Source organism: Gopherus evgoodei, unplaced genomic scaffold, assembly GCF_007399415.2.
Source record: "Gopherus evgoodei ecotype Sinaloan lineage unplaced genomic scaffold, rGopEvg1_v1.p scaffold_87_arrow_ctg1, whole genome shotgun sequence".
NCBI lineage: Eukaryota > Metazoa > Chordata > Testudines > Testudinidae > Gopherus > Gopherus evgoodei.
In genome coordinates, this window is record NW_022060108.1 from 3851 (window position 1) to 73470 (window position 69620).

Below are 69620 nucleotides of genomic sequence, written 5' to 3' on the forward strand. Positions count from 1 at the left end.
GTTTGTTGGTTGTGTGTGTGTGTGTTGTGTGTGTAGATGTATGCATTTGTGTTGGAGTGTGAGGGTGTGTGTGAGAGAGAATTGGGGTGTGTTGTGTGTGTGGGGGTGCTGGTTGTGTTTGTGTGTGTTGGGAGTATGTGTTTGGGGGGGGGTGTGTGGATGTTGGGCTATGTGTGTGTGTCTTGGGGTTGTTTGTGTCTTGGGGGGGTGTGTCTGTGTGTGTGGTTGTACTAGTATTGGGGGGCTGTAGTAGTATTGGAGTGGTTGTAGTAGTAGTGGGGCTGTAGTAGAAGTTGGGTGTTTTAGTAGTAGTTGGGGGGTGTAGTTGTAGATGTGGATGTTATAGAAGTATTGTGGGTTCGTAGTAGTGGGTGGTTGTAATAGTACCTGGGGGCTTGTAGTAACATTGGGGAGGTTGTAGTAGTAGTAGGGGTGAGGTTATAGTAGTAGCAGGAGTGGGGTTATAGTAGTAGTTGAGAGGGTTGGAGTTGTAGTGGGGGGATTCTCTTAGTAGTGGGAATTTTAGTAGTAGGGATATAGTAGAAGTTGGGGGTTGTGTTAGGAGCTGGGATGTTGTAATATGAGTTAGTGGTTGTAATTGTAGTTGTGAGGGTCATAGTAGTTGTTGAGAGGTTGTAGTAGTAACAGAGTGTTAGTAGTAGTTGGGGGATTGTAGTAGAAGTGGGAGGGTAGCAGTAGTAGTTGAATGATTGCAGTAATAGTTGGCAGTTTGTAATAGTACTTAGAGGGTTGTAGTAGTAGTTGAGAGGTTGTAGTAGTGGGGGTTGAAGGAGCAGAAGAGGGGTTGTAATAGTAGTTGGGGGTTGTAGTAGTAGTTGGGGGCTGTAGTAGTAGTTGGGGTAGTAGTCGAGGGGTTGTAGTAGTAGTGGGAGGTTGCACCATAAGCTGGGGGTTAGTAGTAGTTGTCTGCTCATGGTAGTAGTTTGAGGGTTATAGTAGTAGTTGGGGGGTTATAGCAGAAGTGGAACGGTTGTACTAGTAGTTGGGGGTAGTAGTCATTGGGGATAGTAGTAGTTGTGGGGGGTTACTAGCAGTTGTGGGGATGCAGTAGTACTTGGGGTAGTAGTAATAAGCTCGATAGTATTCATCACCATGCAATTTTGACAGGTTTCCACGCCCCTTTTAGGGCTTATGTCCCGCCTTCCCACCCCGCGTTTTGGTTGGCGCTGTCGGCCATTTTGAAAAAATGTGTGTGTGTGTTTGACTAGGGGAAGTGTATTAAATATCAGGGTGGATTAAGAGAAAAGTTAAATAATATTGAAAACTAGGTTTATAAAGGGAATTTACTACGGCAAAACCTGTTTGTTAAGCACAGGATAAAAAAGCATTGAATCTATTCAATACCAATGTAGGTTAAGAAAAAAACATTATAAACTAAGTTTAAAAGGATAATTAAGTGAAGCAAAACCTGTTTTGTAAGGACATAAGCAAAAACTATAAGGAAATACTTAAAAATTAGGTTTAAAAAAAATTAACCAAGGCAAATCCTGTTTGGGGTGCCCTGGGTAAAAAAGTGAATAAAAAGGGATTGAAACTATTGAATGCCAACATAGGTTAAAAAAAGCTTTTTAATATTATTAAGTAATATTAAAAGCAATACAGCTAGGTTTAAAAGGGGAATTGACTGAAGCAAAACCTGTTAAGTAAGCACATGGCCAAAAACTATAAAGGGGTACTAAGAAAAAGGCTTTTAAAAACATTAAAAACTAGGTTTAAAAGAAAATGTACTAAGGCAGTGTAATAAAAGTGAATAAAACGTATTAAAACTAGTCAATACCAATGTAGGTTAAGAAAAAACGAGGTTTAAAAGGAAAATTGACAAAGAGAAAGCCTGTTCGGTAAGCACAGGGTAAAAACTCTATAAAAAAGTGGCTAAGAAAAATACAATAAAGCTCAGGGTAAAATAAAAAAATGTTTACCTTTGCAGTCTTTTTGTAAAACGAGGCAGCTTTTCTGGTTTAACCCTAGTAAATAAAACACATTAAAACTAGTTAATGCCAATGCAGGTTAAGAAAAAACGAGTTTTAAAAGGAAAATTGACCAAGGCAAAGTCTGTTTGGTAAGCCCGGGGTAAAAAAGCATTCAATATCAGTGTAGATTAAGAAAAAAGAGCAAAGATAGAGAGCACGCGGCGGAATCAGAATGAGACAGAGAGAGAAGCAGGCAGAGTCTGTTTAGTAAGCACAGGGTAAAAAAGCATTCAGAATCAGGGCGGGTTACAAGACAAGAAAAGCGAGGAGAGAGTCCGCTTTGCAAAGAGCAAAGATAGAGAGCACAGGGTAGGATTAAAGAGAAAGAGAGAGAATTGTTACCTTTGCCCGTCTTTCTGTAGAATGAGGGAGATTTCCTGCTTCTGACACTCTCCGGCTTGTTATCACCGCTTTTGGATCGGCCCAATCAGAGGTGGTTTTACAACAGCGTCATAGAATTCATTTTCCTGATCCAACCAATCCTAGTGTTTCAAGAGTTTAAGCAAGAGCCTTTTAAAAACCGGTTATTGTCTACCAATCAGCATGTGTTTTTGTGTATAAAAACACGTGATTTTGCGAGCGGGTTTTTCAACACAGAGAAACTAAACACAAAGGCATGTCCCTGTACAAAACACCTACAGATGCCAAGAAGCCGGAATTGCCCCTGGGAGCGCCAGACCGTGTTCAGAAAAGAAGGCTCCTTTACAGTTGTTTTGCCAACGAGAAAGGGTTGTTGTCGAGCCCTGTGTTTTATTCTGAAAGAGAACTGAAAAAAGAGGAGCCACAGCCGTTTGTAAAAAATCAAGTGCGAAAAAATTTGTTGTCAGATTTGGAAAAAACAGAATTAAAGGCAGAAGTAAATCTTTTTTTTTGTAACAAATTACAAAATGTTTTATAAAAATAAAGGGTTAAATCTTTTTGTTTTTATAGGGGGGAATGGAAGAAGAGCCTATATATGAGGACATGGCAACCGAGGAACAGCCGCAGGATAGCGATGTTGAAAACCAACCGATAGACCCCGAGTTGTGGAAAGATGGCGATATTGTTACGGTATAAGCTTTATTAGTTGTAACAAAAAAATATAAAATTATCGTATTTACACTTTTAAAAAATGACTTTTGATTTTTAACAGATAACCAAGCCTGGGCCGTACAAGATTACTGCTTTGGTGTGTAACAAACTGCCAACAGTTGCAGAGACAGAAACATCCGAGGAGGTAAAGACAGCTTAACTTATTTGAAATATATATATATATATATATATATATATATATATATATGTGCATGATACTAATTAAGCGTTAATATACGGTTGGTTTAATAATAGGCTGCTGAAACTATGATTGACGAAGGTGATTCAGAAACAAAGGACACAAACGGGGTGTCAATGGTAAAACCCAAAGAGCATGACAAGGTAAAAGTTACTTAAATAATTAAAAAATATATAAATATAAACATATATAAGAGTGGTAAAATAAAACTATATGTTTTGTGTTTAATAACAGGAAGATGATATGGGGTTCAACGGTGCGTCAGTCGAGGATGATGATAATTCAGAATCAGACGAGGGTACGACCGAGGTAGCACAAATAAACTCTAGGCTTTTTTATTTTAAAATTTTTGCATCAAAAAACTTAAAATATGTTTTTACAATGTTTTTAACAGACATCTTCAGAGGATGAAAAGAGGCGGCCTCTAAGCAGAACAGCCGTAATATGTACCTGTTGTTTTTGTGTGAAGCAAGATGTTAAAAAAAAGTCTGTAAAAAGTGAAGAGAGTGACCAGAAAAGCGGTGAAGAAAAAGAGGATGCAGTTATGGTTGATATTGTTAGAGCTGTTGTAGTAAAAGCCTTTTACCACTGTTTGAAAAAACAACTTTTGGAAAACTGTGCAGCCTGCGCTGTAAATAAGTCCAACCCTTTTAGTCACCCTTGTATCTTTTGGGATCGCTCAGAAGTATTTTACCAGCTTAGACGTATTTCTTCTAAACTGAACGCGGCCCAGCTGGTAAATGTAATTATAGCTGAAGGCTACAAACTGAAAAAGCTTAACATAACCACTGAAACTATAACCAAAGTTGTTAAAATGATTAGGGAGGTTGGAAAATCATCTGACCCGGTGGCCTTGCTGGTAGACCTGTCAAAAGAGGTGGCCCCCTATATTGGCCGAGCGGTGTGTAGCAGGGTTCGCCAAATGGATTATAAAACTTTTTACATGCAAGGTTGTGACCCTAGAGGCTTAAAAAATATATATTAATTAAAATGCATTGTTAAAAAAACTGTATCACAGTTTTTATATTATTTTGCTTAACCGTTAAAAATGTATGTAATTGTATCGTATATTACTTTACTGCCGCTTTAAAAGTCAAATGTGTATAAACGTTGTTGTGTTAAATAAAAACAAAAGCAGAAACAAACTTTTGTGTATACAGTGTTTTAAAGCAAGACGGGGTAAGCATGGCAAAGCTGCTAAAGAAAATTTATTACTCACCCGAAAAAGTTGGTAGTTTTGGGGGCATAACACCCTTATTTCAGGCCGCTAAAAGACACCGTAAAAGCTTAAGCAAAAAGCAGGTTTCCGCTTGGCTTGCGGATCAAGATGCTTACGCTTTACATAAACCTGCAAGGCTTAAATTTAAAAGAAATAAAACAGTGGTGTCTAATGTGGATACGCAATGGCAGGCAGATTTGGTTGATATGGCCGCCTATTCTAAAGACAATGACAACCGTAAATATATTTTAACAGTGATAGATATTTTGTCTAAATACGCCTGGGCGGTAACCCTAAAAAATAAAACAGGAAAAGAGGTGGCAGAGGCGTTTAAAGCTATTTTTTCAAAGGGGCGCGTGCCTCAAAAATTACAAACAGACCGAGGAAAAGAGTTTTTAAACAAAGCTTTAAAAAATTTGTTTAAGCAATATGGAGTACACCATTTTGTTACCAATAACGAAGTTAAAGCGGGAATTGTGGAGAGGTTTAACAGAACTTTAAAATAAAAAATGTGGAGGTATTTTACCGCCCGTAACACCTTTCGCTACATTGATGTGCTGCAGGCCTTCATAGACGGTTACAACAGAAGTTATCACAGAACTATCAGAGGGCGCCCAATTGACGTGACACAAGCTAATGCGCTAAGCGTGTGGAAAACCGTCTACGGGGGTAGTTTTAAAATAAAGAGGCAACGTGTGGTTTTTAAAAAAGGGGATCACGTAAGAGTATCTAAAACGAAGGGCACTTTTGAAAAGGGCTATCAGCAAACCTTTACCGATGAAATATTTATCGTGTCAGGGGTTTTATTAAGAGGACAAAGACCGGTGTATGCATTACAAGATTATGAAGGGGAGGAAGTTGTGGGGTCTTTTTATCCTGAAGAATTACAAAAAGTAAACCCTAACCAGGACCGCCTTTACAAGGTAGAAAATTTTTTTTTAAAAAAAGGTCGGGGAAGAAACAAATATTTCTTTGTAAAATGGAAAGGTTGGCCTAAAAAATTTAATAGTTGGGTTAAAGCGTCTCAAGTGCAGGACCTTTAATAAAAAAATGACTGAACAAAGTTTTTACATGACATTACCAAGCAACGCCTCAGCGGGGGCTTTTCCTCAAAATACTAGTTCCAATTTTACAATACAACTAGCCAAGCCTTTAAATTTAATAGGGCGGTGGGATGTCGCTTTATCGGAAATTCATTATTGTCACTCTTGGAACACGCTTCTTTTCGATACAGCATTTACGTTAGCATCGGAAAAAAAAATTCGAACCTACTACATGGATGCCGGCTATTATTCAAGCATTCACCATTTAATAGAAGTCATCAACAAGAATATAGACAAAGATGCCGAAAAACCAAATGCCTACGTTATTTACAACCCTGTGACTAGAAGGGTTCAGCTAAAACCAAACGATGGAAAGTACTTTTTTTCCACAGCTGGTAAATTGGCAACAATACTGGGAATGCTTTCAAATCATCCGTGTAGGATTGCACCGTACCCCACAGACATTACGGGGGGGTTTAACTCTTTATACGTGTACACCGACATAGTGGAACATCAGTTAGTGGGGGACTACTATGTGCCGCTGTTGCGCTGCGTTCCCATCCGCGGTAGCAATAACGAATTTGTTACAATAACGTATGACAAACCGCATTACGTCCCCGTAAGTAAGCAGCACATCGGAACCATTACTATTGAAATAAAGACGGATCAAAATAAACACGTTTCATTTAGTTTTGGAAAGGTAATTGTTAAACTACATTTGCGTCCCAAAAAAGCTGAAGAATGGTAACTATGAAAAACTACGGGGACCCCTTTTTGTATAGAAACTACTACAAGGCCCAGGCTGGCTATGGCTTACCAGGATATCAAGGATTACCCGTTATGTACGGGGCAGGTTTAGGAGGAATATTTCGCAGCCTTTTTAGGAAAGCCGTGCCACTTTTAAAAAGAGGTTTTGACATTATTAAACCCCACATGAAAACAGCCGCGAAAAATATAACCAGAGACGTCGTAAACCACGTGTCTAGCGCTGTTATAAACAAAATAGGAGCACAGGAAGGTTCCGGTTTAGTGGTAATGAGAAGAAAAAGAGCAGCGTTGCGCCAGCCCTTTAAAGGCCCACCTAGACCCTTAAAAAAAAAAAAGCTGTGAGAAGAGGTCTTAGCCATATACCAAAAAGGCGTCCTAAGAAGAGGAAGCGTCGCGTTACCCGCGATAAAAGGGATATATTTTAAAATGGCTTTTATTCATTGTGGCTCTGACGAATGCACCAAATCGGAGCTGGATTTATTTCAAATAGCCCCCACACAAACCAGTATTGAAAATAGCTTTTATGTAGAGGTGCCTCCTTTGGCCGCTTTAACGGTAAACGCCCCTCTTGAATTTTTTATTTCGGGACATGGGGATCATTACTTAGACCTTAACAACACGCTGCTGTACGTGTGCTGCAAGGTGATAAAAGAAGACGGATCAGACATTGATGATGATGCCCGGGTGGCCCTAACAAACTACCCCATCGCCACTCTTTTTAACCAGCTGGATGTTACTTTAGGCGATCGTCTTATTAGCCAGAGCAACAATTGTTACCCTTACAGAGCCTTAATAGAGCTAATTTTAAACTACAGCCACGACACCCTCGCTACTCAGTTTTCGACAGGCGGATTTTATAAAGACACGGCAGGGGGCCACGAAAGCACCCTTTTGGTCGGCCAGGCCAATGAGGGGTTTATACGCAGGGCCGAACTAACGGCCGGCAGCAGGAAGCTGGATTTGTTGGGACCTTTACACAGCGATTTGTTTTTTCAAGAAAAACTACTGCTAAACGGCGTGGATTTAAAAATCAAACTAACACGTAGCAAAGATGTTTTTTGCCTCATGAGCGGCACTGCCAACGAGAATTATAAAGTACACATTATTTCGGCGTCCCTGTTTGTAAAACGTGTAAAAGTAACCCCGGGGGTTCGTTTGGGGCACGCTGAAGCTTTAATGACCGCCAACGCTAAGTATCCCGTAGACCGGGTAAGCATAAAGGTGTTTAGCATACCGGCCGGCAGTCGTGTCAGTAACCAGGAAAACCTTTTTTTGGGGCAGCTACCTAAGCAGCTAGTAATCGGTTTTATAGATAACGACGCCTTCAGCGGCAGCTACGTTAAAAACCCTTTTAACTTTAAACATTATAACATTAATTTTGTGGCCTTGTATGTGGATGGCGAACAGGTGCCAGCAAAACCCCTACAACCTGACTTTGAAAATGGAAACTGCGTGAGGGAGTACATGCAGCTCGTGCAGGCTACTGGAAAATATGTAAAAGATCGATCGCTCTTAATTAACCGCGATGAATTTGCCCAGGGCTATACGCTGTACGCCTTTGATTTGACCCCGGATCAGGAGTGCGCCGACCATTATTCTTTAATTAAAACTGGAAACCTGAGAGCGGAAATTCGGTTTGCAACGGCTTTGCCCTCTACGGTTAACATGATAGTGTATGGGGTTTTTGATAACGTGCTCGAAGTAAATCATAGAAGAAACGTTCTGTTTGACTATATGTAATCATGAACACTGTGCAGCTACGAGATATTTTATCAAAGGACCCTTCTTTTTTAGATGTTTTTTCTAGCGATTTGCTTCCGAAAAGTTTTGTGTCCGGAAGACCTTTGGGGCTTATTGTTAACACCCACCCCCATAAGTTACCCGGGGAACATTGGCTGGCCCTTTATTTACCGAAACGTGGGCCCGGCGAGTTTTTTGACTCCTACGGTTTTTCCCCAGACAGTAACTTTTTCCCTAAGTCTATTATGACTTTTTTAAACCGTAACTGTGATAAGGTTGTGTTTCATCAGAGACAACTACAGGACCCCCTAGCTGTAACCTGCGGTTATCATTGTATTTTTTAAAAAAAACAACGTAATAAGGGTTTATCTTTTGATTGTATTTTAAAATTGTACTCCGATGATTTACCAGAAAATGACCGCTTGGTGGTGCGATTTGTAAAAGGAAAAAGACCCGGCATGCCCAGACCTGTTTTAAGCATGTTTCAACATGTTCAAACGTGTTTATCTTGTCGTGTGTTTAAAGAGGTGCATCAATAAAACACAATTTTTAATTTTGTTTACGTCTTTTATTTTACATTGTTAACCAGTCGATTTTTCGTTTTTTAACAGGGACGCTTTTAAAAGGGGCGGCGTTACTTGTGGCCTTGACCGGCTTTAGCCCTATTTTTAGACGCTCTAAAAATTGTTTATTGGTAACATGCCCTACGACGGTCGTAGGCACGTTTAGCTCTGCCAAGGCTTTCATAAAAACATGCCACCCTTTAGGAGTCCTCTTGTTAGCGAAAGAATAAGAGCCGGTTACCCCTCTGACTAAATCAAGCATGTGAGACCCCTCAATCGCCTTCCCCCGGTACACAAAACGGCCGTTATCAGCCCAAGAAGACACATCTTTACGCTGTTTAAGCTTATTTAACAATATTTCAGCTTTTTTTTTATAGCGAGGATTTACCCCCTCCAACACCTCCTGAATAACAAAGTCCGATACATCCCCCTGAACGTTAGGAGGTTGAAGCTCCTCTTGCTCTTGCTCTTGCTCAGGGGAAAAAAAAGGTTTATTTTAGTCTTTTCCATTTCACCACGCTTGGCCAATACCAGGTATCTTTGCAGGACCGCCTCGTAGAGTTTAGCCTTTTCGTAGTCGGATAAACCGGTTCTTTGAAGAATGTCTTTCATTTCTGAATCCAATTGGCGAGTGGTTGTGGTTCTGATATTTTCTTCACCGCTAGAAGCCCGCTTTATTTGTTCTAACTGGTGGCTAGGAACAAGGTACATTTTTTCGGCGTGTTCCATTATCTGTTAATTAAAAGGCTTGACAGCAGGGGGAGTGCAAAGCTTAACAAAGGGCCAATAAAGCCACCAGTTTGTTTTACAATAACCTTTTTTCTTTTTAGGGATAGATTTTTATCGCTTAGCTTTTTAATAATTTTTCGGTTTTTTTTAAGGATGCTTATTTGTCGAGGTTTTAGAGGAACGTTTCCTTTTAAAGTGTTAAGCGCTATTTCTGAGATGGCCGCTACTAGGTCGTCAGACGCCGTACAGAGAATAGCCTTTCTCTGAGGCGGCTTGGCTTTGATAAGAAATTTTAAAAGAGCCAGGTTTTTTTGCACACGGTAAGACATGCTTGTTCGGGTGGTGATTTTTTTTAAATGGAGGATTAATAAAAAATAACTATTTTTATGGGTTTTTTTAAAGGTGTATGCACAGGGCCAGTCTGGGAGGAAAAGACCTGTTCTTAACCTGAGGTTTTCGGGCGTTGAAGCGTTTAAATCCACCAGCAGATACCCGTAGGGGTTTTTGGTAGCGTCCTCAAAAGCCTCCAAAAAAAATTGTGTTTTACCAGGGTACATTTGCCGGGCCAAAGTGGTGACTTGTAGTTTATCGCGGGGGGTTTTAAAAAGAACCATATATTTAGTATTTAAATTAATTGTACGGCTTTTTTTTCCCTGACAAAACATATTTTGCACAATGTACATAATACTTAAGTTTTTGTGGTGTACGTATTTTGTAAAGGCTTTTTCAATTTCACCACTTTCAGAAGCAGACTCCATTAAATCATCTATAATAACCATATTCACTTTATTACTAGGAAATAAATGTTCATCATTAAAAGTATTAGGTAAACCTTCCAAAAATGTAATACATGAAAATTTTTGCAGCAACTCTGTATACAGCGGTTGCCAACAGCTATAACACCACACAATATTTTCAGGCATACATGATAACAGTTTATGACCATTTTCTAACAACTGTTTTATAAAATATGATTTTCCAGAATTTGAGGGCCCACAAAGCAAACAGGAAAAGGGATGAACAAACTGAACGTGGTTTTTCATAATAATTAATACCCGTACGGCAAAGTTTTAAAAGCCTCCTCGAGGGCTCTTTTGTCGTAAATGACTTTTTGGGTTTTTTTTAGAGTTCTTGTTTCTATTAACCAGTGTTTTTTTACCCTTACGATTCCTGGCTGCTGTATTACGATTTCTTTTGGGTCCTCTCCCGCGGGGTAATCCCAGACGAGTTCTTTTAAGCTTTCAAAATTAATTTTTTCACTATTTCCTGAGTTAAGTGTGATTCCTTTTAATTTCATAGAGGTTTTACCGCTGGACAGTTTGTACCCGTATGTTTTAGGTCCCGCGGACACAAACTCCACAATGTGTTCATCTGGGGGTATTTCGCTAGTTAAATCTCCTAAATAATCCCCTAGGGGTGGATTCCACTCCCCTTCTTTACTTACAAAAATTATAGAATCCGTATCATGATAAAGACACCGCTGCTGTAAACGATCTAACAAGCGGTAGAGCTCTAACCGAGCATAAGCGGTGGTAAAGCACGCTATAAACACGTTAGTGTTGCTGGAATGGGTGCAGTGTTCTTTTGCGTACTTCCAAGACACTACGGCTGTATCATCATCGATAAACTCGCACGATGACACATCGTAATAAGGTACAAAAACGTACTTAAAGAGCTCGTCCGGGTCCGTTACTATACTAGTGTTAGTCAAATTTGTTCGCTGACCAAATTTTCCCCACAAGGAATTTAAAAACAGCTTTGAAATTTGTCTTTTTGCGGGGTTTACCTTAATTTTGTTTAGACGCAGACACACACCTTCTTTTTCACGGTACTCTTTAACGTACTGTTCTTTTTTAAGCTTGTCCGTACACCAGTGAGGAAACCCCGAGGCCTCTTGTTTTTGTCTTAGGTGTGTTTTAATATAGTCTGAAAACAGGGCATCTGAAGAGCGGTTAAAATGCCAGACTTCATAAATTTCAGCGATTTTGTACCCTTTGTTTAAAGCCTCCACCAACTCTATTGTGCACCAAGTCCCTGTTAAAGCCCTCTCCTCCTGACTGTGCCCGCAGGGATCCTTTTGTTTTGTTTCTGCACAAAGGGCGCACAGGGGAAACATTAGTTTACCATCAACCCTGTATGGTAACACGGGAAAATACAAACCTCTTGGAGGGTACACTTTAACCTTGGCTATGCCAAAGTACTGGCCGATATCCCCAAAACCCTCATACACAATAACGGGATGTCCCACAGGGTACTGTTTAGTTTTGTTAACAAATGGGTAGAGGCTGGTAAAATCGTAGTAATGAACCTGCTCCCCGGGCTGCGGTTTGTAATAAAGGCAAATGGCGTTTGTTCTACCACCGTAAAGGGCGTCTCTAGGAACCAAAGGCTGTGGCAGCTTTTTTTCTCTTAAAAATTTTTCCACCCGGTTATCGTTTGCTAGCATGGCCTGCCACTCGTGTTCCCACACGGTCCTTACCTCAAACCCCTGGCTTTTTAAAAATTCAGCCTTAATAATGGTTCGGTTGTACAGCTGTCCGTAGGTTGCCTTAAGCAACGGGTTGTAATCATTTTCGCAATAGCAAATGGGGCACCCGTGAAAAAAACACCCGTTAAATTCAAAGGCCGTGGGTTTACCAGCTATAATGGCGTAACCGTCCAAAAAATAGGACCCAGTTTTAAACTCGCCACCCTGCAAAGCGTGTTGAATGTAAATATTTTCAGTGTGGGCTACGTACATCAACCACTGAATGGCCGGCGTGGAATATCTCTTCTGCTGTTTGTGGTAATTGTCTAACGGCAAAAGCGCTATGGTTTGCGGCTTTAAAAAATTAAACCGGTACATGGCCATGCAAATCGAGGCCAATGTGAGGTGCTGAAAGGGATCTATACACTTAGTAACCACTTCCTCATTATCCTTTCCGGGGTTTTTAACAATTTGCTTTTCTGTCATTTTTATAACTTCGTTTCTGAACCGGTCGCAAGCCTCTCGCAAAATTTCAACATCTTTTTGACAATAATAGCGTAGTTCTTTTTGAAGATCAAAGCTGTTTTGGCGGTTGTGTTGGTACCAGTTTAAAAATTCTTTTTTTTCTTCAGGCATCATGTAGTCTACTCCAAAGTACTCTATTTCGGGCATAGGTCCCACATAGTTTTGATTTTTAACGTTGTTAAAAAAGTGCGGAAAGTACCCCTTCGCTTCCTCAAACCCCATAGCTTTGGGTAACTTGCTAAGTTTCATGGGGAGAAAATTTAAAGAATCTATAAATTTAATGGCTAAGTTTACCACCGTCACACAAATAAGTTTTCCCCCTTGCGTTACAGTGCTAACAGCCATTTTTTCTTTAATTAACTGCCTCAGAATAAAATAACTATCGTAACCTTTAGCGTTATGAGCAATAAAAGTGTATCCCTTAAAGCGCTTGTCTACAAAGGTTAAAACAAACTCGCTAATGCATTCTTCCCCCTTAAATTCCCAGCTAGTTTCTTTATTTAAATGCAAAGCATAAACATAATTTGGCACGTGTACCCCCGTTTCCTGCATACATTCAAAATCATAAAACACATAATCCTTTCCCTCTTCTGGAGACCAAATATTACGCATATAACACTCGTGACCCTCTATGTTGTCGGTTTTTTGATGGCACTGGGGACACTTTTTGCTTCTACACTGGTGATTTTTAACCATGTAGAAGCCGCATTTATCGCAAAAAATTCTGTTTTTACAATCAACTTTACCGCTGGTCGCCAAAGCGCTGTGCCTTTCTAAACAGTCGTCAGACCTGCAAAACAGCTTACAGTTGGGGCATCTTTTTTTTCCACCGGCCACTTCGAGGCACTCGGCGCTATTACACGTACGGCAGTGGTTTTTACAGGCGTGCTGGTGTTTGTGGCTATAGGGAGCGTAACAGTAGTTGCACAAATACGGGGCGCCTATAAAGGCTTTAATATTTAAAATACCGTAAAAATGTTTGTTATGTAACAAAACAAAAACAGTTTGGGAACGCTGTACACCCCCAGTTGTAAAAAAACACCAATTTCCATTTTCATAATACAAAACGGTAATAGCTACCCCCAAGCGCTCTTCGAAAGAGCTCACGTCTGTCAAGCTAATCATTTTTTGGTCCGAAAACCCCAACTCCTGATGAAGGTGTTTGGCCCCCTCTAACAGCTCTGCATCTGTAAGTTTTTTATCTGATAAAAGACCCAGCACGCTACCGGCAAAACATAAGTTGTTACCCTGATTATTTAAATCAATTAAATGTTTTCTTTTTTTTTCAATAATTTTACTGTACGTAATAGTTTTTAGGGGTCTTACAGACCCAACTCCACCAAGCCTGTTTCTAATTATTGTAACAACCAGGCGTAAAGTTCCGGACCCCACAATCTCTGCATTACTTTGCAACACATTAACGATGTTATTTAAAAAATCTATGGCGTTTAAATTTTCCCAAGGCCTCCGTAAAGAAAAGAGTGGGTGATTTAGCCCCGGGGCATCTAAGCGTAGCTGTACAAAATCTTCAGGACCCACCTGATTATTAATATCATCTAGCAAATTTTGAATAGCAATGTCGATGGCCACCATGGCTTCTGTGAACCCCGTTACTCTGTCCAAATTAGCAAAACGAAATTCCTGAAAATATTCATATGCGTTAAACTCTCTTCGGGGTCTTATCCAGTGTCTTACACGCTCCAAATACACCTCTGGTGGTGTATCAGGAGCGGGGGAATCTGGACCTTCAGAAGAAGAAGAAGGGGTGGGAGGGTCTATTTCCCTTTCTTGGTTGGGGGGTTGTTTTTTTAAAATAGCTTTGGCTTTTTTTATTCTTTTTGCCAAAAGCCTTCTTAACATTTTAGATTTTTTCCATTTTTTTTTCCAACCCCTTTTTACATTTTTAGGTTTCATGTGTAGTCACCCTCTTCCTTCCCCCTTTAACGCGCTTTCCACCTTTTCAATTAGTGCCCGGGTGTCTGCTATTTTTTGGTCTAAAACAACCCTTTCTTCTGGAAAATTTTGTTTTTGAAATACCTCAAGAATTAGCTTTGAAAACTTTTTATCTATTAAACGCTTTAAAGATGAACAAACACTAAACAGCTCGTTACAAGCAGCAACGGATGCGGCCAGCCCCACAGGAAGATTGTTATTTGTAGCAAGGCTTTTGCGGGTTCCGAGAGCTTGGGGGTTAACTTCTTCACCCTGCTCGAACCCACCCCTAGACATGGTTCCTTCTACAGAGTTGTTTATTTTTAAAGCTGATTGGGTCGGGGAGGCATAGGTCTGTTGAAAACGAGGGGCTTTACCGCCTTCGCCTCGCTTACCATGGTTTTTGAAAGTTGTAGAGGTAGCTTTGGGCGGTTCAAAAGCGGGGGGTCTGAGCCCCTTCCCCCCCGCCCTGAAAACGGATGCTGTTTTAGAGGTAGACTTTTTGGCCTTTTTTAATGCCGGCTGGTTTTGTTCAATAAGGGATTTAGACGTACAGGGCTGTTCAAAATCGGTGTGCTTAATACCCTTGCTTCCGACTGCAGCTGCCTCAGAGGGAAATTTTTTGCCCCTCTTTAAAGGTTGCGGGCTTTGGGCAATAAGGGATTTGGACGTGCAGGGCTGTTCAAAATCGGTGTGCTTAATACCCTTGCTTCCAACTGCAGCTGCCTCAGAGGGAAATTTCTTGGCCCCTTTAAGCGCTCTTCCCTTCAACATTTCTTCTTGAGGAATAACGCTTGATAAGTCTGCCGATACACATAAAAAATGTTTTTTAGCACTGGGGTTTGTTTTTTTTTACTAACAACAACAAACATGTCCCCCAAATATATATATTTTAAAAACGTTTTTGCAATAAGGGGGCTAAAAACCGCGTTTAAGTATAATGTACAAAATAAAGCGCTCTTTTAGTTTACACCCCCCTTGGGGCTGTACAACGGCAGCTTTTGTACAATAAAACCTTTAAGGGTTTTTTTCCCTAACAATAACAAACAAACCCCTAAAATACACACTATTTCCCACGTCAATTTAAAAAAAAACCACATATTTAAAAAACAGTTCACACCTTCGTCTGTAATTTCAGGAAAACCTATTGGGTGGTTTTGACTTCCATCTTGTTCTAAATTAAAAAAATAAAAAAAATTAAACCTTTTTTTCTTAAAAATAAATTATACTTGTGTAGCATATTAATCGGCTTACCAAAATTTAAAGCTTCTAGCGCGGCATCTGGAATGTCAAGAAAAAAGTTCTCGTCCTATTTAAAAGAAAAAATGTTGGCTTTTAACTAACTATAAAGCTGTTATAATATCTTGGCGGCCCATACAAATTATAGTAAGGTTTCTTACCATGTTGTTGCTCCCCATAACGGTAGAAGTCTTGTATTAGCAATATTTCTTTAACAGCCTTGTTCAGTTTTTTGTCCCCCTATTTATAGGTTTAAACCTGCTTTTTTTAAAAAAAAAGGTTTTGCCCCCCCACACCCAAAATTAATATTTAAAAAGGCGTTTCTTTAAAAAAACAGGGTGTGTAAAGGGCACTTTTCTAGGAAAAAAGGCGGGTGTAGTTTTGGGGGGTGCCACATACTTTAGCTTTAATGGCTAACAATGTTATTTTTTATAGTCAAGGTGTTTAAACAGTTAATAAAAAGCCTTTGTAAATGGTAATATACCTATTTACAGCTTTGTAACCAAAAAGTTTTTAAAAACTGCAACCTGTATTTTTTAAATCTGTTATACGTCCTTGGTTTTTAAAACAAAACTGCTAATTTAAAAATAAACCACCTTAAACTTTTACAAAACTTATTTTACATTGTTAGTAAGTTAAAAAATTAGGTATTACTTTAAAAACACATTTTAAAACGGTATATAGCTTTTGTTACAGGTTTAAAAAAAAAGCCAAAGGCTCTGGCTGTTTAGATAAGGGCGGCGGGGTGGGAGGGGTGGCTGTCTTAGTCGGTTTTTTAAAAAAGGCGGGAAGGTTTTTGGCTACACACTTTAGCTTTTAAACTTTAATGGTTAAAAAGCTTAGTTTTAATAGTAAGTAAGTTAGTATGCTTTTTAATACCTATTTTGCTTTAAAAGAAGACCTTCTTATGTTTTGTTCTTTTTATTTTTAATTTACTGACTTACAGAGGCTGTTTTTGCTGACAGCCGCTCTGCTGCAAAAGCCTGCTGTTTTTACTTTAAAATGGTTCGCGTTAGCCTAAAATTAAAAAAAAAACAAACCTTTTTTTGTTACAACACGTTAGTTTTATAGCCCTAAACTGTTTTTGCACACTTACGTGTTATTAAAACACCTATGCCTAAATAAAGGCTATGGGTCTGCAGGTTTCCTTTTCACTTTTATTTGTTAAATAGTAAAAAAAGCAATCTTTTCTCTAATCCACTAACTCACAAAAACTGCTTAGCTAACAGGCGCTTTGCTTCTTTGTTTTTCTAATTTACTGGTTTACAAAATAAACCACCTGTTACTAAAAAACCTAGGATGCTTCTGCATACTTTTTATTACAACACATACAAAAGAATTGGTTTTTTTATTCCTTTGCAAAACTTAAGGTAATTTTAACATCTGTTAAAAATGGTGAATTAGTAAAAGCTTATGGTTTTAACTTTTATAAAAACCCTTTGTAAAAGGGCTACGTGGCAAAAAAATGCTAGGGGTCTGTCTCTTTAGATAAGAAAAAACAGTTGGGTTGGGGGGTGGGGGGGGAGGCTGCTGGATTACAAATATGGGGACTATAAACCGCCTGTTACTAAAAAACCTAGGGTGCTTCTGTATAATTTTTTATTACAACACATACAAAAAATTGTTTTTTCGAGTCCTTATCCTTTTGCAAAACTTAATGTAACTTTTTAAAGCGTTTGAAAAAGAAGCAGCCTTCTTCTCTCTGATTCGCTGACTCACAGAGACTGCTTTGCTATGTGTTGTTCAGCTTTTGCTACAGGGTATGGTTGATTAGATAAGATAAGAGCAGGGCTCTGCTGCAGCTTCACAGTTTTTACTAAAAAATAAGCAGCGCTAGTCTAAAACCTAGGGAAAAAAACTTTTTTTTTTGTCACTATACATTACTTTTATAATCCTAAACTGTCTGTGCATGCTCTTTTTTTAAGAAAACACCTATACCAAAGGACTGTGCCTTCATTTTGGCATGTCTTTTACCTCTCTTTGTTGTTAAATGGGGAAAAAACAATCTTCTCTCTAATCCAGTGGTTTACAAAATAAGGGGTTTATAAACTGTTTGTTACTAAAAACCTAGGGTGCTTCTGCCTGCTCCTTTTTTATTACAACACAAATGTAAAAGAAATGTGTTTTAGGTTTGTCTTTTCCAGTCATTTTCCCTTTGCAAAACTTAATGTAACTTTAACATGTGTTTGTTAAAAAGCTTGGGTCAGAAGCAGCCTTCTTATCTCTGATCCACTAACTCACAGAGGCTGCTTTGCTAACAGGCGCTTTGCAGCAGTTTCACATTGTTTTTACTAAAAAATAACCTCTGTTTAAAACCTAGGGGAAAACTTTTAAAAATTGTTTGTTACTAAAAGCTTATGGCTTTAACTTTTTTTATAATAATCCCTCTGCCCACTCTTTCATTGAAACACTTATGCCAAGGGGGTTAAATAAAAAAAAGGTGTCTTCATTTAGATATGTCTTTTCAAGTGTTTATACCTTTACAAGACTTTCACTTCTGTTTGTTAAAAAGCAGGGGAAAGAAGCAATCGTCTTCTCTCTAATTCAGTGGTCTACAAAATAAGGAATATATAAACCGCCTGTTACTAAAAAAACCTAGGGTGCTTCTGCATACTTTTTATTACAACACATACAAAGGGGGTGTTTTTTTTATTCCTTTGCAAAACTTAAGGTAATTTTAACATGTGTTAAAAATGGTGTATTAGTAAAAGCTTATGGTTTTAACTTTTATAAAAACTCTTTGTAAAAGGGCTACGTGGCGGGAAAATGCTAGGGGTCTGTTTCTTTAGATAAGAAAAAAACAGTTAAAAGGGTGGGGAGGAGAGGAGGGGGGAAAGGAGGGGGCTGGCTCTTGCTTAAACTCTTGAAACACTAGGATTGGTTGACAGGAAAATGAATTCTATGACGCTTTTGTAAAACCACCTCCGATTGGGCCGATCCAAAAGCGGTGATAACAAGCCGGAGAATGTCAGAAGCAGGAAATCTCCCTCATTCTACAGAAAGACGGGCAAAGGTAACAATTCTCTCTCTTTCTCTTTAATCCTACCCTGTGCTCTCTATCTTTGCTCTTTGCAAAGCGGACTCTCTCCTCGCTTTTCTTGTCTTGTAACCCGCCCTGATTCTGAATGCTTTTTTACCCTGTGCTTACTAAACAGACTCTGCCTGCTTCTCTCTCTGTCTCATTCTGAATCCGCCGCGTGCTCTCTATCTTTGCTCTTTTTTCTTAATCTACACTGATATTGAATGCTTTTTTACCCCGGGCTTACCAAACAGACTTTGCCTTGGTCAATTTTCCTTTTAAAACTCGTTTTTTCTTAACCTGCATTGGCATTAACTAGTTTTAATGTGTTTTATTTACTAGGGTTAAACCAGAAAAGCTGCCTCGTTTTACAAAAAGACTGCAAAGGTAAACATTTTTTTATTTTACCCTGAGCTTTATTGTATTTTTCTTAGCCACTTTTTTATAGAGTTTTTACCCTGTGCTTACCGAACAGGCTTTCTCTTTGTCAATTTTCCTTTTAAACCACGTTTTTTCTTAACCTACATTGGTATTGACTAGTTTTAATACGTTTTATTCACTTTTATTACACTGCCTTAGTACATTTTCTTTTAAACCTAGTTTTTAATGTTTTTAAAAGCCTTTTTCTTAGTACCCCTTTATAGTTTTTGGCCATGTGCTTACTTAACAGGTTTTGCTTCAGTCAATTCCCCTTTTAAACCTAGCTGTATTGCTTTTAATATTACTTAATAATATTAAAAAGCTTTTTTTAACCTATGCTGGCATTCAATAGTTTCAATCCCTTTTTATTCACTTTTTTACCCGGGGCACCCCAAACAGGATTTGCCTTGGTTAATTTTTTTTTAAACCTAATTTTTAAGTATTTCCTTATAGTTTTTGCTTATGTCCTTACAAAACAGGTTTTGCTTCACTTAATTATCCTTTTAAACTTAGTTTATAATGTTTTTTTCTTAACCTACATTGGTATGGAATAGATTCAATGCTTTTTTATCCTGTGCTTAACAAACAGGTTTTGCCGTAGTAAATTCCCTTTATAAACCTAGTTTTCAATATTATTTAACTTTTCTCTTAATCCGCCCTGATATTTAATACACTTCCCCTAGTCAAACACACACACACATTTTTTCAAAATGGCCGACAGCGCCAACCAAAACGCGGGGTGGGAAGGCGGGACATAAGCCCTAAAAGGGGCGTGGAAACCTGTCAAAATTGCATGGTGATGAATACTATCGAGCTTATTACTACTTGGGGTGTTGTAGAAGTAGTTTGGTTTTTTATTATATTTTGGGGGTCATAGTAGTAGTTGGAGGGTTGTAGTAGAAGTGGGAGGGTTGTAGTAGCTGTTGCAGGGGTAGTATGAATAGTCAGGAGATAGTAGTCGCAGAATTGTAGTAGTATTTGGGGAAGCTGTAGTAGCGATTGAGGTTTAGCTGGTTCTGGGAGCTCCCCCCCCCCCCGGTTCTACTACCCCTACTACTACTACCAGAACCCACACCTACTACTATAAACCCCCACTGCTACTACAACTAGATACCCCCAACTACTACTACTACACCCCCCACTACTACTCCTATTACTATTACTACACCCACACTACAACAACTACTACTAGTAGTACAATTCCTCACTACTATTACTATTACTACTACTACTACCACTACAACACCCCACCACTACTACTACCACAACAACCACCTTACTACTACAATTATTTGGGCAAATTCAACAATTTATTTCTGAAAAAAAAATTGTTATGGGAAAAATCAAACAAAAATTAATAAAATGTTTAGCCCAATAAATCTATTATTTTAATAAAAAAGACAAACAATATTTTGGCCAAAAAAAATCCCACTCAAATCCTTTTTCCATCAAGAAATTCATTACAACATATTTTCTGCCAAAAAAATAATTTTCATTTGGAAACCTTTTAACAAAAAATAATCTTTTTGTTCAAAAATGTCAAAATATATTTTAGCAAGAAAAAAATTTACATTGAAATGTGGACTACAATTTATTCTTGAAAAAAGTGATTTTTTTTCAATGGAAAAAATTAAAAATATATAAAATATTTAGCCAAAAAAAATCTAGTTTTTTCATTGAAAATGTCAAGCATATATTTTGGGGAAATGAGCTTTTAATCAAAAAATCATTTACTAATAATTCCTGAAAAAAATGTATTTTTGGAAAAAATAAAAAATATATAAATATTTGCCAAAAAAATCCATTTTTGATTGAAAATTCCACATAAATATATTGACAAAAATAAATTTATCTTTGAAAAATCAATTACAACTTATTTCTGAAAAATTGATTTTTATTTGAGAAAAATCAAATAAAATTTGTAGGTGAAAATATGTATTTTTGATTGGTCAAAACAAATTTGAAAAAATAATTGTAATTAAAAAATCCTAAAATTTTATTCTGAAAAAAATATTTTTATGTGGAAAAACTAAAGAAATATTTTTTGCCAAAAAAATTCTATTTTTGATCAAAAATGTAAAACAAATATTTTTGCAAGCAAACATTTAATTTGAATCAAGATATTGATTACAATTTATTCCTAAAAATAAGTGATTTTTTCCTTTGGAAAAAATCAAACAAAAATTTAATAAAGATTTTAGCCAAAAAAATCTATTTGTTGATAGAAAAGATCAAACAAATATTTTGGGAAAAAATCACATTTTTATGGAAAAACTGATTATAATTTACTTCTAAAGAAACAGATTTTTCTTTAGAAAAAATCAAATAAAATTTGTAGTCCAAAAAGAGCAATTTTTTTTGTCAAAACGTCTGTGGTGCAAGTAGCATTTATTTCTTACCAGTCTGCTGAGCATACGTGACTCATGGGAGGGACCCGGGGCACCAGCTAAAGGGGGGGACATGTGACCTCCCCACATGACCCCCCCCACTTGACTCCCCCTTGCCCCCAGCCCAGGGCCCCTGAACTCCCCCTGTCTCCTCCCCATCCCACATTACCTGGGGGGAAGGGGGGGCTCTGTCCTGCTGCTGTGCCAGATACAGACTTCGGAACTACAGGACTTTCTGAAGCCACAGCAGAGAAAGGAGCAGAACTTGGGGCCTGGCCTGGGGGGCGGGCTGGGGGGTGGTATAGCGTCGCCAGAGGAGTTGCTGGCATGCCCCACGTTCTGCTCCTTTCACCGCTCTGGTTCCCGGGAGAGCCCCATGGTTCAGGGCTCTCCCAGGAACTGCAGCAGTGAAAGGAGCAGAATGTGTGGCTGCACTGTGCCCAGCCCGCTCCCAGCCCTGTCCTCCGGCAGATAGGAGATGCAGCTGCATGGAAGGGCCGGAGGCAGGACTAGGGATGGTCCTAGGGACTAGGGATGGTACAGTGGTACCAGAGGAGCAGCCGGCATGGAGGCCGCTCATGCTGTGCTCCTGTGTCTATCCAGTGCAGCATACTGACCTTAATGGTACCACGAACCAGACCCCCCCTACTTGCACCACCATCCATGGGGCACAATTAGAACTCAGTCCGAATCCATCCCTAGTGAAAGCAGGTGCTGTAGAAACCCCCACACCCTGCTCTGGGTGCGGGAATCCTAGGGTTGGGGAAGGGGTCCCAGTTCCCAGCCCCGTATCTACACAAACACCAGCTCCCCTCCTAGGTGGGTTCAGAGTTAACCCTGGCCAGCAACAATCCCAGGTCAGGGTCTGGCAGGTGTTCCCGACTCCCTTCCCCTGATACAGCACCTGCCTAGATACAGACACCCTACCTCCCACAGGTGCAAACCCCTGGAGCAGCCCCATGTTCTTGCAAGCTGTGAGCTCAGAGATCTGAGCTGCTGCTTCTTCTGGTCTGCCTTTATTCCCCTTCCTTCACCAAATCTTCCTGGGCTTGTCCCCCATCCTCCTCCCACCACCCCAATCTGCTCAAGCCCTCCCTGGTGCGCCATAGTTAAGTGTGTGTCCTTGTTTGTAATGGCACCCTCCCCCTGCCTCCAGCCAATCAGGTATGGGCAAAGAAGCAAGGCTGGGGAAACACACCTGTCCCGAGGTAGCAGACGTGCCCATGAATCAGAATATCAGGGTTGGAAGGGACCTCAGGAGGTATCTAGTTCAACCCCTTGCTCAAAGCAGGACCAGTCCCCAGACAGATTTTTGCCCCAGATCCCTAATTGGCCTCCCTCAATGACTGAACTCACAATCCTGGGTTTAGCAGGCCAAAGCTCAAACCACTGAGTTATCCCTCCCCACCAAAGGTCTCGCTCTCCCTGTTGGGAAATCGAACCCCAGTCTCCCTCATGACACATAGGGAATACTCACCACTATACTAATAAGGAAAGGGACATGGCTAGGTCACACTCAGCAAGCCTGTTTTGTTCAAGTAGGGGGTGCCGACCCCCCCATTTGACCTCTGAGAATGTTGGGTTGCTCCTGCCCCATTGCTCTGTTCTCTTCACCACCACCCCAGGGTTAGGCTTTGGTGCCTCCTCCCTGGGCCTCCCACTGCTTGGGCCCTGCCTGGGAGCCAGGACCGCCGCCCAGGTGCTCCCAGTGTTGATCCCCCCATGTGAGCCCAGTACCACTGGGATGTGCTCAGTGGGGGCACGCACTGGGTTGTTAGCCAGGTGATGAGCTCTGGCAGGTGTTGTGGATCTGACAGAATCCCTGGTCCCGCTGACAGATGCCAGTGCCTTGTGGTTGGTAGGCTGTCACCCTTAGCATCAGGAGCGGCGCCAGGGTTTTTGGTGCCCTAGGCGCAGGGCCGGCTCTAGCCATTTCACCGCCTCAAGCATGGCGGCATGCCGTGGGGGGCGCTCTGCCGCTTGCCGGTCCCGCAGCTTTGGTGGACCTCCTGCAGGTGTCCCTGCAAGGGTCCGCTGGTCCCGCGGCTCCGGTGGACCTCCTGCAGGCATGCCTGCGGATGCTTCACCAGAACCGCGGGACCAGCGGACCCTCCACAGACACACCTGAGGGAGGTCCACCAGAGCTGCCTGCCGCCCTCCTGGCAACCGGCAGAGCGCCCCGCTGGGGCCTGAAGCCGGCCCTGCCTAGGCGGGGGTCCTTCCCATGCTCCCAGTTGGCGGCAATTCTGCGGCGGGGGGGTCCTTCTGTGCTCCCGGTCTTTGGGGCACTTCAGCAGTGGGTCCCGGAGCGAGTGAAGGACCCGCTGCAGAATTGCCGCCGAAGACCCAGGCATGGAAGGACCCCCTGTCGCTGAATTGCCGCCGAGAGCAACAAAAGGCCACCCTCCCAAGTCCTGGCGCCCTAGGTGACCGCCTAGGTCGCCTAAATGGAAGCGCCGGCCCTGCTTAGCGTGGCTGCCATATAGAGAGCACAATGCCTTGACCAGCTGTGACCCAAAGGGCAGCCCTTGGGCCATCAGTGCCTTGCAGGGGTAGCTGCAGGGCTGGAGGAGGTAGCGCCAGAAGGCTTCTGCAGTTGCTCTGGCTGAGATTTCCCTGAGGGGTGCGGAAACAAGGAATTTGGTGCATGGATCCACCTTCTCTTTCCTGCCTCTGCTTCCTGCAGACCTCATTTGGGCTCTATGTGAAGACAATGCACTTTCTGGTCCTTCCTCCCACCACCAGGCCTGCTAGTGCCTGGCAAATCCAACCCACAGCCCCCGCTAGCCCTGCCCTTGCCTCCACTGACCTCTTCCAGTGCCCAGCAAATCCAACCCACAGTCCCCTGCTAGCTCAGCCCTTGCCCCTGCTGCCCTCTTTCGGTGCCTGGCAAACCCAACCCACAGCCCCCTGCTAATCCAGCATTTGGCCCCCCCCAACCTCTTCCAGTGCCTGGCAACCCAACCCGCAGCCCCCTGCTAGCCCAGTCCTTGCCCCTGCTGACCTCTTCCAGTGCCTGGCAAACCCGACCCGCAGCCCCCTGCTAGCCCAGTCCTTGCCCCTGCTGACCTCTTCCAGTGCCTGGCAAACCCGACCCGCAGCCCCCTGCTAGCCCGGCCTTTGTCCCCCCCAACCTCTTCCAGTGCCCAGCAAACGCGCAAACGTGACCCACAGCCACATTCGCTGTCTTTGAATAAATGAATAGACATAGACTTTAAGGTCAGAAGGAACCATTATGATCATCTAGTCTGACCCCCTACACAACGCAGGCCACAGAATCTCACCCACCCACTCCTGTAACAAACCCCTAACCTATGTCTGAAGCCATGACTACACTAGAGAGTTGCAGCGCTGGTGAGGGGGTTACAGCGCTGCAACTTAGGATGTGGCCACACTTGCAAAGCACAGCCAGCGCTGCAACTCCCTGGTTGCAGCGCTGGCTGTACACCCAGTTGAGCCTCGGGTGTAGCGATTCCAGTGCTGGTGATCCAGCGCTTTTATTGACCTCCGGGGTATAAGGAGGTATCCCAGAATTCCTGTCCACAACAAACCGGAAGAAAGGGAGAGCTCGGAGTTCAGCCAAACTGCTTATTTAAAAAACAAACACAGCTCCTGTTTGCTGAGCGAGCGGAGGCAGGCAGGGGAATTACTTTGGAATGTTCACAGCTGTTTGCTTGAAGAGAGAAACAGCACGCTCACACGGCAGAGGGGGAGGGGGAAGTCCATGTTGAGCAGATGCTTATCTGGTCTGACGGCTATTTAGGAGTGCATAATTTGCATTTAGTGAATGAGAGAGGGGTGGGGCAAGGGGTCTGAACTTTTAAAATGATTGAAGGTAGGCACTGTGTGTCTTCCAGTCCTTAGAACTTGCAAGGCAGGGAGCTGAGAACAGTGTCAGCTCCAAAAATCCATTCTCTCTGTCTCTCCCACGCTCCCTGTCACATTCCACCCCACCCCCCTCTTTTGAAAAGCACGTTGCAGCCACTTGAATGCTGGGATAGCTGCCCACAATGCACCACTCCCAACAGCGCTGCAAATGCTGCAAATGTGGCCACACTGCAGCGCTGGTAGCTGTCAGTGTGGTCACACTGCAGCGCTGGCCCTACACAGCTGTACGAACACAGCTGTAACTACCAGCGCTGCAGAACTGTAAGTGTAGCCATGGCCTGAGTTACTGAAGTCCTCAAATCATGGTTTAAAGATCTCAAGGTGCAGAGAATCCCGTGCCTCACACTGCAGAGGAAGGCAAAAAACCTCCAGGGCCTCTGCTAATCTGCCCTGGAGGAAAATTCCTTCCTGACCCCAAATATGGTGATCAGTTAAACCCTGAGCATGTGGGCAAGACTCACCTGCCAGCACTCAGGAAAGAATTATCTGTAGTAACTCAGATCTCATCACAGACCATTGGGCAAATTTACCTGCTAATAATCAAAGATCAATTAATTGCCAAAATTAGGCTATCCCATCATACCATCCCCTCCATAAACTTATCAAGTTTGGTCTTGAAGTCAAATACATCTTTTTCCCCCACTACTCCCCTTGGAAGGCTGTTCCAGAACTTCACTCCTCTAACGGTTAGAAATCTTCGTCTAATTTCAAGTCTAAACTTCCTAGTGTCCAGTTTATATCCATTTGCTCTTGTCTCCACATTGATACTAACCTTAAATAATTCCTCTCCTTCCCTGATATTTATCCCTCTGATATAAAGAGCAACTATATCTCTCCTCAGCCTTCTTTTGGTTAGGCTAAACGAGCCAAGCTCTTTGAGTCTCCTTTCATAAGACAGGTTTTCCATTCCTCGGATCATCCTAGTATCCCTTCTCTGTACCTGTTCCAGTCTGAATTCATCCTTCTTAAACATGGGAGATCAGAACTGCACACAGTATTCCAGATGAGGTATCACCAGTGCCTTGTATAATGGTACTAACACCTCCTTATCTCTACCGGAAATACCTCGCCTGATGCATCCCAAGACCGCATTAGCTTTTTAATGGCCATATCACATTGATGGCTCATAGTCATCCTGTGATCAGCTAATACTCTGAGGTCCTTCTCCTCCTCTGTTACTTCCAACTGCCCCACTGACCTCTTCCAGTGCCTGGCAAACCCAGCCCCCTGATAGCCCTGCCTGTGCCCCCACTGACCTCATCCAGTGCTGAGCAAACCTGACCTGCAGCCCCCTGCTAGCCCAGCCCTTGCCACTGCTGACCTCTTCCAGTGCCTGGCAAACCTGATCAGCAGCCCTCTGCTAGCCCAGCATCCGCCCACCCCCCACTCGATCTCTTCTAGCTCTGCAAGTGCCGCTCTACCAAGGCCACCAGGGGTCACTGCTTCCAATGGAGAAGAGGTTATTTTAGTGTCCTCACACCTCTCTCTCCCTTTGCTGTCAGCACCTCCTATTGGAAGCACGAGTGTCTCCTGCTCCTCCAACCTGCCCGTTCAGGGCACAGCCTCTCATAGCGCTCTCTGCTGCCAGCCTGCTGCCTTACGGGATGCAGCCCAGGACCTAGCAGTCATTTGCCCGAGTATAGGCTGTAATAGGGTCTCAAGCAGTAACTCCAACCCTCCCCTTCTCATCACCTTCTGCACCAGCAGCTGCTCAGCTGCATCTGCTCTGGTTGGGGGCTCACCCTGCCCCTGCCTTTCACACCCCACACACCTACACCCCTCCCCACACACACATACTCTCCACACAGACCTGTACCCACCCACACATGCACCCACCCACACACATACACCCCCCACACCTACACTCTCGCACACCCCACACACCTACATCCCCCCACCCTCACACACATACCCCCCACACACCTGCACCCACTCGCACATGCACACCCCACACATACACATACACCCCCCCACACACATATACACCCACACACACACCTACACCCCCCACACCCCTACACATGCGCGCACACACCCCACACACATATACACCCACACCCACACACCTACACCCCCTCACATCCCACACACCTACACCCCCATCCTCACACACATACCCCCCAAACACACCTGCATATGCACATACACCGCCCACACACATACACCCCACCACACACATATACACCCACACACACCTACACCCCCTCACTTCCCACACACCTACACCTGCATCCACCTGCACATGCACCCCCACACACCCCTACCTGCACATGCACCCACACCCTCCCACACACATACACCACACACACACTTACACCCCCACACACACATAGCCCCCACACGTATACACCCCCCACACACTTACACCTCCTCACACCGCACATGCACACATACACCTCTCCACCCTCTCATACATACCCCCGGGCAGACCTGCACCCACCTGTACATGCACACCCCCCCCCACACACACACACATACACCCCCCACCCTCACACACATACCCCCACACACACCTACACCCTCTCACAGACACACACACACTCTCACACACATCCCCCCATGCACACCTGCACATGCACACACCCCCATATACATACATCCCTCCAAACACACATATAAACCACACACACCCCTACAGCCCCTCACACTCCTACACTCCCTCCTCACACACATACACCCCCCACATACCCACACACATCCGCACATGCACACCCCCACACCTATACCCCCCACACACCTACACCCGTCCACACACATATACACACCCCTACACCCCTCCATGCACACCTACACCCCCCATTCTCACACACATGCCCCCACACATACACCCACCCACACACAAATATACACCCCCACACACATATACACCCCACACACACATACACCCCCCTCACACTACACCTCCCACACACACCTACACCCCCTTCTACCTCCATACACACCTACACCCCCACCCTCACACACATATACACCACACATACACACACATACACACTACACCCCCTCACACACACACATATACACCCCCACCCTCACACACATACACCTCCACACACACATACACCCCCCACACCTACACCCCCTCACACACACACACACCACACACATATACACCCCACACACAACTACACCCCCTCCCACCTCCATGCACACCTACACCCCCCCACCTTCACACACACATATCACACACCTGCCCCCCCACAACCCTTCACCCCCTTATCCCCCCACACACACATACACCCCCACACACAGAAACCCGCACATGTACACACCCGCCCCCCCACACACACCTACACCCCCTCACTCCCCACCCACATACACAGCGCTATGTTTTGGTTTCACCAGCACTCCCTTTTCCAGCATTAGTTCCATTAAAAGTTCTCGCTTACTTTTCTATGGAAACATAACCAAGTTTTAAAAGGCAGTCATGCCAATTCAGCAAAGCACCCCAGTATTCATCAAAATCACAGGCTGCACCGTGCTGATCACTCCAGTTAGCGCCTTTTGACTCCAATGGAGCAATCGGGGGGGGGGCTCACGTACCAACCTCAGGTGCAGTCAGTGGGGTTACAGAATGAGCATCAAAAGAAAATTCCAGCCCATATTCCAACAGTTGCTGGGCTTTGGAGCCCTCTGGCAGAAGCCATACCCCACCGCAGCCATTGACCTTTTCCATTCCCCTCCCCAGCCCCCTGCCAGGTGGGGCTGGGAGTGGCTGTAATACCACCCAGGGCCAGCAGGGGGCACGCGTCAGGGGACATATCTCGGCCTTTTCCAGACCTCTCCTCCAATTGTGGTACTTTTCAAAAGAGCAGCAATTGTGGCTCCTGCGCCATTCCCCTGTCCCAGGAGGCGAAGGAAGAGGCTGGAGCACAGGCAGCCTAAGGAGTTTATCTTTTAATGTCAATAAATAAGCAGCTAGAACAGTCTCTTCATTTCCTCCTCTGGGAGCTGCACTTTGGCCTGACAAAATGTTTCCGTCTGTTCAGTTATTTTTTGCATTAAAAAAACCCCACCCAGTGAGTGAGGAGGTCACTGGGTGTGAGCTGGTAACACAGTGAATGGGCTGAGTGCCCAGCAAGGAAATGGGGGGAAGGTGGGATGGGCAGGGGCTGCTAGGACAGACTAGCAGCTTAAAATGTACAGACGCAAAGTAGCTAGAAGGCCGGGAGGAGGGCAGGGAGTTTGCAAGGGGAGCTTCCCCCCATTCTCCAAATGCAGCACACAAACTCCCATGATGTCCACCTCACCCGGGTGGGGGAGGAGAGGGAGGGCTGCTTGCAGCCTTTGGTGGAGGAGAGCAGCTGTTAAATAAGAGGGGGTGACTGAGGTTCTTGGGGAGACAAGGGGGCACCGAGGGGTTCTTCACTGTTGGAGTGAAGATGCAGTTTTTCTAGTGGCCAGAGGTGTCACTTCTTCCTCCTCTTCGGGTCTTCTAAACCCACTGTGGGGAGAGATGGGACACATGAGACAAGGCTAGTGCCCAGCCACAGGTGGCAGGGTTTGTGCCCCAATGGCAGGATGGCCTCCAAGGTCTGGTCTCCAGCCCTTTTCCCACCAGTCGAAAAGGCCCAGAATGACCTGCAGTCTGGACCTCAGCACCGCTATCTCGTGGCTCGCTGCCCACACCCCCAGGCAGCACTCAAGCAAAGCGGTCTCTCTCTGGGACAGGACAGGGACTGACTGGTGCTAACACACAGGGAGGCACTAAGTGGGGGAAAATACATCCACTTAACCAGCAGCTGCTCGGCAGAGATCTCAGCAGTGCCAGGAGCTGCTGTCTCCAGGCCCTACCCTCGCCCCCGCAGAGGAGCTAGGGTGACCAGACGTCCCAATATTTAACTCTTTGTCCCATGTCCCGACCGATGTCCCTATACTGTAGGGTTGCCAGGTCTCCAGTTGGTGTGGAGGTGGCAGGCTCCCTATCTGGCTCCACGCAGCTCCCCAGAAGCGGTGAAATCTCGCTCTGGCTCCTAGGCACAGGGACAGCCAGCGGGGCTCTGTGTCCTGCCCCCACCATAAGCACTGGATCCACAGCTCCCATTGGCCAGGAACCATGACCAATGGGAGCTGCAGAGCGGGGCCTGCGGGCGGAGGCAGTGCGCAGAGCTGCCTGGTCGCGCCTCTGCCTAGGACCCAAAGGGAGATATCACCGCTTCCCCAGAGTCGCCTGAGGTCAGTGCTGCTGTGTGCCCCTACCCTGTACACCCTCCTGCACCCCAACCCCTTGCCCCAGCTCTGAGCTCCCTCCTGCACCCAAACTCCCTCCTGGAGTCAGCACCCCAACCTCCTTCCCACACCCCAACCCCCTGCCCCAGCCCTGAGCCCCCCACTTGCAGCAGAACCATGCACTCCTGAACCACAGCTTATGGCGGGGGCTGCAGCAGGGGCCGTATGCCCCCCCTCACAGCTTCCTAGGGCTGTGTGCCCCGCTTCCCCATGGCTCCAGTGGGGGCTGTGAGCCTGTGGCTGCCCCCCTCCATGTGTCTCAATATTTTACTCTTGAGATCTGGTCACCCTAAGAGCAACAGCTGGTGGAAACAAGAGCAACAGCACCTGGCTCCTTCGGTGGCAGCTGGAGGATGATGGACGGTGGGGGAAGAGCCCCCTAGCGCAGCAGCAGCACGTGTGACACCCCGTTGGGTCCCCACAGCCAGAGGGCGAGTGGAAGGGAATGGAGAGGCACAGCCGGGGGCAGGGAAGGCAACGGGGGAACCCGGCCCAACCAGAGATCGGCACTAAGGCTCAAATGGCCAACACTATCTGACCCCAGACCCCAACTGCCAAACTGCATTGGGACCCAGCCAGGAGTAGCTGGTAAAGCAATGAGATTTCACATGCACCTCCCCACACCCATGCTGCAGCACCGCTGGGGACAGATAGACATGGGGCAGGCAAAGCATGCAGCAAAGGATCGTGGGATACCTGAGACACAGGATCAAGGAGATGGAGGGAAAGGAGATTATGCTACAAGGGGAAAGGATAAAAGAAACCAGCATTAACAGAGCACGGGGAAGGAGGTTGTGCGGGAGAGAGGGTTAGTCCAGACCTGCACATGGGATGGATGGAAGATGAAACTCATCGAGGGCATGGGGCTCAAACCCACACCAGAGCAGCACAGAGCAGGGGGCAGGGCTCAGCAGCAGTCTGGCCCAGTCCCTTGGGGAGACTGGAAACAGATACTCCCAGAAGGTAAAGGGCACAGATTATAACAGGTGGCAGGGACAGATGGGGTAAAAAACAACAGTCCTGACTCTGGTCCTGTTGCTCTAACCACTGTACCCCATTCCCCTCCCAAAGCTGGGATAGAAAACAAGAGTCCTGGCTCTCAGCCCCTCCTGTGCTAACCCACCAGGCCCCACTTCCCTCCCAGAGCCAGGGAGAGAACCCAGGAGTCCTGGCTCCCAGCCCCTCCTGCTCTAACCCACCAGGCCCCACTTCCCTCCCAGAGCCAGGGAGAGAACCCAGGAGCCCTGGCTCCCAGCCCCAACCCACCAGGCCCCACTCCCCTCCCAAAGCCAGGTTAGAACCCAGGAGTCCTCACTCCTATCCTGCCATTCTAACCACTAGACCCCACTCCCCTCCCAGATCTAGGATAGAACCCAGGAGTCCTGGCTCCCAGCCCCCTGCTCTAATCACTGGAACCCACTCCCCTCCCAGAGCCAGGAGAGAAGCCAAGTGTCCTGGCTCCCAGCACCACCTTCCGCTCTCACCACTGCACCCCACTCCACTTCCAAAGCTGGGATAGACCCCAGGCATCCTAGTTCCCAGCCCCCCTGCTCTAGCCCCCAGGGCAGTAAGCAGCTGGCTCTGTGCAGCTTGCTCTCTGTGGTGCTGGGGCTGTTCTGGGCCTGTTTGAGCTGCCCTCATGGGTCTGTTACATGGCAGGTGATGCTGATGGTTCATGGTTAGCAGTATGGAAGGGATGGAGGACAGAGAAGGGGGTGACACCCTGGTGCCAACTGGGGCTCGGGAGGTAAGTCACTGTGCCCCATTGGGCGGGACTGGCATCTGCACAAATTCATGTCCCGGCTCAAGCTGGTGAATCCTGCTGGGAGGCTCTAGGATACCCAGGCCTGCTCCATGGCAGGGATGCAGCCTTACCTTCCAGGTAGTCCCGGGCAATAAATTTCAGCACCTCATCCAGGAGGATGACGGGGAATGAGATCTTCAGCACCATGAGCCAGTGGGTCAGCTCCAGCGGTGTCAGTTTGAAGATCATCTGGGGGTACGGGAGCAAAGGGGTTGGCGAGGTCATGGGGAGAACAAGGCAGGGGCACATGAGCCTGGGGAAGGGGAATGCCACAGCCCTGGGAGCAGGGCTCGGGGGGGGAAGAAGCAGATGGGACCTGCTACCACTAGTGGGTGAGAGTAACCCTGCCCCCCCCCACCTGCGCATGGCACGGCACAGCCACCTCGGCAGTGCCACACTTACGGGCAGGGGATCGATGTAGAGGATGACGAAGTGCAGGGACATGGACAGGCAGATGGAGCTCAGCAGCCAGATGTTCACCCAGGGTGGCATGCGCACCAGGGACTGGTTCTCAGACAGGCTGTGCAGAGAGAGTGGCAGAGAGTGAGTGGGTGGTGGGCTGGGCCGGGGGGTGGGGGCGTGGGGAGGGGTCCTTGCCTGTTGAGGGCGTTGCACATCTCTATGGTGACCAGCACAGACAGGGCCATGGTCATAGGCACAGGCGACTCAAACACTTCACAATCCAGCCCCTCGAAGTCCACGTTTTCCTCTGTGCACTGCATGAAATGGGACTGGGGGGAAGGTGGGGGTCAAAATGCAGACAGCACAGTGCTGCCAGCCAAACTCCTTTCCTGCACAGCCCCTCGCGAGGGACACAGAATCCCCTTCCCCCCAAGCACATGCCCCCCCAGCTCTGCGCTGGGGCCAACGCTGATGGCTGGGAAGAGCATCCAGCTGAGCCCGCCCCACACACACTCAGCACAGGCCCCCCAGCTCCATACTGGGGCATTGGGACCAGCACTGATGGCTTGGGAGAGTGTCCAGCTGAGCCCTCCCCCCCCACACACACACAGCACAGGCCCCCCAGCTCTGCGCTGAGGCATTGGGGCTAGCACTGATGACTGGGGAGAGCATCCAGCTGAGCCCTCCCCCCACAGACACACAAAGCACAGGCCCCCCAGCTCTGCACTGGGGCCAGCTCTCACCAGCTGGTGATAGGAGACGCCAGGACCATCCTCTGCATAGAGGAACCACCAGGCAGCAGCACCCACTGTAGCAGCTCCAACGTAGCCTGTGAGCAGAGCAGAGGGGGAAGTGTGAGTGCATGGCAGAATGGGACGGGGTTTTGCGGGAGAGGGTGGGAGGTCTTTACCGCCAATGGCCATGTAGCGGAAGAAGAGCCAGCCACTGATGAGGGGCTCCTTGGGGCTGCGGGGCGGTTTGTCCATGATGTCCAGGTCTGGGGGGTTGAAGCCCAGGGCAGTGGCCGGGAGCCCATCAGTCACCAGGTTCACCCACAGCAGCTGCACGGGGATCAAGGCTTCTGGAAGGCCCAGGGCAGCTGTGAGAAAGATACTGTGGAGAGAGAGGGGGAGTGAGAGACAGAAGAGTAGGCAGAGTTGGTGTGTTCAGTGGGGGAGGGAGCAAGGTGTCCAGATCACCAGGATCAGTGCGACGCCCCCAGCTTTGCAGCAGTCTCTAGGGGTCCCCCTTCAGTGTGTCAACCCCCTGGGGTCTCCCTCTCCCTCGAGGTTGGCCACGCGGCCTCACCACCTCCTTGGACCGAACCTCCGGGCTGCAGGCTCTTGCTTCCCCCATGAGCTCTGCCCAGCGAGTAACATTGAGCCAGAGCATGGCAGAGACGTGCCCACGCTGCCGGGATGGTGCATGGCAGGGACAGTCCCACAGCGCTGGCGTGCAGTGGGGCATGTTAGTCAGCTGGCTACAGCAGAGGGAGCCCTTAGGGTAGCACAGAGGGGTGCAGGTTACAGCCCAGTCTGTTCTGCTCAGCCCAGAGCCCCGCCAGGCTGTGGGGAACCCCTTGGGGCAGGCTCTGTCTGGGAAGGCTGGCATGGCTGGGGGAGGGGAGGGTCCAGGCTGGCGTGGCTGGGGGAGGGAAAGGGAAGGCTGGCATGGCTGAGAGAGGGGAGGGAAAGGGCTGGCGTGGCTCCAGGGGAGGGGAAGGGTGGTGTGGCTGGGGGAGGGGAGGGGAAGACTGGCTTGGCTGGGGGGGAGGGGAGGGAAAGGCTGGCGTGACTGGGGGAGGGGAGACTGGTGTGGCTGGGGAGGGGAGGGTCAGGGAAGGCTGGTGTGGCTGGGAAGAGGGGAGGTCCCAGGCTGGCGTGGCTGGGGGAGGGAAAGGGTGGCATGGCTGGGGGAGGGGAGAGGAAGGCTGGCATGGCTGGGGGAGGGGAGACTGGTGTGCCTGGGGGAGGGGAGGGGAAGGGAAGGCTGGTGTGGCTGGGGTAGGGGAAGGGTGGAATGGCTGGAGGAGGGGAGACTGGCGTGGCTGGAGGAGGGGAGGGGAAGGGAAGGCTGGTGTGGCTGGGAAGAGGGGAGGTCCCGGCTGGCGTGGCTGGGGTAGGGGAAGGGTGGCATGGCTGGGGGAGGGGAGGAGAAGGCTGGCGTGGCTGGGGGTGGGTTGATGGGACAGGATGGTCGCAGTCAGGGGCGGGGCACTCACCAGACGACCTCGCCCACATTGGAGGAAATGAGGTAGCGGATGAACTGCTTCATGTTGTTGTAGATGGCCCTGCCCTCCTCCACGGCGGACACAATGGTGGAGAAGTTGTCGTCAGCCAGGACCATCTCGGAGGCCGTCTTGGCCACGGCCGTGCCAGAGCCCATGGCGATGCCAATTTCAGCCTTCTTCAGTGCAGGGGCATCATTCACCCCATCGCCTGTCTGTGTGTGAGTGTATAGTAAGCCACTGACTGTGGGATCCCCAAACACCGCTGACCCCCGCATCCCCAAGCACACAGACCCTTAGCACAGCCTCTCTCCCCCTGCTACGGCAGGGACCCTCTTACCTTCCCTCGCTCTCTGCCCCCACCCCAGTGATCCTGTCCTCACCCCCCTGGAGTCCCCCCTCACCATGGCTGTGATTTCATCAAAGGACTGCAGGAACTCCACGATCTTGGACTTGTGGGCGGGCTCGACACGGGCGAAGCAGCAGGCCCGCTTACAGGCCTCACGCTGCTCGGCGGGGGGCAGGTCATCAAACTCCCGGCCTGTGTAGGCCCTGCCCATCACCTCCTCATCCTCAGTGAAGATCCCGATGCGGCGGCAGATGGCAATGGCTGTGCCCTTGTTGTCTCCCGTGATCATGATGACACGGATGCCGGCATCACGGCACAGCTGGATGGAGCCCATCACCTCCTTCCGGGGTGGATCCAGCATCCCCACGCAGCCCACAAAGGTCAGGTCCACCTGGGGGGGGGGGCATTAGCACAGGGTGGGCCCATAGCAACCCTCCAACCAGGTCCCAGCCAACCCCCATCCCCCAACCAGCCCCAATCCCCTCACCACACCCCAGCCAACCACTGCCACATCCCCCAACCCACCCCAATCAACCCCCATCCCCCAACCACCCCATCCCCCAGCCGTGCCCCAGTCCCTCCAACTACCACTGCCTCATCCCCCAATCCATCCCCAACAAACCCCCATCCCCCAACCATGCCCCAACCATCCCCATCCCATCCCCAATCTGCTCACCACACCCCAACCAACCACTGCCCCATCCCCCAACCACTCCCCAACTAACCCCCATCAAACAACATCCCTGCCCCATCCACCAACCATGTCCCAACCAGTCCTCCAGCCCTCAACCATGCTCTAACCAACCTCCACCCTGTCCCCCCATCCATGCCCTTAATCATACTCCCATCCCCCCAACGACACCCGCACTCTCCCAACCAACCCTCACCCCCATCTCCCAAACACACTCCAACCCATTCCCTCAACCATGTCCCCATCCTCATCCCCAATCACCCCCATCCTAATCCATCCAACCAACCCTGCCCCATCCCCTAACCACACCCCAACCACCTCTGCCCTTTTCCCCCCTACCATACACCCACACTCACCCCAAAATCATGCCCCAACCACCCCTCCCCCATTCCCCAAACTACTCTCCAAACAACCCCCAGTCACCCCACTCCCAGCCCCCAACCAACCCCTGCTTCCATCTCCCCAAACCCTCCCCCAAACAAGCCCCACCTGACCCTCTCCAACCACTGCCCCCCCAGACCCTGGGGGGGAGGCCTGAACCTGACCTCATACTCAACAAACTTGGTGGAGTCCTCCAGCACCATGTCCTCTCTCCTGGGGGGGGTGTCACGCGTGGCCAGGGCCAGGCAGCGCAGTGTGTCCCGCCCCGTCCCCCACTCCTTGATGACGGTCAAGATCTTGTCCTTCACCAGGGATGTGAGGGGGACACGGGTGGTGCCCACTCGGACATAGTTACAACGGTCGATAACCCCCTCAGGGGCACCCTTTGGGAGCAAGAACATGAGCCAGAGAGAGAGACAGAGATGGACAGACGGACGGACGGAGGGAAGGATGGACAGATTGAGGTGGAGACAGAGCGAGAGACGGACGGACATAAAGAGAGGCGGATGGACAGAGTGCAGTGGGGCCAGAGCAAGAGACAGCAGGACAGAGCATGAGACAGCCGGACAGAGCAAGAACAGGACAGGCCCAGACAGATGGCGCTTTGGGAACGGACTGCACTGGACAACTCACTTCTCCACTGGCAGGAGCTCACCGGGAGACACAGGGAAGCTGGTGCTCAGAGGCCCCTTCTCAGAATTGTGGGGCCACTTGGCTCCCCCTGCTGACAAGCTAGGCCTAGCCTAGTAAACAACAGGGGCATTCCAAAAGGATTTGGATAAAAGACAGAGCATCCAACCCACCATAGCTCTGTGACACTGGGCACCCTGGTTACCATGGGAATGAAAGGAGGCGGCTGGGGTTACCCAGGCACCCTGGTTACCGTGGTAACGAGAAGAGGCAGCTGGGGGATACCCAAGGTATGGGAGCCTGGCACTGACCTTGATGAACATCTTGTTGCTGACAGCTGCGCGGGAGGCCTTGGCAGGGGAGCAGTATACGGACATGGACTTCCTGTCACGGGAGAACTCCAGGGTGAACTCCTTCTTCATCAGCTGCTTAATCACCTGGAGGGGCAGAACAGGGGCTAATGGGGGAGCAGTGACCTCCCAAAAAGCACTGGACATGGAGCTCAGGGCAGCTCCTTCTCCCTGACTCAGGGACCATAGGGAAAATGAGACCAGACCAGGAGAGTGTGTTCCCCTGGGGAGCCCAGCACTGGGCCAGGCAGGGGGGCAGAGTGGGTGGGCATGTGTAGTAGGGGGGCAAATGCTCAGAGCTGCAGGCATTGGCATGGTGGAGAGGGGGCATTGGGGGGTCATGGAGGGGGCAGTGGGGTGGTATCTGGGGCAAAGGTCCTAGTAGATAAACACTTACAGAGTTGCAGGCATTGGCACGCTCCACCTTGGACAGGGTCCGCACATCTGTGTTGAAAACATTCATCTTCTCCACCAGGCAGGTCAGCGCCGTCTCGGTGGCTTCCCCCACCTTCTCATAGGCACCCTTGGCCTGGAAGTACATACAGGAGGTCAGGGACGGGCGTGTCCAGGCAGCAGGGTGGGCATGCGGGATCTGGGTAATACTGGCAGGTGGACAGCAAGATGGGGAATGCAGGGGGCCCTGGAAGGGATGGCACTACACCAAATGTTACCACAGGAGAGGAGCATCTTCAGCACCCGCACCCCCCCCCCGCATTTGTTAAACTTCTGAATACCTTATATTTTATTGCATTTCTAAACCATTTCACAACTTTGAGGTACAATGTGTATGCATGACTTATCCCTGTCATATAAGACAATAAATTTGCACACTAGGATCTGTAAAATCTGTATTTATTCATGTGATATATAGGCAAATAAACAAAATTGTTTCCTCTAAACTTATAGAAACTTTTTAATTTTAAGAATAACTGAAATGTACTAACATCAAGAAATTGAACTGTGCACTGATATTGGGTGGACCTGTATTAAATAGTGTTACAGTAGTTGACAGGGTTAGAATGTTAACCCTAGTATCAAAGGGGTAGCGTGTTAGTCTGGATCTGTAAAAAGTGACAAAGAGTCTTATGGCATGCGTCTGACAAAGTGGGTATTCACCCACGAAAGCTTATGGTTCAATACGTCTGTTAGTCTGTAAGGTGCCACAGGACTCTTTGTCAATGTTAACCCTAGTTCTTTGGTTCAAACAGTCGCTTTTCTTGCTTTTTCCCTTGCAAACTGAAGCACAGTGTCAGAGAGATCCAAAGACTGGCCAATGGTATTTTCAAGGGATAAAACAGCAAGCGATGTCAATCTCTCATTGGCTGTCATCAATTGAAGATATGTTTTAATAAGGCTGAGCTTTGAAAAGCTGCACTCACCACTCATAACTGTGACCGGCAGCATGAGCAGATTCCTCAAAGCTATCCACACATTAGGAAAACAGTCTTTTAGCTCTACATCATGAATGAATTGGAGAAGTTGGAGTGGAGAGCACTTCCCAAGTGGTAAAATGTTATGGATGTTGTCCAATTTGACATAGAGGTCTTTGTCATTGATGTCCAAGTATTCCCCATGTCTCAGCGTATGGTGAAGGTCCGTACAATTGATCAAGAGTATTTTCCTGTCCGCCAGCAGGTTATTAAGGTCATACAACCCCCGCACCCCCTGATTTTTTCGTGGTGCTTCATTTGTCCAAACCCTTCTTCATTGGACACTCAAGCAGTGTCAATGAGTGAGCAAAAAAACTCCCCCTTGAATTTTTCTTTTGAGCATCCCATCACTTCATCTCTACCCTTGTAACCAAACTGTCTCTTCTTCCGGTGAATACGAATTTCCTTTAAGACAAGCTCAACTCCTAAGTTTTCTGCCACTTCTTTGGCAGCGGTGATGGCATCTTCAAATCCTTAGTCTCTTTAGGCCACAGCGAAATCAAGGCAGCTTCTTATCAAAGAAGTAGTGATTGCAATGTCCATTGATTGAGTTTCTAATGCGGTGCTTACCATGTTTGCTTGGAACAGGATATCGTGCCAAACCACAACTGAGACCAGATATTTGAAGTCAGTGATCTGGTTTGCCAGGCTTTGCACCTCATGCTGCATTCTGGTCTTGGCTTTACTTCACTGCGCCAGTTCCATCAGGCATTGTAAACCTCAGTCACTTGGTACCTCACTGGCCTCACACTGTCAATGCGACTCTCCCAGCGAGTGTCACTTAGCAGCTTCACCGTCAGATTCATAACATTGTCCATGAGGATCTTCCACCTGATAGCTGATTCTGAAAACCAGACGTATATCCTTTGCAGTACTCCAAAGAGAGATACTGAATGTAAAGATGACAACGCTGCATCTGACATAACCAGGCTGAGGGAATGGCAGCCACAAGGCATGAAGAAAGCCCTTGGATTCAGCACAAGGATCCTTTCATGGACACCATTTTTTTCTTCCCTTCATGTTCATGCCATTGTCATAGCTGTGGCCACAGCAGTCCTGAAGCTTTCATAGAATCGTAGAAGATTAGGGTTGGAAGCGATCTCAGGAGGTCATCTAGTCCAACCCCCTACTCAAAGCAGGACCAACACCAACTAAATCATCCCAGCCAGGGCTTTGTCAAGCCTGAACTTAAAAACCTTTAAGGATGGAGATTCCACCACCTCCCTAGGTAATCCTTTCCAGTGCTTCACCACCCTCCTCGTGAAATAGTGTTTCCTAATATTCAACCTAAACCTCCCCCACTGCAACTTGAGACCATTGCTCCTTGTTCTGTCATCTGCTACCACTGAGAATAGTCTAGATCCATCCTCTTTGGAACCCCCCTCCAGGTAGCTGAAGGCTTCTATCAAATCCCTCCTCACTCTTCTCTTCTGCAGACTAAATAAGCCCAGTTCCTTCAGCCTCTCCCCATAAGTCATGTGCTCCACTCCCTAATCATTTTTGTTGCCCTCCACTGGACTCTATCCAATTTGACATCCTTTCTTTAGTGGAGGGCTCAAAACTGGATGCAATACTCCAGATGTGGCCTGACCAGTGCTGAATAGAGGGGAATGATCATGTCCCTCGATCTGTTCACAATGCTCCTACTAATGCAGCCCAATATGCCATTAGCCTTCTTGGCAACAAGGGCACACTGTTGACTCATATCCAGCTTCTTGTCCACTGTAACCCCTAGGTCCTTTTCTGCAGAACTGCCACTTAGCCAGTCGGTCCACGGACTGTAGCAGTGCATGGGATTCTTCCATCCTAAGTGCAAAACTCTACACTTCTCTTTTTCATCAGGTTTCCTTTGGCCCAATCCTCCAATTTGTCTAGGTCACTCTGGACCCTATCCCTACCCTTCAGCATATCTACCTCTCCCCCCAGCTTAGTGTAATCCACAAACTTGCTGAGGGTGCAATCTCATCTTATTTTATTCTCATTCAGAGCATTCATAAATAGTTCTGTTAGGCCTTTTCCAGTAGAGTCAGCCACAGACTGGAAATAGATGCAGTGTTCCTTTACTTGGATACAGCCACCATCGTCGTCAACAAATCTTACTGTAAATGGCATCTTTCACTGTGACCACTGGGAGTGCAGTCCATTATTACAGTGTAGAACTTCGCTTTGCTGAGCTGCATCAATATGGTTTAAGCACCTTCCTTGCCACAAAGTTAATCAAGTCATTTTGAATTGTTTTGCTACAGTAATGGTCCATTGCGTCTTAAAAACTACTCCTCGTAGGTGCTCATGCATGACATCGTATTATCCAAAGAGCTCTACCAAACCAAGGAAATGACCGTCATGTTCAGTGAACAACTTAGCCGAGGAGCCCCGGAAAGACAAATTATTCTTTGCAAGGAAGAGCATTGGTGGGGGGGGGCGGGGGATAGGGAGGGCATTGCCCCCCCAAAAGAGGCAAGGTGGGGAGAGTTACATGGGGTCATGTGTCATTTCACACTCTCATTTCTGCAAGCTCACCGCTGCCCTAGGAGGGCAGGGGAAAGGGGGCTCTGTCCTTCCCACACTGTGCCTTCCTCTCCCACCCTCTGCACATGGAGTAGCTGCTCTCCAGGTCTCTGCCTTGGCAGCTGCATGCTGCCTCCTGGGTCCTAGTGCCTGCTGGTTTCCTGTACAAGCATAAGTGCCTGCGGGGACAGGGGCAGGGCAAGAGGTGGGGTGGGAGGAAAGAGACAGTGGGGAAGGGGGTGGGATCGGGCAGAGGAAGAGATGGGGAGGGATATGGGGCATGGGACAGTGGGGAGTGAAAGTGGGAGGGGATGGGGAGGAGAAGGGGATATGGGAATCGGCGGGGAGGGGGGAGCAGGAGCCTGGCATGTAGCATCCCCAGGACAGCAGCAGCAGCCCCAACAGGGAGCAGCAACATGGAGTGCCGGAGTGGCTCCCAGCAGCAGCTGGAGCTCCCCTTTCAAGCCATACCATCCCCCAAGCCAGTGAGCTAAGGGAACTGGCTTCAGTGTGTGCGTATGTGGTTTGCCCCCCCACCTCCAATATAACAGTCACTCTACACCTATGAGGAAGAGAGTAATTGAGATCAGATGCTCGAGCATGTTCCTCCAATACGGTGTTGCTACATTGCTAATGCACTGGTTTTCTGCACCTGTGCATTTATTTAGCTTGAGCCTGGATTCGACCTCTATCCATTTGGAGTAGGCTGTAAAGTGGCTGAGTGACTTTTCATGTTGCTTCAGAACATCAGCTAAGTTATGCCAGTAACTGTACCCAGAAAATGCAAGCAACGATTTGGCATTCTTGTCAAATGTTTTGCAACAAAGCCAGAACACTTTGTCAGTTGCTTTCAAGTAAACTAGCCAACGCCGATTCAGTTTCTCACCATTCTCGAGCACTCTATCACAGCATGACTTTGAAAAGTGTCGCTTCTGCTCATTTACTGGAAATATCATATCCTCGATTTTCCCTGCCCTGTTGAAAATTGTACAATCCATATTGGCAAAGTTTAGGATTGCCAACCATGAAGCAAGATCTGATGTATCGAGTTGTGGTGTGCAATTTTTCTCACTGCTGTTTCATCATGGGAGGCTGATTCTTCTTTATCGTTTCTCTCCTTTTAATATAAACCAGATTTTTCTTTGTCATTACTTTCCTTCCTTTTCATGTGAGCCACGTTCTTCTTTATCTTCACTTGCCTTTATGCCAACAGGAAAACTGGATGACTGTCCACCACTTTCCTCACATTTCCATTGCTTATCTTCCGGTAAATCCACTAATTCCTTAGTAATAGACCCTCCATCATTTCCTGTTACTAACAACAAAAACAGCACCCTGAGCCCAGTGCCCCACAAGCCCAAAACCCCAGGGGGTCGCCTGGGCTGCCTACCTCTAAATCTGGCCCTGGGTCCAGGTAGGAGTGAGAAGGATGAGGGGTGAGGTTGACCCAAGAGGGGGAAAGCCAAGGTGATCCAGGTGGGATAGAGAATGCGGGGTGCAGGGTGACCTGAGGGGTGCAGTGACCAGGGCAGGTCAGGAATGGGGGATGCAGGGTGACCCAGGCAGAGTGGAGAATGGGGGATGCAGGGTCACACAGGTGTGATGGAGAATGGGGGTTGCAGGGTGACCTAGTGGGTGCAGGGTGATTCAGGCAGGGCAGGGAATGGAAGAATGCAAGGTGATCTGGGTGGGGGGGTGTAGGGTGACCGAGGCAAGGTGGGGAATGGGGACTTGAGGGTGATCCAGGCAGGTTGGGGAATGGGGGGTGTAGTGCGGTCCAGGCAGGATGCGGGGCATTCACCTCATTGTAATCCAGGGAGGAATCATTGCAGAGGGCACAGATAGTGGCCAGTTCAACCAGCCCATCGTACTGCCCAGCCTTCACATGCTTGTCATTCTTCAGCCTGCAGAGACACAGGGAAGGGGAGTGAGGGGGAGATGAGATGTGGGGAAGAAAGGGTGGTGCACAGAGATGGGGAGGGGGAGGCAGGGACACACAGAGATGAGGGAGAGAGGGGACACCAGCTGGCAGCAACCGAGGAACGATGACAAGTTTTCACAGCGGGATTGTCAAAGGCAGAGTGGAGTCATGGGGATGCTGGGAGTGTGGGGGTTGCACGGTGGCTGAGGATACTGGGGGTCAGAGTCATGAGAGATGCTAGAGTTAGGGATGTCGGGGTCATGGGCGATGCTGGGACTGGGAGTGTCAAGGTTTGACACCCTGTACCCCCATGTTCAACACTTTTATATGGTTATGATATATTTAGTACAAAGTATACCTTGTGAGGTATCATTTGAAAACTCATAATCTACTGAACACCATTGTCCTGTTAAAATGTATGTAAAAGCACTCCATGTAAAATGACGAGATTGTACTATATGTGTGTTGCTAAAATATGCTGCAATTCTGGAGAACACCCACAGACTAGCTCCCCAGAAAAACAAAAACAAAAAGAATGAGCACAAGTGCTAGAGAGCCATTACCTGTTTAATTTGGCAAAAGAATTTACAATTCATATGAAGGACAGTTTGCAGACTACATATGCAATGGAACTGCCTAACCCCATGACTCAGCAAGGATTTTTCCAGCACAAGGGGTTGGGTATAAGAATACAGAACACACAAATTACTACTCCCCTCCATCTCCACTCACAGCTATAAGATTGCTTGAAAGAAAATAGGAGAACTGGCTGGGGCTGCGGGGGGGGGTCCTGACTGGGAGGCTTTCCAGTTAGCATGGTCTGCTGGAAGTTTTTGGGTGAGAGAAACCTTTTTGGTTTAAACTATTAGCCTGGGTAAAATTTAGGATATAGTTGTGTATTTATCTTGTATTTCTTCTGTAACCTATTCTGACCTTTGTGCCTTAACACTTATAATCACTTAAACTCTCTCGTTCTCTGGTTAATAAACTGGTTTTATTATTCTGTCTAAACCAGTTGAAGTGTTTGGGGAATCTCTAGTCAAGTTAACAAAAGCTGGTGCACAATCATTCCTTTTGATGGAACAATGGACTGTTCATGAGTGTACACTGTTCAGGGCTGGGGTCTGGGTGTAATGTGCACATTTCTGGGGTGTAAGGCTGGGGCTAAGGATTTGCAGGTCGTAGTTCAGGAGTAATTGGGAGCACATTCACGTAACTTTGCTGGGAGTGACTGTATATGCTCATGGCTGCGTGTGCGCAGAGCCTAGAGAGGCTGCTTGTCACTAGCAAGACTGTGTAAGAGGCACCGTGGGCTGGAGAGTTAAGGAGACACAAAAGTTTAGTGGTTCAGGTTGTACCCTAGGGTGTGTCACATAGGGGTCAAGGGAATGTCAGGAGTTATGGGGCATGCTGGAGTTGGGGTACGTCAGGAGCCATGGTGGATGTTGGGGTCAGGAGAATGCTGGGGGTCTGGAGATGCTGGTGATGGCAGGGACCATGGGGATGCTGAGGTTGGGAGTGTCAGGGAACGTGGGATGTCGGGGGATATTGGGGATCACTCACACTTCTCCCTCAGGGGCATAGGTGGAGCCGGTGATGCTGAACTCATTCAGGGAACAGACATCTCCCTCCACCTTCTCAATGACAAACATCTGCCAAGAGACAGAGAGAGACAGGTCAGGGCGGGCAGCCCAAGGGGCTGTCCAGGGAGGGAGGCGCCCCTTACCTTGCACACGGACATCTGGTTGGTGGTGAGGGTGCCGGTCTTGTCAGAGCAGATGACTGAGGTGCAGCCCAGCGTCTCCACAGACGGCAGGCTCCGGACAATGGCGTTCTTCTTGGCCATGCGGCGGGTGCCCAGGGCCAGGCAGGTGGTGATGACGGCAGGGAGACCTGCAGGGGAGGGGAACAGAGGTTAACGCCCAGCGTGTTACCATGGAGTCACTGCCAGCGCCTGCTTTGGACTGGGAAGTTGGCAGGGCCCGGGACATCTGGAATCTGTTCACCTCCAGAGGGCTGCAGCAAGGGCCGCTGGGTCTCAGAAGGAGCCTGGACACACAGCCCCTGGAATGGTTCCGACGCCAGGCCCCACAGCCGCACAGACTGACCTTCAGGAATGGCGGCCACAGCCAGGGCCACGGCAATCTTGAAGTAGTAGATGGCACCACGGATCCAGGAGCCACCGTGGACGGGGTCGTTGAAGTGGCCAATATTGATGAGCCAGACAGCCACGCAGATGAGTGAGATGACCTTGGAGAGCTGCTCCCCGAACTCATCCAGCTTCTGCTGCAGCGGTGTCTTCTCTTGCTCTGTGGCTGCCATTTCATCCCGGATCTTCCCGATCTCGGTGCCCACTCCTGTGGCAATGACGATGCCCACAGCCTTGCCAGCTGCCACATTGGTGCCCTGCAGGGGGAGGCAGCAAGGGGTGTTGGCAGAGGAGGAGAAGCAGTGGTACCAACAGGGGGTGTGCATGGAGACCCCGTGGAGCCCAGGACAGGGGACCGGGGCAAAGCTCTGTCTGGTCTGCAGGGCTGGGGGCAGTGGTGTCCCCCAGGGGCAGGTCTCTAGTCTGGGGGTGACCCTGGGCTGTAGCTTTTGGTTGTGGAGGTGCAGGGTGGAGGTGACCGTGGGGGTAGCTCTCTGGCTGGGTGCAGGGTGAGGATGACCTGGGGGTAGCTCTCTGGCTGGATGCAGGGTGGGGGTGACTCCAGTTGGGGTGCAGGGTGGGGATAACATGAAGCAGGAGCTTTTCTTAATGGTTTTCATAAACACTGTGAGTGCCTCAGTTTCCCTGCATGCTGTGTGTGTAACAGGGGCGTGGGTGAGGGGGTTTGTTGTTGCAGGAGACCAGGTGTGACCTTGCCTAGCAGCCTGGACCCCAGACAATGGCCTGGAGCTTGGTTACCCTAGCAACTGGTGACTGTGAACCAGCCCCCAAGCTTGGAAATCAGGCAGTTCAGGCTACTGGGAGGACAATGGGCTGCGGAAAGAGGACCCCGGTGACCTGACCAGCTGGTTCCAGCCAGAGGGGACCGAACACGAAGGACAAGGAGGGGCTGAGGGGGGAGGCTGGAAGAAGGGGGCTGCTGGACTTGGGAGAGAGAGAACAGCCAGAGTCCACCTGGATAGGGACAGACCCAGCTGGGCCCTGAGAAGTGCCTGGGCTAGGTTCAGATGCTCAATAAATCTCCTGTGTGACACTAGCTGAGAGTCGCTGCAAGCTACAGATTGGGGGGCATTGCTCCCTCTGGGAATGGAGGCCTTGGGGGTCCAGGGAGAGGGGACTCCCTGAGGGGGCCCAATGGCAGAGACAGTGGTGCTGAAGGCTCAGAAAGGTAAGGTTCCAGGAGATGCTGGAGCCCAGAGCTTAACACCTGAGACAGAGTGGAGCCCCGAGAAGGACTGTCACACTGAAGGGGTGTCCTTCCAGGGGCCCTACGGAACCAAGAGAGCACAGGGCCTGGGAGTCCACGTCAGAGGGTGATCTGGGGGGCAACTCTCTGGCTGGGAGGGCAGAGGGGCAGCCCTCAGCATGGGGGGAGTGATATTCAAGCCCTTGGGCAACATTCACCGAGAAGAGCATGTTCTTCTTGTCCTGGTTGACAGCGCGAGGGTCCGGGACAGGGTCCGTGTGCTTGATAACAGAGACAGACTCACCTGGCAGGAGGAGCAGAGAGGGCTGAGCACACGGTACGAGGGCACCAGGAGTCCTGCCAGACAGACACCCAGACATCCCCACCACATGGACAGATGGGCAAACAGGCCCAGATACATGGACACACAGGGAGCAGAACAGGAACCTAGAGATGGCCTCCTCCCTCCACCCCAGTGAGACTCACTCACCCACCGACCGACACACAGACACAGTCAGAAAGGCAAAGTCACCCAGAGAAACACCCCTACCCACACACAGTGACACATACACAAACATCTCCCAAAAAAGCCTGTGGCACCTGATAGACTAACAGACATTTTGGACCATGAGCTTTCGTGGGTGAATACAAAAGTGAATATGAAAGGTCTGACGAAGTGGGTATTCACCCACAAAAGCTCATGCTCCAAAACGTCTGTTAGTCTATAAGGTGCCACAGGATTCTTTGCTGCTTTTACAGATCCAGACTAACACGGCTACCCCTCTGATACTAAACATCTCCCAGACACCCCCCAACGTACACACCCCCCAGACACACACACACTAGCTGCAGTGGCTACAGACTCACGATCACAAGCTTGTATTTCTCATGGCTGCCTCGCAGTTCTGTCCCTTCCAGTTCAGTTTTGCTGCTCTTAGGCCCCCAGCCCAGTTCTTTCCCACCCAGTCCAGCCCCCACCCCAGTTCTTTTCCTCTCAGCCCAGCTCCCCAAGCTGGTTCTGCCCCCCCGCCAGGCCCTGTACCTGTCAGAATGGACTGGTCCACACGCAGGGTGGTGGATTTGATGGAGATGATCCGGATGTCAGCTGGCACCTTGTCACCCACTGCAGGGAGAGGCACAGGACACGCTGTGATGGATGGATGGGGGGAACGGGTGTCCCCACTACCAGAGTCTGGAGGGCAGACCCTGCACCCCACCCCCTCTCAGCAAGGCTGCAGGGGATGCTCAGGGCAAAAGGGTGAGGGGGCTGTGTGACTTTGGGATGAGCGTGTTGGAGCAGCAGCTCGGGGGACATGGCCCCTGGGTGTCAGCAACACACAACACCGGGCGAATGCATGGCGGGAGGAAGCCAGACAGCCAGGAGAGGAAATGCTGGATCTTCTCTACCTGTCCACGCCGGGGCACCAGTCCCTCTATTCCAGCTGGGGATCAGGCCCCCCGGCAGTGTAACCCTAGCTGCTCCCCTGTGCTGGGACCCTTCCTGTCAGCTCAGTAAGTGTCTCCCTCCTCCCCCTCCCCGGCGGTGCCCTCTATGTCCTGCCGGCCCTGTCCTCATAAACCTGGCTCATCACATTCCTGCTGTTCTGGCCGCTTGGCACTGCCATAGAAGGAGCGCCCGGCACCCCAGCCCCCACCCTTTGCCCAGGGGGCTCTCAAGGAGATGGCGAGGTCAGGGCTCCCGGCTGGCTGGCTGGCACGGCTGGGGGGCACTGAGAAGGGGGATATAAGGTCATCCCCCCAGCCTGCAGGGAGGGGCAGAGACGGGGTTGGTGTAGGGGATACAGGGTCTCTCCCTCTAGGCTGGGGGGGCAGTGGCATGATAGAAGTATTGGCTACAGCCCAGGTCCAGGAACACCTGTCACTGAACAAGTGCAGTGCAAAGGGGATTCCACAGGGCTCCACTTTCAGCCGGGGCCAGGGACTGTCTGTTCCCAGACACCCGCCTCCCAGCACATGGAGAATGAGGCTGCATCTGCCCTACAAGCTAGGGTCAGGGCAGGCCGGGGCCAGGCAGTAAACAAGGCCAAGAGCTGCTGGGAGGCCCTGCTTAGCCAGCCCCCACAGCCCCTGACACCCTCGCAGAGGGGAAGGGTGAGGAGCGTTGGCGATCCTCCAAGGGCATTGTGGGTAATCATGGCATCAGCATGATTGAGATGTCACCTCTGATCCTTCAACCCTCAGCACACAGGATGTGTTTAACCATTGCCCTGAGAATGCCCCCTGCCCTTTGCCTGATGGTGCCTTCAGCACCCTGAACCCCAGGTGAACCCCATGTGCTCACGGCCACACACTCACCAGCCACCTCGGCAATGTCGCCGGGGACCATGTCCCGGGCCTTGATTCTCTGCACAGATTTCCTATCTGCACGGTACACCTTGCCCATCTCGGGTTCATACTCCTTCAGGGCCTCAATGGCGTTTTCAGCGTTCCTCTCCTGCCAGGGCAGCACAAACAGTCACACCCACCTGCCCACAGCCCCCCAGGTGCTGGGTGTTCTGAGACCAGCACTGAGATATAGGTTGGGATGCAGGGGGCTGTTTATACAGCGATCCATCGCTTGGTGTTGAGGTGTGGCCACCTCTGGGGTAGGGCACTGGGGCTGTTTACACAGAGGCCCATGGCCAGTGCCAAGACGCAGCCCCTTTCTAGGATGAGACACTGACATCAGCAACCCTTCTAAGTCGCCTGCCCTATCTCCTGGGTCACTTCAGCACTCTCCCATCCAGGTACTGGTCTGTCCTGACCCTGCTTAGCATATAGAGGGGGTTGTCACTGGCCCTTGGTTACCTGCCAGACTCCTACAATGGCATTGGCGATGAGGATCAGCAAAATGACGAATGGCTCCACAAATGCAGTGACTGTCTCCTCACCTTCCTCAAACCAGGCCAGCACCTATGAGAGGCAGGGCCACAGCTAGGGTTACGCCTGTGTGAGCTACAGCACAGCACAAGTCACCCTTCCCACCCCATGGCCAGGGAGTTACAGCTCTCCATTGCCCTCCTCCACAGAGCTACACTCTCCCTTACACTCCCCACACACCCTTGAATGCTACACCCCTTCCACCCACAGCCATAGCCCCAAAGCTTCACCATCACCCTCCCTCCCCCTAGAAGTCTACACCCCCCATCCACATGGCCAGAAAGCTACACTTCTTACTTCCTCTCCCCCTCCACAGAGCCACACCCGTCTCACCCACATGGCCAGAGAGATACATCACCCCCTTGCATTATATGCTTCCACATGCATATACAGAATTACACTCACACAGTACTGTACCCCTCCCCTGTCCTCCACAGAACTATGCCCACTTAGACACACAGCCAGAGCGCTACACCCTTCACATCACATAGCAAAAGTGCCACACCCCTCCACAACTCTATACCCTCCCCCAGACACACAGACAGTTCTGCACCTTCTCTGTCTCTCACACCACACACACATAGTGCTACACCTCTCTCCTTCCCCCACCTAGCTGCACACCTCTCACAGCTGCTCAGAGCGCTACAGCTTCTCAGACACACAGCCAGAGCACTACACCCCCCCTACTCCCCAAGAACTACATGTCTTTCTCACATACATCCCACACAGAACTCCCCACACACACCGTGAACACTACACCCCAGCCGATGCACTCGGAGCATTATAGTCCTTCCCATTTGCACACACAGTGCACAACACCCTGCCTCATACTCCCTCACGTAGCTATCTAGCTCCCAACACTCATTACTCTCTCCGGTATTTCTATTATAATGGAGTCTTGTCCCAGGTGCTACACAGACCTCAGCTGAGATCAGGAGTCCCCTTAAGCCAGGAGTTTTCAAACTGGGGGTTGGGACCCCTTGGGCGGGGGTCATGGGGTTATTACATAGGGGGTCATGAGCTGTCAGCTTCCACCCCAAATCCCACTTTGCCTCCAGAATTTATAATGGTGTTAAATATATAAAAAATGTTTTAAATTTATTGGGGGGGGGTCGCACTTAGAGGCTTGTGATGTGAAAGGGGTCACCAGTACAAAAGTTTGAGAACCACTTCCTTAAGCCAAGTGCTACACAGACCTTGCCTAGGATCCGGGAGCATATGGGGGTGGATGGATGGATGGATGGATAGCTAGATATATAGCTAGATAGCAGTAAGGATACTACCAACCACCTAACCCAGATGGTGACTTTGAAATGCTCAGGGATATTAGAGAGGCTATACAAATAAAAAACTCAATAACAATGTGAGATTTCAACTACCCCTATACTGGGTAAGTGTCACCTCAGGACAGGATGCAGAGATACAGTTTCTTGACACCTTAAATGCTTGATTCTTAGAGCAGCTGGTCCTGGAACCCACCAGAGGAGAGGCAATTCTTTATTTAGTCCTAAGTGGAGCACAGGATCAGGTCCAAGAGGTGAATGTAGCTGGACCGTTTGGTAATAATGACCATAATATAAAGAAATTTAACATCCCTGTGGCAGGGAAAACACCACAACAACCCAACCCAGTAGCATTTAATTTCAGAAAGGGCAGCTACACAAAAAAGAGGATGTTAGTTAAACAGAAATTAAAAGGTTCGGTGCCAAAAGTAAGATCTCTACAACCTGCATGGAAACTTTTTAAAGACACCATAATAGAGGCTCAACTTAAATGTATAACCCAAATTAAAAAACATAGTAAAAGAACCCCAAAAGAGCCATCGTGGCTAAACAACAAAATAAAAGAAGCAGTGAGAGACAAAAAGGCATCCTTTAAAAAGTGGAAGTTAAATCCTACTGAGGAAAATAGAAAAGAGCATGAACTCTGGCAAATGAATTGTAAAAATATAGTTAGGAAGGCCAAAAAAGAATTTGAAGAACAGCTAGCCAAAGATTCAAAACATAATAGCAAAAACATTTTTAAGTACATCAGAAGCAGGAAGCCTGCTCAACAACCAGTGGGTCCACAGGATAATCAAGATGCTAAAGGAGCACTCAAGGACGATAAGGACATTGCGGAGAAACTAAATGAATTCTTTGCATCGGTCTTCACGATTGAGGATCTGAAGGAGATTCCTAAACCTCAGCCATTCTTTTTAAGTGACATATCTGAGGAACCATCCCAGATTGAGATGTCATTAGAGGAAGTTTTGGAACAAATGGATAAACTAAACAGTAATAAGTCACCAGGACCAGATGGTATTCACCCAAGAGTTCTGACGGAACTCAAATGAGAAATTGGAGAACTACTAACTGATTTGTAACCTCTGATCAGCTTCTGTACCAAATGACTGGAGGATAGCTAATGAGACGCCAATTTTTAAAAAGGGCTCCAGAGGAGACCCTGGCAATCACAGGCTGGTAAGTCTGTCTTCAGTACTGGACAAACTGATTGAAACTGTAGTAAAGAACAAAATTGTCAGACACACAGATGAACATAATTTGTTGGGGAAGAGCCAACATGGTTTTTGTAAGGGGAAATCATGCCTCACCAATCTACTGGAATTCTTTGAGGTGGTCAACAGGCATGCAGATAAGGGGGATCCAGTGGATATACTGTACTTAGATTTTCAGAAAGCCTTTGACAAGGTCCCTAACCAAAGGCTCTTAAGTAAGCTGTCATGGGAAGGTTCTCTCATGGATCAGTAACTGGTTGAAAGATAGGAAACAAAGGGTAGGAATAAATGATCAGTTCTCAGAATGGAGAGAGGTAAATAGTGGTGTCCCCCACGGGTCTGTACTTGGACCAGTCCTATTTAACATATTCATAAACGATCTGGAAAAAGGGGTAAATAACGTGGTGGCAAAATTGGAAGATGATACAAAATGACTCAAGATAGTTAAGTCCCAGGCAGACTGCGAAGAGCTACAAAAGGATCTCACAAAACTGGGTGACTGGGCAACAAAATGGCAGATGAAATTCAGTGTTGATAAATGCAAAGTAATGCACATTGGAAAACATAATCCCAACTATACATATAAAATGATGGGGTCTAAATTAACTGTTACCACTCAAGAAGGAGATCTTGGAGTCATCGTGGATGGTTCTCTGAAAACATCCACTCAATGTACAGCAGTAGTCAAAAAAAGTGAACGGAATGTTGGGAATCATTAAGAAAGGGATAGCTAATAGGACAGAAAATATATTGCCTCTATATAAATCCATTGTACGCCCACATCTTGAATACTGAATGCAGATGTGGTCGCCGCATCTCAAAAAAGATATTTTGGAATTGGAAAAGGTTCAGAAAAGGGCAACAAAAATGGTTAGGGGTATGGAACAGCTTCAGTGTAAGGAGAGATTAATAGTATTGGGACTTTTCAGCTTGGAAAAGAGACGACTAAGGGGGGATAGGATAGAGGTCTATAAATTCATGACTGTTGTAGATGAAGTAGATAAGAAAGTGTTATTTACTCCTCATAACACAAGAACTAGGGGTCACCCAATGGAATTAATAGGCAGCAGGTTTAAAACAACAACAAAAAAATATTACTTCATGCAACACACAGTCAGTCTGTGGGACTCTTTGCCAGAGGATGCTGTAAAGGCCAAGACCATAACAGTGTTCAAAAAAGAACTAGATAAGTTCATGGAGGATAGGTCCATCAATGGCTATTAGCCAGGATGAGGAGGGATGGCGTCCCTAGCCTCTCTTTGCCAGAAGCTGGGAATGGGTGACAGGGAATGGATCACTTGATAATTCCCCATTCTGTTCATCCTTCACTGTTGGAAGATAGGATATTGGGTTAAATGAACCTTTGTTCTGACCCAGTATGGCCATTCTTATAAGATAGATAGATAGATAGATAGATAGATATATAGATAGATAGATAGATAGATAGATAGATAGATATATAGATATATAGATAGATTGGGTATATGACAAGATCCCTGGGGTGCAACATGGCACTGTGGAACTGCTGTGTCCCCTTAACTCACTAAGATGAGTTGTCTTTCACAATGCCTCACTGGTGACAAGCAGCAAACCCCTCCTAGTGCTGTTTCCACTCAGTACAACCACATGTGGAGCCCCACAGCCAGCTAGATTGCATGAATGCTCCCAGAGTCATTCACAAATCACACAGACCAAGGCAACCACCAAATCCCCCCAGCTCCCAGCCTTGTACCACTGGAATAAACCATCTTGCACCACTCAAGATCTTTTCTTGAGCAATGCAAGTTTATTTATTGTTTCACCACTTCCTCAATGGAAAGTGGGCATACACCAGCCTTTGTGACCTGGGCAGGTTTACCGAACACTTCAGTCAAACTCACTGGTAAGGAAAAACATTAGAGGAAGTTTATTGATTACAAAAGATGGATTTTAAGTGATTATAGGTGATAGGCAAAAAGTCAGAGTGGTTACCCCTCCCTCCATCTATCTGTCTATCTCCATACACACGCATCAATCTATCTTATCCCAAAATAGCTTCCATTTCTGGCTCATCCCCTCTACCTGGTGGCACAATCAGTTTGGTAAGCGGCAGGTTTACTGTCCCAGGGCTCCTGAGGTGCTGGGGCGTCACCTCCTGCTGCTCTGACTCTGGGGATGGTTGGATTTCACCCACACACTCTGCACAACTAGATGCACAGACACATACCATACCTACAGCAATGCACCCCACCCCTACTGAGCAAAGCACTCCTGCACAGACACACCCTCAGGCATGCACACATGCGCAGCACAATACACACCTCCCCAGACACAGGGGCCAGGCCTCTGACTCACCCCTGCAGCAATGCAGCCACAGGCGTGTGCACATACTTACATAGAAACCCCCCCTCCCCAGTGTCTCCCACTTTTCCACAGATACCAGCTCTCCTCCCCCACCCTCCCCAGTTATACAACAGAGATGCTGCAGCCTTGCCCAGGCTGGGCCCAACTGTGCCCACTCAGGTTTCATCCAAGGCCCAGTGAGATTGAGATCAGTTTACAGGCCTCTTGCATTCATGCAAGGGGACAGGGGGGCCCAGCTGTCACCACACCCCCCCCCCAGTACATATCAAGATCAAGGAGACATGGGAGGAGGGCTGATGGAGCCACATGAGGGGAGAATCACTGGGGGAGAGGGGTTCCTCCTCCCTCCACTGCCTACCCAGGCAAGGTCTCCCATCCTTTAACACCTGCCAGACACAGCCCTGGGCCTCCCTCTTTCCACTCCCTAGCCCTGGCTCCCTCCTTCCACCCACAGCCCTGGCCCAGCTGCCGACACTTGAGATGCTGCCTCTTCGGGAGCCAACACTGAATCCTTCAAGACTGAATTCCGAGCGGGTCTGGGCCAGGCCTCCACACAGAAAGGTCATGGTGAAGGACGATGCAAGATGCTGCCCAGTGCCTGCTCCCCTCCTGGCCTGAGGAGCCCCAGGCCCCTGCACCCCTGCCAGAGACACAGTGTGGGGACTGTACCCCTGGCCCTTGCCAAGGGACACTTGTCCCCCGGCACCTCCCAGTACTTTGCATGTATGAGTGATCCAGACTTCACCCCGCCCCACTCAAAAGGGGGAAACCAAGGCACAGAGAGCCTGTGGCAGGGTCAGGAATAGAATCCAGGAATCCTGACTCCCAGCCCCCCGCCGCTCTAACCACTAGACCCCACTCCCATCCCAGAGCCAGGGATAGAACTCAGGAGTCCCTGCTCCCAAGCTCTACCCCTATGGGTTTCCCAGGACATACCAGCCTCTACACTAAAATTTACTCCTCAGTTCCCATGTTATACATAGAGAGCTCCCTTCCTAGCACTGCCCCTCCCCTAGCCCTCTGGGACCCCTCAGTCACTCATGGAGTTGCAGTGCTCTGGGACTCCCCAGCACCTCCCATTACTTGCGACAAAGATGCAGCCTCTGCCTAGCCGCCTGGGACTAACCAGCTCTCTGGGACCCCCAGCCCCCCCCCCACATTCATGAAGGAGATGCAGCCCCTCCCACACCCTGAGACCCCAGCCCCTCATCACTCACAAAGGAGATGCAGCCCCTCCCACACCCTGAGACCCCAGCCCCCCATCACTCACAAAGGAGATGCAGCCCCTCCCACACCCTGGGACCCCAGCCCCCCATCACTCACAAAGGAGATGCAGCCCCTCCCACACCCTGGGACCCCAGCCCCCCGTGACTCACAAAGGAGATGCAGGCTGCCAGCAGCAGGATTCGCACCAGCAGGTCCTCAAACTGCTCCAGCACCAGTTCCCAGATGGACTTGCCTGGGGAGTGGGGCAGGGTCAGGGAGCAGCAGGGATACCCCCCCAGGGATCCCACCCCTATTTTCCTTGGGTGTGGGGGCACAGGGGGTCTGAGGGAGGAACACCAAGTCACTAGGGTGCCAGCCCTCCAGGACTGTCCTGGAGTCACCAGGAATTAAAGATTCTGTCAGGTGATGGAAGCTCCAGGAACCCATGCAACCAAAACGGGCAGCCCTGCAAGTCCCAGGGGCTGGAGCCAGAATGGAGAATGGGGATCAGAGCTGGGGAGTTGGGTTGTGGGGCAAGGGAGGGCCTTGGGGGCAGTGGGTTGAGGGCGCTGGCCACAGGGGTAAAGCTATAGTGCAATGGAGACACTGGGCTATCAGAGGGGCCGTGGGCCCTGGGAGCAGTGGGTTATGGACAGGGGGCTGGCCACAGGGGTTGGGTTATGGGGTGATAGAGTGCACTGGGCTATTGGAGGGGCCGTGGGGAGTTATGGGGTGGGGGGATTGGCCCCAAGGTTTGAGTTAGAGAGAGGTTGGGGCTGGCCTGAGGATGTGGCCAGCGGTGGCTGCTGTGGGCTCTGGCACTTTGTGGTTTTGGGGCCACCAGTGGCTGGAACTCACCTTCCTCTGCCGGGAGCTCTGCCCATGGAGCCGCCGCAGCCGCAGAAGTAAAGGAAGAGAGGAGAAGAGGCTGGTTAGCACCGTGAGCAGGGAACCCCCAGGGCAGGGTGCATGCTGCACACGGGGAAGACAGGAATGAGCCCCAAATGAGAGGACATGGCACACAAACAGGGCAGATGGATTCATTGGCTTGGGGCACAACATCCCAGCCCAGGGTCGCACAGGGCATGGAACCTTGAGCCCTGGCGCCTTTGGCAGGCTAAGGGGAGAGTGTGTGCGCACGACACACTGAGATACATGCTGGGCTGACAGGAGGAGGAAAAAGGGGGCAGGGCCTCCAAAAATTAATGGGGTGAAATGGGAGTGGGATGGGCCCAGCTGAAATGAGGTACTAGGGCCCTATATTTCCCTAGCTGAGGCTGCACAGACATGCAGAGAATGGGGTGTGCACATGCCGACTGGTGTAAACATGCCCTATAAACATGTCCTCACATACATGAACACACCTGCACACACACATGTAAACACACCCACACCCATGTGAACTCACCTTGATACATACAGGAACGCCCGTACACACCTACACACCCTCACACACACATGTGACCATGCGCTCGCACACATAGATGCAGACAAACATAGTCATTCACACATGACTTCTCACTCACAAACTCTCCTGCAGTGACCTGAGCGGGGCTGAGTATTCCTGGGCTCCTTGGCCTGCTGCTCTGGGACCTGCACCAAGCCCAGAGGGGCTGGGAGTGGCAGGAAGCTGGAGAATATGGGGTTAGGAGAGGCACCACAGGGCGCTTGTGATCATGCCCATCTTCAGTTGCAGTCTGAGCCACCCATCACTTCCACACATGCTGGCCCAGCACAGGACTTTCCTGCCCCACTGGCATTAGGGACTCCCCTTAACCCTGTGCCAGGATAGGAGGCACAGAGTGAAGGATGCCCTCCGCCCCATGCAGCATCTCTGGTGTCCGATCCATTCCAGAGGGAATTACAGGCGGGTTATTCTTAGCCAAGGAGCAGCTGCCTTGTCCCCAGGACAGCCGGGCCTTGCCTGTGTGTGCATCTTTGGCTTCTCTGTGATAGGCTCTGACCTTGTTTCTGATACGCAGCTCCCCAGTCTGCGATACGTGGTCCCCAGGCTCTGATATGCAGCTCCCTGGGCTCTGATACGCGGCTACTCTGGCTGCGATACTTGGCTCCCTGGGCTGCGATAGGTGGCTTCATGGGCTTCACTAGGCGGGTCCCAGGGTTCTGATATGTAGCTCCCCCGGGCTCTGATACGCAGCTGCCCAGGGTTCTGATATGTGGCTTCCCAGGCACCCATATGCGGCTCCCTGGGCTCTCATACACAGCTCCCCAGGCTGTGATATGTGGCTCCCGGGGTCCAATACATGGTCCCCCAGGCTCTGATATGCAGCTCCTTGAGATGCAATACATGGATCTCCAGGCTCCAATATGTGGCTCTGGGAGCCCTGCTGATTCTTGCGCTGACAGCCGGCTCCCTTCATGCTGCTACACCCCTCCCAGGGCCCAGGGGCTGATGCCAGCCTCGCTCAGTGTCTCTCGCTCCATCCCTACCTCTCTGTGTCCAGCCAACCCCATGCACCCTTAGCCACCTGTTCCATTCTCTCCAGCTCTGTCTGCCTGTTTGCCTCCTTTCTCGCTCCTTAGCCCCTGACATTCCCCCTCCCCTGACACAAGCAAACTCTCTGTTCCTCATTCTCCATCATTCTTCCTTGCTCGGTCTCTTTCTCCCTCCACCTCTCTCCGCTGCATCTCTCCCCGCCCCAGTGGCTGGTCCAGCCAGGTGTGTGACAATGAGGGCGCTGCCAGCACTTACCGTTGGGGCCATATTTGTCCAGGTTCTTCTTCACCTGTTCAGGTGTCAGGCCAGAGTTCTCGCTCACCCCAAAGTAGGCCAGACATTCCTCCACGGTCTTTGCGTGGGAGTTCTCCATGGCTGCCCCACAGTGCTGTAAGTCCCGTCCCCTCTGGGCTCGGCCTGTCTCTGCCTCTCACAAGCCCTGGCTGGTCAGTTGGTCTCAAAGCGTCTCCCACCTCGTGTCCCCTGTTGCTCAGCAGACCATGGCCCTCCTCAGCGCCCAGTATCCGACAGGGGAGCCCACGCAACCCGTCCCGGTGTACACACCCTCAGTGGGGACTGGGGCTGTCCCTGGTCCTTATGAGGGAGCCCACGGGGCAGACTCCCGGGCCCTGTCCCTGCCCTCCCATTGGGCAGCTCTCCTGACATCACACAGGCACCAGCACACATATGGCATTCTGCACAGGGAGGTATTTTTGCTGATTTGAGGCAGCAGGAGGGAGGCCGAGAGGTGACTTAGGAGAGAGGCTGAGGCAGCCGCACACCGAGATGTCAATCAACATCCGCCAGCTCCTTGCAAGAAACCTCCCCCACCCCTCATCCTGCTCCTTGGCTTCTTGCGGGTTATTTCTGTCCCTTGGCCATAATGGACATGCGGCTCAGGGCTTGTCTCACTCACATTTCCTTGTCCTCACCCCCTTCCCTCGTCCAGTCCTCCGCTCCTCTGCCTACCCCCCAGCCAGCTGAGCTGCACCCACTGGTCAGATCCCATGTGCCCCCCACCAGCTACCCAGCCAGCTGTGCCCACAATCACTAACCAGCAACCCATCTAGATCGACCCGCCTGAGGGAAGGGTAGGTAGCCCATGGGCTTGGGGGGGCTGTGAGCCAGGGGGATCCCCTCTGTGGGGGAAGGGCCAGCAGCCCCAGGGCTGAGCAGGGGAGCGGGGGAGGCTGTGAGCTGGGGGATCCCCTCCATGGGGGAAGGGCCAGCAGCCCCCCGGCTGAGCAGGGGGGCAGGGGGGCTGTGAGCTGGGGGATCCCCTCCATGGAGGAAGGGCCAGCAGCCCAAGGGCTGAGAAGGGGGCTGTGAGCTGGGGGATCCCCTCCATGGAGGAAGGGCCAGCAGCCCAAGGGCTGAGCAGGGGACTGTGAGCCCAGGGAGGGAAAGTGTTCCCTCCCAAAGGGAAGGGCCAGGAGCTCTGGTGACTGACCTCAGGGGTGACCATCGGGGACTGAGTGGAGCAAGTGGGAAGTGAGAAGGATTTTCATTTTGGGTCCACTTCTGTCTGCCCATCTGTCCATCTCCACCATTCCCGCGGGGGCCAGCGCACCCTGGCTGTGCCCATGCGAATGCTGTGCAGAAACCCCTGGGAAACCACCTCTGTCTTGTCAGACATTTTTCACCCCAGGCCCCTCTGCTCCTGCTGTGTCTGCTGCTGGGTGGGGCAGGGGACACAGTGACACCCCTTCTCTTGTCCCCCTTCAGGGATCCCACACTGACTGCATCTCCCCTCTGCCCCCCCCCCAGTTAGGGTCTGGGGTGAATGGAGCTGCCAGAAGAACAGAGGGGACCTGCTCCATTGGGGCTGGGGGTCCCTTAGGGAACAGGAGGTGTAGGGGCATGGATGGGAGATCTCAGGGAGATGGAGTGAGAACCAGGGCAGGGCAAATGGCCTGGGGTCAGAGATGCTGTTGTGGGGCAGAGCAGGGCATCTGGAAATGGGGTAGAGAGGTGACAGGGTGTGGGGGCTGGGGCATGGATCATGGGGCTGAGGGCTGGAGGCTCAGTGGGCTGATGGCTGGGATAAGGGCAGGGTAGTGGGGCTGAGGGCTGGAGGATCAGTGGGGCTTGGGGTGGAATGGGGTTAGGGCAATGGACCTGGGGGCTGGAGGATCAGTGGGGCTGGGAGTGGGATGGCAGCAGGGTAATGGGGCTGAGGGATGGAGGCTCAGTGGGGCCGGAGGCTGGGATAGGAGCAGGGCAATGCGGCAGGGTAGTGGGCTGGGGGGCTCACTGGGACCAGGGGCAGGGCAGTGGGGCTGAGGGCTGGAGGCAGTGGTGGATTAGCCACTGGGCCAATGGGGAAATGGGCCAATTGGGGGGCCCTGGAAAAATGGGTGCCCCCCACATCCCGACTCCATTTCCCCGCTTGGAGTGCTGGGCCGGAGGGAGGGCGAAAGGGGGCCTCACTGAAAGGTAAAACTTGCCTCTGGCTGGAGAAGACGGTGCAGCCAGCAGCAGTAACGCGATCGGTCCGTAACCAGCTCAGCCCCTTGGCGCATAGAAAGGGCTCAGCCCGGGAGGCTCCGGGAATCGTGTGTGGGGCAGGGGGACCTGGCAGCAGGGAACAAGGACACAGGCTGGGAGAGATCCTGGCATGGGGCGGGGTGGGGCATAGGATGGAGGAGTCCTGGCCTGTGGTCTTGGGCCAGCCCAATGGGATCCCTGTGTCTGGGCCCAGGTTATTAAAGGGGTATTTATCTGTCCCTGGGAGGGGTAGGGGGATGCAGCATATTCCATGGGGCCCTATTGCACCCAGTCTCCTCTCCAGCAGCAGCCTGGAGGCTGGGCAGCCAGTGAGTCATAGGGTCCTGCTCCCCACCCCCATGGATCCCTGCTGAGCCAGTCTCATTGCACCCAGCCCCCCACGTCCCTGACCCCATGAGAACTGCAATCCCAGCCTGCCCCACCCCCATGGCACCCTGACTGGCTGTTCCCTGTCCTGTCCTGAGGTGACTGGCCCCAGCTGGGATATTCGGGGGAAGGGTGGTGATGGAAGCTGATTTATTGGGTGTTGGCAGGAAAGTTAATTTATGGCTTCTTCTCCAAGGGGATTGGGGTGGCTTGTCCCCACCACAGATCCATGTCCTGAGTGACTGGGGTGGTACAGCTGCTGAGGGTCTCATCTCAGCACCTGCCCCTCCAGAGCAAGGGATAGAACCCAGGCGTCCTGCCTCCCAGCCCCTCCCTACTAGACCCCACTCCCATCCCAATGCTGGGGATAGAACCCAGGCGTCCTGATTGCCAGAGGAGTTGAAGGGGAACATTAATCTTCCAGCCTAGTGATGCATTTCCATCTCTGACTCCATTTTCAAAGCCTCTGTGCCTTCCCAGAGGCTGTGCAGCAGCACAGAGCTCTGCCCCCCACAATCCCCTGCCCCCCATGCAGCCCTGTCTGGCTCTGGCAGCGCACCTTGCTGTGAATGGGAGGGTAGATTCTGGTCTCAATCACACCAGTTGAATCCAGAGTCAAGCCTGAGTCTGCTGATCTCACTGAAACTGGGGAGCTGCTCTGAGTGACCAATGCAGCGACGCTGCCAGAGTCTGCAGAGAGCCTGAGCCCCCAGACTGACCCCCACCCTGAGGCTAGGCAGAGAAGTGTAACTCGAGCAGCAGCTGCTGCCTGTCCTGGCTCCAGTTACCCACACAACCTTTGCTGTTTGGCCACGTCAGCACCCACAGGAGAACAGGCTGGGGGCAGGGGGCAGGAAGGGTAAGGAGAGATGGGGGGAATTGTGCTGGGGGGTGGTCAGAGTGGGGCCTGTGACCCCCAGCTCTGCAGGGTTGGGGGGTGGGGTGGCTCCCCACAGCTGTTTCTCTTTCTTGCTCCTGCGTGCATACACACACACCATCAAACTCCAGGCTCTCTTGGTGCCGGGGGTCTCTGAAGTGGATGGGTTGCCCCCACCCCGGCTGCTGCAGCTGGGACCACAGCCCCACGAGCCAGGTGCTGGAGAGAATGACAGACAGCTGGACAGGGCAGGGGGAAGCACTGAGTAAAAGGAAACTGAGGCACAGAGCTGTGAAGGGGCTGATCACACAGAGACCTGGGGCACAGCAGGGAATAGAACCCAGGATCCTTTCTCCTAGTCCCCTACTCCCCTCCCAGAGCTGGTGGGAGAACCCAGGAGTCCTGGCTGCTGAGGTGCACCTCTGGCTGACTTTGAACCAGGGTGTCTGGTTTAAAGGAGTCAGTCTCTCCCCCTCCCCGAAATGGGGTCAAGATGGGGAATGGACAGTTCTCAGATTGTAATCTCACCCCTTACTCTGGGGGCTGCAGCTGACCTGGTCTGCTCCCTGCCCCTCCACCGCCAGGGGATTGTGATATGAGGCTGCTCCAGGCCTCAGGGACAGGGAATCCCAGCAAGGGGGGAGGAGAGAGTGGGAAGGACAAGGGGGGATTCCCTGACATGGGAGAGGGAATGGCCCTTGGAGGAACAGTCCATGGAGCACGAGGATCCAACACATGAGGGCGTCCGGGTCCTGATGTGATTGTGCTGGAGGGAGAGCTGGAGCTGAGGTGGGGCGATGGGATTGGGGCCAGAGCACTTTGAGGCTGGGGATGGAGGAGCTGGGTGTGCTGGGGTGGGTGCATAGTGGGAACTGGGTGAATAGGGGGGTTGGGTGAATTGGGGAGCTGGGTGAATCATAGAATCTCATTGGTGCTGGGTGTATGGGACAGCTGAGTTTGTTGGGAGCTGGGTGCATGGGGGAGCTGGGTGTGTTGGGGGGCTGGGTGTATGGGGGGAGCTGGATGAGTGAGGGGCTGGGTGCATTGGGGCAGTATGATGGATCCCCCCTTGGGTGCAACCTGGAACTGGGGTACCATTGAGCCCTCTGACTCACCAGGCTCCCCCATGCCAGGCTGGGCTCCCTATCAGCACTGTGCTGGTGTGACAAGCTTTTCACTGCTCCCAATCCTACATTCCAACCAGCATTTGTACAGGCAGAGACACATCCAGCTGCAGGTGCCACTTTGGACAGCCACTGCATGAGCCAACAATCGAGAGGCTACAGCCGAGATAACCCCCAGCTTCCCAGGCTAGGACCTCAGAGTTGAACCATCCTGCCCTGGTCAAAACCCCACCAGTATGAATGTATCACTCAGTTCAACACTTCTACAAAGGAAAGTGGATGTGCACCAGCTCTTGTTCATGAGCTGAGATTTAGCCCCTTTGCACTTCAAACAACACACAGCGTCTTAGGTAAAATCCAAACTAGATTTATTAACTACAGAAAATAGATTTTAAGTGATTATAAGTGATAGCAAATGGATCAAAGGAGATTATCTAGCAAATAAACAAAACTGCCAACTAAACCTAAAATATAAGAAAGATTGGGTTTGAATTAGTAATTTCTCACCCTAGCTGACGATACAAACAGTCCAGCAGGTTTCCATACACAGGCTAGAAATCCACTTAGCCTGGGATCAGCACTTCCCCCAGTTCAGTCTTTTTCCTCTGGTACTTTCAGGTGTGTGGTTGTAGGGAGAGTGAGGACTAGTCATGATGTTATTTCTCCCTTTTCTATCTTCTCCCCACTCGCTGGAAAGCTCTTTTGCTATGACCTGGGTCAGACAGTTCCCACTGTGCAGTGCGATCTCCGAGAAGTTTCTATTGCACACAGTCCCTGGGGTGATCCTGGTGCTTGTGTGCATTTCCTCAATAAGCCATTAACATTGTTTGGCCTGTTTACTGTTGTACCTGAAAGGCTGCTTGGGGGTGTTTTCAACCTCACAACATGTTTCAGTAACACACACACAGCCAAACTTCATAACGTCACATATAATAGCAAATCCAATCCAATGAAATATTAATGCCTAGAGATCAAGACTTTGAGAATGATACCTCACAAGGCAGACTTTCTACAAAACATATCCTAATTGTTATTATATGACAGTGGTGAATATGGGGGTGCCAGGGTGTCACAGGGAGCTGTGTGTGTTGGGGGCTGGGTGCATGGGGGGAGCTGGGTGTGTTGGGGACTGGGTGTACAGTGGGATCTGGGTGCACTGGGACAGTGTATTGAGGTGGGGGGGCTGAGTGCACGGGGGAGCTGGGTGCATTGGGGGTTGGGAGGAGCTGGGTGCATTGGGGCAGTGTATTGAAGTAGGGGGCCGGGTGCACAGGGGGAGCTGGGTGCATTGGAGGTTGAGTGCATGAGGGATCCGGGGGCATTGGATGGAGTATTTTGGCGGGGGGCTGGGTGCATGGGGGGCGCTGGATGCATTGGGGGTTGGGTGGATTGGAGGGAGCTGGGTGCATTGGAGCAGTGTATTGAGGTGGAAGGCAGAGTGCACGGGGTAACTGGGTGCATTGGGGGTTGAGTGCATGGGGGATCCGGTGCATTGGATGGAGTATTTTGGCGGGGGGCTGGGTGCATTGGGGGTTGGATGGATTGGAAGGAGCTGGGTGCATTGGGGACTGGGTGCGTGAGGGGAACTGGGTGAGTGTGGGGAGCTCGGTGCTTTGGGGGCTGGGTGCGCTGGGGGTGTATTGAGGTGGGGGAAGCTGGGTGCATGGGGGGCTGGATGCATTGGAGGAACTGGATGAGTAGGGGGAGCTAAGTGCATTGGGGGTTTATTGAGGTGAGGGGGGGAGCTGGAAACTCTAATCCCTCATCATCGCTATGTCTGAGGAGAGGTCGTGTATGGTGCAGAGGAGGCTGCATTGTATGCCCCACCCCATGTCAGTGTCGGTGGTGAGTTCACACCCATGGAAGGGGCCGGTAGTGCCTGGGGGCAACATATCGGTGTCACTAGTGCAAGCGCTGACCCCTGGCACATGGGTGTGCACAGGGGCTGCTCAGGGACCCTGCCCCCCCCATACATCTTGAAGGAGCTGTGGGGCTGGGCCACGTTCCCTTACCCTATAAGGGACCTGCTGCTCTGCATGTGCTGAAAATAAACAGCCCAGCTGGGGGAGGGGGAGCAGCTGCTGCCCCCGGATTAGGGATCCTAGTGCAGAGATTTCCACCACCCTAGCCCTGGCCACAGCTGCCAGTGCCGCCCCGGGGAGCAGTCCCCAGGCACTGAACCCCCCAGCACCAACCCCCACCTCAACCATGGCACTGCCCCCCATGATACTACTGCACCCCGCCCCCACGCTCCTGAGGACTGGCCCCAGGGCACCACCCATGCCCCCATCCCATACAGCCCTGTCTGCCTGCTGGGACACTGTCCCATGTGGGCCTGCATCTGCTAAGGAGCCAGTTACAGCCCCTGTGTCCTGCACATAGGTCACTAAACCCACCCATAGAGGGGGCACTGACCCCTTGTGAGCCCCTGGCCTGTACAGGGGCAGTGATTCTCCTGTGGTCCCCATAGCCGTATATGGGGTACATCCATGGGGCACTAACTGTGATGGTTCTGGGGTATCAGGACTCTGAGACCCCTCAGTACCCTTGCCCAGCAGGACAGAGCCTGGTGGCTGCTGAGCGGCTCCTTTGCCCCACCAGCCTGCCACCTCCTCACACACTCTATTTGGGCTCCACCAGCCCTGAGCTTGCCTCGCAGGGTAACGGTAGGTGCTCCCCCAGTTCCCACGTTGCTTTGCATCGCTCCCCTGTGCCATGCAGCCCAACACTGGCTGCTCGCAGCCATCCAAGAGCCTCTGCCCCACAGGACCATGGGCCCTCGTGTTCCCTCAAACCGCGCCCCAGGACCAGGCAGTACCTGGGCGCTCTTGTAACAAACCATATGCAGGTTTATGGGAATGATAAGAAGTGATGGTTACAACCCAGAGCAAAGCGTGAGCCACAGCCCTGGCTCCGCCCGTCTCTGCAGTACCCTGATCTAGCTAACGGAGCAGGGTCCCCTGCCACGCCCAAGGCCCAGGAGCCAGATGTTCATGGAAGCACTCCTCCAGGGGTTCCCTCAAAGACTGTGCACCGAAAGCCTCTGCTATCCTGAGACGTGACTGTCTTTACTTCCCACCAGGGCGCTCTCCGGCAGGCTGGGTCACCTCCCACTGGCTGTGCTCAGCGGCAGTTGTCTTTGCTGGTTGTCCAGCGACTGGCTGGGCTGTGGCCAGGGCAGACTAGAACCAGCATTACCTGGCTAATGAGAAAGGGGGCTCGATGACTGGGACACACCCCTCCCAGTGACTGAGTCGCACCCTGAGCCCCTCATGCACCCTGGCAGTAGCAACAGTCGTTGTTAGCTCTTTGGGACACACGGCACACAACGACTGTGAATCTTGACAAGTCAGGCACCTCCTGCAGACGCCTCTCATGTTCCTCCTTCTGGAAAATCAGCCTGTACGGCCTGTTTGGAGCAGTGAGTTTGTCAGGTCTGCAGTGACAGCTGTTTGCAAAGACCAGCAGGCCCTTTGGCAAGGAGCCTCTGGGCATGCTAACCCCGCCCCATCTCCGACATGTGGGGTGCCAGCTTCAACCCCACAGCCTATCCATGGGCCAGGGGTGCTGTGTTCCAGACCCAGTGAGGGGCCCAGGGCCCTGTGAGCAGAGCCCCTTTGTGTTCCAGCTGGAGGAGACGAAGTCCGCTCTGTGGTGGAGGGTGGCAGTGTCTGATTCTCTCCCCTGCCCTGACACAGTGCTCCACCTCCCTCCCAGGCAGAGAGGTTATGAGAAGCCAAAGTCCTGGGCTGCAATTCAGCCCCCAGTCCCTGCCCAGCCTTCTCCCATGGCCAGAAAAAAACCCCAGGAGCCTTCTAGCCTCAACCTGGTTGACAGGGCCCTGGGAAGCTGCTTCCCCAGTTACATCCACCTAGCTGCCAAGGATATAAGCTCATCTTGAATCACCCTGATGCCTGCGTAGGGTGAAGAGGTCCCAGGAACCTAGGTGCAGCCATTGGCCGTGCGCCCACCCAAGCATGCCGGCTCCATGCCCCATCCCTGCAGCGCTGCCAGCTCCCATCCTGTTTGAGGGTTTCCACTGAGCCCCAGCTCCTGGAGTCCTGTGATTGCAGCAGGATCTTGGCATCCCTAAGTCAGATTCTTGCCCTTTGCAATCAGCGAGACAAGTTGGGAGGACACAACTCCCCAAAAGTTGCAGAGACAGCAGGCAAATAAGTAGCCTCTGGCATTTTGCATGGTGGGAAACCTGGTTTTTAAGCTGATCTCTCAACTGATGAGCACTTGAGATGGGGTGGCTGTGTTGATGTCACACCCACTAAGAGGGGGACTCTGAGGCAGTTTGCATGCCTCGCAGCAGGCACTCATGCACATGGCTATGAGGTGGGGGGTGAGCGAGCGAGCAGGAGCTTCCCCAGTTGCTCAAACTATTTATTTGGTTCCAAAACCAACCCAACGTGCTGCTGTATTTGTACAGCACCTGGCACGCCAGGCTTCTGCCCCAGGACTGCAGAACTCCAGGGTGCTCCCGTAAGACACACAAACACATACCACTAATTTGAAGCCCAAATGAAGAAGTGCTCTGGCTTCCTATCAGCATTTCCCATGGGACAGGCTGTTTTCACTAGTTACTTATTCCTGTGAAAAAAATCCATGAGGCAAAAGTCCCATTTTCCCAACTCCTCTAGGAACTGACCTTTGGGCCACTGTGGCTTTGGGGAGTGGATTCTCCGCAGTTCAAGGCACTGCTCACTCTAAACGCTCAGCACCGATCACAGGGCTCCCTGCAGGAGTCCCTCTGGGCTGGGCCCTTCCCGCCCTAGCTGGGCTGCTGCAGGGGGCCGCGACTGGCCTTATTTGGGGGTCTGTGGCAAGGTGCGAGGCCCCCAGGGAAGGCCCAACATACACTAAGGCCTCTCATGAGACCAGAGTCCCAAATGATGGGCTAACCCTGCCTGCGCCCACTTCCAGCCCAGGGGCCCCTCCTCCTTCACCCACCCCCATTAACAAGGTGATCAGTTTTCCAAGGGATCCCTGATGAGGCTGGTTGGGTCCTGCTCCCCCCACACTCCACCCGCAGCTGGCCCTGTCTGTCTCCACAGGGCCAGGTGGCTGCTGGGAACAAGGTCACACAGAGCCCTGGGGGGGTCTGGAGCTCTTGGGGCGAGAGTGCTTGGCACAGGGGGCTAAGGGGCACTCTGGGGAGGCAGGAGCAGCGCCAGGGTTTCTGATGCCCTAGGGGGATGGCCATTTCGCCGCCCCCTGCGAGTCCGGTGGACCTACCGCAGTCATGCCGGCGGATGGTCCGCTGCTGGAAAGGCTCCGGAGCCTTTCCGGCAGCTGACTGTCCGCCGGCATGACTGCGATAGGTCCACCGGACCGACGTGCTGCCCCCTCCGGCAAAATAGCGCCCCCGCAAAAATTCTGGCGCCCTAGGCCATTGCCTAGGTCGCCTAAATGGTAGCGCTGACCCTGTGGGGAGGGCAGTGGGGCTGGGGCTTCCACAGCCCCCCATGCATGTGAGGGAGGAGCAGGAGCTGGCTGCCCCACAGAACCAGACTGACACCCCCCCCCCCCACTGGAGGATCCAGCTGGGGACCAAGGGCGTTGACTCAGTCTCCCAAGGCAGTAAGTCCCCCAGGGGAGCCCCAGCAATTCCATACCAGACCCAGGAGGGATCAGGACCCATCAGCCCCTGTGCCAGACCACTGCTCCAACCTGGAGCTGGGAAGCGAAAGGAGGGCCTATGGGACACACACCAGCCCCTGCCCAATTCCAGCTGCCATCGCTTCCCTGCATCACTGCTTTCCCCTCAGCCCCACACATCCCAACTCACCACAGCTCCCTGCACCCAGAGAACAAGGGCAGCTGCTGTCTCACCTGGGCATAGAAGCCCAGTGAGGCTGCCACACACTCTGCTTATGCCCCTCAACTCCCCTACTAGCCCAGTCCTGGACTCTTGCCCCACTCCCCTGACAAGCTGGTGCCCCTCACTCCCGACTCGCAGCCTCCGCTAGCCCAGCTCTTGGCTTCCCAGCTCTACCAGTGCCCCTCACTCCTGACCCACAGCCCCCTGCTGGTCCAGCCCTGGGCTCCCCCCCAGCTCTGCCGGTCCAGCCCTGGGCTCCCCAGCCCTGCCGGTGCCCCTCACTCCTGATTGCAGCCCCTGCTAGCCCAGCCCTGGGCTCCTCAGCCCTGCCGGTGCCCCTCACTCCTGACTTGCAGCCCCTGCTAGCCCAGCCCTGGGCTCCTCAGCCCTGCCGGTGCCCCCCACTCCCGACTTGCAGCCCCTGCTAGCCCAGCCCTGCTGCTGCCCCTCACTCCCGACTTGCAGCCCCTGCTAGCCCAGCCCTGCCCATGCCCCTCATTCCCGACCCGCAGCCCCTGCCAGCCCAGCCCTGCCCCCCTCCAAGCTCTGCCAGTGCCCGTCACTCCCGACCTGCAGCCCCTGCCAGACCAGCCCTGCCCCCCCCCAGCTCTGTTGGTCCCCTTCACTCCCGACCCACAGCCCCTGCTAGCCCAGCCCTGTCCCCCAGCTCTGCCGGTGCCCCTCACTCCCGACTTGCAGTCCCTGCTAACCCAGTCCGCGCCCCTCAGTCCCAACCCGCAGCGTCAGCCCAGCCCTGCCCCCCCCAGCTCTGCTGGTCCCCCTCATTCCCGACCCGCAGCCCCTGCTAGCCCAGCCCTACGCCCCCATCTCTGCTCGTCCCCCTCACTCCCGCCCACAGCCCCTGCCGGCCCTGCCCTGCCCCCCCCCCAGCTCTGCCGGTGCCCCTCACTCCCGACCTGCAGACCCTGCTAGCCCGCCCTGGGTTCCCCCACCCCGTGCCCCTCCTGCCCACCACTTCTGATCTCCCATCTGCAGCGATTCTGGTTTATTCACTCTCAGCTCCGTGTCCCCGGGGAGGGAGAGTTTTGGGGGGCA

At 50.6% G+C, this 69620-nt stretch overlaps 3 protein-coding genes across 7 annotated transcripts; 1 reads left to right on the plus strand and 2 right to left on the minus strand.

Annotated features, from left to right (window-relative positions):
• Positions 1–2479: 2479 nt before the first annotated feature.
• On the plus strand, positions 2480–5415 carry LOC115644079. Of its 4 annotated transcripts, XM_030548162.1 has the most exons (7): positions 2480–2847; positions 2922–3041; positions 3124–3207; positions 3318–3404; positions 3496–3570; positions 3656–4107; positions 4156–5415. In XM_030548162.1, the coding sequence occupies exons 1-7, from the start codon at positions 2608–2610 to the stop codon at positions 4244–4246; spliced, it is 1149 nt and encodes a 382-aa protein (XP_030404022.1). In that variant the 5' UTR covers positions 2480–2607; the 3' UTR covers positions 4247–5415. The 4 variants fall into 4 exon arrangements, with proteins under 4 accessions (XP_030404022.1, XP_030404021.1, XP_030404024.1 ...); XM_030548161.1 differs by having other exon boundaries at positions 3656–5415; XM_030548164.1 differs by having other exon boundaries at positions 3496–3559; positions 3656–5415.
• Positions 5416–8385: 2970 nt separating this feature from the next.
• LOC115644080 lies at positions 8386–15738 on the minus strand. 2 transcript variants are annotated; one of them, XM_030548166.1, is made up of 5 exons: positions 15648–15738; positions 15502–15556; positions 15368–15421; positions 14952–15050; positions 8386–9288 (listed from the first exon to the last, which is right to left on the minus strand). In XM_030548166.1, exons 1-5 carry the CDS (start codon positions 15663–15665, stop codon positions 9278–9280), a joined length of 237 nt encoding a protein of 78 aa, XP_030404026.1. In that variant the 5' UTR covers positions 15666–15738; the 3' UTR covers positions 8386–9277. The 2 variants fall into 2 exon arrangements, with proteins under 2 accessions (XP_030404026.1, XP_030404025.1); XM_030548165.1 differs by lacking the exon at positions 8386–9288 and having other exon boundaries at positions 14226–15050.
• A 13341-nt stretch (positions 15739–29079) lies between these two features.
• ATP2A1 (ATPase sarcoplasmic/endoplasmic reticulum Ca2+ transporting 1) lies at positions 29080–58444 on the minus strand. Its single transcript, XM_030548176.1, has 23 exons — positions 58118–58444; positions 56263–56280; positions 55575–55657; positions 49287–49391; positions 48795–48933; positions 47521–47601; positions 46697–46782; positions 45231–45528; positions 44849–45015; positions 44686–44774; positions 43003–43105; positions 37661–37792; positions 37225–37350; positions 36448–36666; positions 35267–35602; positions 34857–35077; positions 33546–33748; positions 33379–33464; positions 32831–32964; positions 32636–32753; positions 32305–32422; positions 31126–31167; positions 29080–29644 (listed from the first exon to the last, which is right to left on the minus strand). Exons 1-22 carry the CDS (start codon positions 58233–58235, stop codon positions 31163–31165), a joined length of 2985 nt encoding a protein of 994 aa, XP_030404036.1. The 5' UTR covers positions 58236–58444; the 3' UTR covers positions 29080–29644; positions 31126–31162.
• Between the last annotated feature and the right edge of the window lie 11176 nt (positions 58445–69620).

Coding starts and splice junctions, on each gene's coding strand:
- LOC115644079 (XM_030548161.1), top strand. CDS start 2,608: ATGTCCCTGTACAAAACACCTACAGATGCCAAGAAGCCGGAATTGCCC. Junction 3,208..3,317: donor AGACAGAAACATCCGAGGAG/GTAAAGACAGCT, acceptor GTTTAATAATAG/GCTGCTGAAACTATGATTGA. Junction 3,571..3,655: donor CAGACGAGGGTACGACCGAG/GTAGCACAAATA, acceptor TGTTTTTAACAG/ACATCTTCAGAGGATGAAAA.
- LOC115644080 (XM_030548165.1), bottom strand. Junction 15,422..15,501: donor GCTAGAAGCTTTAAATTTTG/GTAAGCCGATTA, acceptor TTTTTAATTTAG/AACAAGATGGAAGTCAAAAC. Junction 15,051..15,367: donor TCCTGAAATTACAGACGAAG/GTGTGAACTGTT, acceptor GTGTATCGGCAG/ACTTATCAAGCGTTATTCCT.
- ATP2A1 (XM_030548176.1), bottom strand. CDS start 58,235: ATGGAGAACTCCCACGCAAAGACCGTGGAGGAATGTCTGGCCTACTTT. Junction 44,775..44,848: donor ACCAGATGTCCGTGTGCAAG/GTAAGGGGCGCC, acceptor GTCTCTTGGCAG/ATGTTTGTCATTGAGAAGGT. Junction 35,078..35,266: donor TTGATGAAATCACAGCCATG/GTGAGGGGGGAC, acceptor ACTCACACACAG/ACAGGCGATGGGGTGAATGA.